The sequence below is a fragment of the Salmo salar genome, unplaced genomic scaffold, assembly GCF_965601325.2.
Source record: "Salmo salar unplaced genomic scaffold, fSalSal1 ptg000360l, whole genome shotgun sequence".
In the NCBI taxonomy this organism is placed as follows: Eukaryota; Metazoa; Chordata; class Actinopteri; order Salmoniformes; family Salmonidae; genus Salmo; species Salmo salar.
The window spans coordinates 1,370,287-1,442,375 of NW_027675360.1; the positions used below are offsets into that span (position 1 = coordinate 1,370,287).

Below are 72,089 nucleotides of genomic sequence, written 5' to 3' on the forward strand. Positions count from 1 at the left end.
TGCATCTTCTTTAGGAGTGCTATTTATATCCTGATCATTCATCCTCACTGCATCTTCTTTAGGAGTGCTATTTATATCCTGATCATTCATCCACACTGCATCTTCTTTAGGAGTGCTATTTATATCCTGATCATTCATCCACACTGCATCTTCTTTAGGAGTGCTATTTATATCCTGATCATTCATCCACACTGCATCTTCTTTAGTTATGCTATTTATATCCTGATCATTCATCCTCACTGCATCTTCTTTAGGAGTGCTATTTATATCCTGATCATTCATCCTCACTGCATCTTCTATAGGAGTGCTATTTATATCCTGTCACTACTGATCATTCATCCACACTGCATCTTCTTTAGGAGTGCTATTAATATCCTGTTGACTACTGATCATTCATCCACACTGCATCTTCTTTAGGAGTGCTATTTATATCCTGTCGACTACTGATCATTCATCCACACTGTGTGTCTCATCAATGCAGGTAATTTATGACATGTATAAAGTATGTGTTTTATAAACTCATGAACACCAGCCAGTTTATCAGCCCGGTTCTGTTAGTTTAGGTGGATTATACTTCTTCACCACCAGAGGGGGACGTTGAGTAATATTCCAGGTTAATTTGATATATTTTGATACTAAAAAGGATGACAGTTTATTCTGATGTTGTGAATATGAGATTACACATGGAAACTATGTATTTATTTTATTATAGTAAATTAGGAATTATTAGGAATTGTTAAATCCACTATATGATCATAATAACTTTGACAGACATCTTGATTGTTTTTTGTTAGTATATTATAGGGTAGATTTATGGAGAATTGCTGTGGGAGTGCTATTTATATCCCGTCACTACTGATCATTCATCCATACTGTGTGTGTCCCATCATTGCAGCTTTGGAAATAAATGAACTGTCCATCCATTGCTCCTTCCTGTGTTGACTCACTGACTTGAGGGACGGGAACAGGAAGGTCGATATCTAGCTCAAGCTTCACCTCATACCTTTCATGAACTGTGTGGTTGTGTTATCTAGAGGGAACCCGTTAGCACGGTAGGCTCTGGTGCCTTCTTGCTGTGGGCTCAAATCGACAGAGGAAATCAACCTGCTTGCTACTTTTTGTTTTGTCAACTTTTCATTAGGGATGTTATGTTTGATACCGGAGCTACGAGGCCTGCGTCCAAATCGCTAAGCAGTAAACTTCAAAGCAGTGTACCGATGCCTGTATCACTTTATCAGCAGCACGTCATCAATGGCGTCTGAAGCTTCATTTGATCAAACAACCACCTGATTGGTTTGGTATTGGGCTTGTTCGACACTGCAGGCGACTGCAGACTGACTGATCTACAAATCACTATACATCATAAATAACTACTCATTATTATTTATAAATCAGTCACCATTTACCCACAATGCAGCATGGATTTTATGCTCTCGAGCACGGTGAGTGGTTTAGTAGATGACATAAAGGCTATGCTGCTACGGTGTGGGATGTCATCTATAATAATGACATAAAGGCTGTGCTGCTACGGTGTGGGATGTCATCTATAATAATGACATAAAGGCTATGCTGCTACGGTGTGGGATACCATCTATAATAATGACATAAAGGCTATGCTGCTACGATGTGGGACGTCATCTATAATAATGACATAAAGGCTATGCTGCTACGGTGTGGGATGTCATCTATAATAATGACATAAAGGCTATGCTGCTACGGTGTGGGATGTCATCTATAATAATGACATAAAGGCTATGCTGCTACGGTGTGGGATACCATCTATAATAATGACATAAAGGCTATGCTGCTACGGTGTGGGATACCATCTATAATAATGACATAAAGGCTATGCTGCTACGGTGTGGGATGTCATCTATAATAATGACATAAAGGCTATGCTGCTACGGTGTGGGATGTCATCTATAATAATGACATAAAGGCTGTGCTGCTACGGTGTGGGATACCATCTATAATAATGACATAAAGGCTATGCTGCTACGGTGTGGGATGTCATCTATAATAATGACATAAAGGCTGTGCTGCTACGGTGTGGGATACCATCTATAATAATGACATAAAGGCTGTGCTGCTACGGTGTGGGATACCATCTATAATAATGACATAAAGGCTATGCTGCTACGGTGTGGGATACCATCTATAATAATGACATAAAGGCTATGCTGCTACGGTGTGGGATGTCATCTATAATAATGACATACAGGCTATGCTGCTACGGTGTGGGATGTCATCTATAATAATGACATAAAGGCTATGCTGCTACGGTGTGGGATACCATCTATAATAATGACATAAAGGCTATGCTGCTACGGTGTGGGATGTCATCTATAATAATGACATAAAGGCTATGCTGCTACGGTGTGGGATACCATCTATAATAATGACATAAAGGCTATGCTGCTACGGTGTGGGATGTCATCTATAATAATGACATAAAGGCTATGCTGCTACGGTGTGGGATACCATCTATAATAATGACATAAAGGCTATGCTGCTACGGTGTGGGATACCATCTATAATAATGACATAAAGGCTATGCTGCTACGGTGTGGGATACCATCTATAATAATGACATAAAGGCTATGCTGCTACGGTGTGGTATACCATCTATAATAATGACATAAAGGCTATGCTGCTACGGTGTGGGATACCATCTATAATAATGACATAAAGGCTATGCTGCTACGGTGTGGGATACCATCTATAATAATGACATAAAGGCTATGCTGCTACGGTGTGGGATGTCATCTATAATAATGACATAAAGGCTATGCTGCTACGGTGTGGGATGTCATCTATAATAATGACATAAAGGCTATGCTGCTACGGTGTGGGATACCATCTATAATAATGACATAAAGGCTATGCTGCTACGGTGTGGGATACCATCTATAATAATGACATAAAGGCTATGCTGCTACGGTGTGGGATACCATCTATAATAATGACATAAAGGCTATGCTGCTACGGTGTGGGATGTCATCTATAATAATGACATAAAGGCTATGCTGCTACGGTGTGGGATACCATCTATAATAATGACATAAAGGCTATGCTGCTACGGTGTGGGATGTCATCTATAATAATGACATAAAGGCTATGCTGCTACGGTGTGGGATACCATCTATAATAATGACATAAAGGCTATGCTGCTACGGTGTGGGATACCATCTATAATAATGACATAAAGGCTATGCTGCTACGGTGTGGGATACCATCTATAATAATGACATAAAGGCTATGCTGCTACGGTGTGGGATGTCATCTATAATAATGACATAAAGGCTATGCTGCTACGGTGTGGGATACCATCTATAATAATGACATAAAGGCTATGCTGCTACGGTGTGGGATACCATCTATAATAATGACATAAAGGCTATGCTGCTACGGTGTGGGATGTCATCTATAATAATGACATAAAGGCTATGCTGCTACGGTGTGGGATGTCATCTATAATAATGACATAAAGGCTATGCTGCTACGGTGTGGGATGTCATCTATAATAATGACATAAAGGCTATGCTGCTACGGTGTGGGATGTCATCTATAATAATGACATAAAGGCTATGCTGCTACGGTGTGGGATACCATCTATAATAATGACATAAAGGCTATGCTGCTACGGTGTGGGATGTCATCTATAATAATGACATAAAGGCTATGCTGCTACCGTGTGGGATGTCATCTATAATAATGACATAAAGGCTATGCTGCTACGGTGTGGGATACCATCTATAATAATGACATAAAGGCTATGCTGCTACGGTGTGGGATACCATCTATAATAATGACATAAAGGCTATGCTGCTACGGTGTGGGATGTCATCTATAATAATGACATAAAGGCTATGCTGCTACGGTGTGGGATGTCATCTATAATAATGACATAAAGGCTATGCTGCTACGGTGTGGGATACCATCTATAATAATGACATAAAGGCTATGCTGCTACGGTGTGGGATGTCATCTATAATAATGACATAAAGGCTATGCTGCTACGGTGTGGGATGTCATCTATAATAATGACATAAAGGCTATGCTGCTACGGTGTGGGATGTCATCTATAATAATGACATAAAGGCTATGCTGCTACGGTGTGGGATGTCATCTATAATAATGACATAAAGGCTATGCTGCTACGGTGTGGGATACCATCTATAATAATGACATAAAGGCTATGCTGCTACGGTGTGGGATGTCATCTATAATAATGACATAAAGGCTATGCTGCTACGGTGTGGGATGTCATCTATAATAATGACATAAAGGCTATGCTGCTACGGTGTGGGATGTCATCTATAATAATGACATAAAGGCTATGCTGCTACGGTGTGGGATACCATCTATAATAATGACATAAAGGCTATGCTGCTACGGTGTGGGATGTCATCTATAATAATGACATAAAGGCTATGCTGCTACGGTGTGGGATACCATCTATAATAATGACATAAAGGCTATGCTGCTACGGTGTGGGATGTCATCTATAATAATGACATAAAGGCTATGCTGCTACGGTGTGGGATACCATCTATAATAATGACATAAAGGCTATGCTGCTACGGTGTGGGATGTCATCTATAATAATGACATAAAGGCTATGCTGCTACGGTGTGGGATGTCATCTATAATAATGACATAAAGGCTATGCTGCTACGGTGTGGGATACCATCTATAATAATGACATAAAGGCTATGCTGCTACGGTGTGGGATACCATCTATAATAATGACATAAAGGCTATGGTGCTACGGTGTGTCATCTATAATAATGACATAAAGGCTATGCTGCTACGGTGTGGGACGTCATCTATAATAATGACATAAAGGCTATGCTGCTACGGTGTGGGATGTCATCTATAATAATGACATAAAGGCTATGCTGCTACGGTGTGGGATACCATCTATAATAATGACATAAAGGCTATGCTGCTACGGTGTGGGATACCATCTATAATAATGACATAAAGGCTATGCTGCTACGGTGTGGGATACCATCTATAATAATGACATAAAGGCTATGCTGCTACGGTGTGGGATACCATCTATAATAATGACATAAAGGCTATGCTGCTACGGTGTGGGATGTCATCTATAATAATGACATAAAGGCTATGCTGCTACGGTGTGGGATGTCATCTATAATAATGACATAAAGGCTATGCTGCTACGGTGTGGGATACCATCTATAATAATGACATAAAGGCTATGCTGCTACGGTGTGGGATACCATCTATAATAATGACATAAAGGCTATGCTGCTACGGTGTGGGATGTCATCTATAATAATGACATAAAGGCTATGCTGCTACGGTGTGGGATGTCATCTATAATAATGACATAAAGGCTATGCTGCTACGGTGTGGGATGTCATCTATAATAATGACATAAAGGCTATGCTGCTACGGTGTGGGATACCATCTATAACAATGACATAAAGGCTATGCTGCTACGGTGTGGGATACCATCTATAATAATGACATAAAGGCTATGCTGCTACGGTGTGGGATACCATCTATAATAATGACATAAAGGCTATGCTGCTACGGTGTGGGACGTCATCTATAATAATGACATAAAGGCTATGCTGCTACGGTGTGGGATGCCATCTATAATAATGACATAAAGGCTATGCTGCTACGGTGTGGGATGTCATCTATAATAATGACATAAAGGCTATGCTGCTACGGTGTGGGATACCATCTATAATAATGACATAAAGGCTATGCTGCTACGGTGTGGGATACCATCTATAATAATGACATAAAGGCTATGCTGCTACGGTGTGGGATACCATCTATAATAATGACATAAAGGCTATGGTGCTACGGTGTGTCATCTATAATAATGACATAAAGGCTGTGCTGCTACGGTGTGTCATCTATAATAATGACATAAAGGCTATGCTGCTACGGTGTGGGATACCATCTATAATAATGACATAAAGGCTATGCTGCTACGGTGTGGGATACCATCTATAATAATGACATAAAGGCTGTGCTGCTACGGTGTGGCATACCATCTATAATAATGACATAAAGGCTATGCTGCTACGGTGTGGGACGTCATCTATAATAATGACATAAAGGCTATGCTGCTACGGTGTGGGATGTCATCTATAATAATGACATAAAGGCTATGCTGCTACGGTGTGGGATACCATCTATAATAATGACATAAAGGCTATGCTGCTACGGTGTGGGATACCATCTATAATAATGACATAAAGGCTATGCTGCTACGGTGTGGGATGTCATCTATAATAATGACATAAAGGCTATGCTGCTACGGTGTGGGATACCATCTATAATAATGACATAAAGGCTATGCTGCTACGGTGTGGGATGTCATCTATAATAATGACATAAAGGCTATGCTGCTACGGTGTGGGATGTCATCTATAATAATGACATAAAGGCTATGCTGCTACGCTGTGGGATACCATCTATAATAATGACATAAAGGCTATGCTGCTACGGTGTGGGATACCATCTATAATAATGACATAAAGGCTATGCTGCTACGGTGTGGGATGTCATCTATAATAATGACATAAAGGCTATGCTGCTACCGTGTGGGATGTCATCTATAATAATGACATAAAGGCTATGCTGCTACGGTGTGGGATACCATCTATAATAATGACATAAAGGCTATGCTGCTACGGTGTGGGATGTCATCTATAATAATGACATAAAGGCTATGCTGCTACGGTGTGGGATACCATCTATAATAATGACATAAAGGCTATGCTGCTACGGTGTGGGATGTCATCTATAATAATGACATAAAGGCTATGCTGCTACGGTGTGGGATGTCATCTATAATAATGACATAAAGGCTATGCTGCTACGGTGTGGGATACCATCTATAATAATGACATAAAGGCTATGCTGCTACGGTGTGGGATGTCATCTATAATAATGACATAAAGGCTATGCTGCTACCGTGTGGGATGTCATCTATAATAATGACATAAAGGCTATGCTGCTACGGTGTGGGATACCATCTATAATAATGACATAAAGGCTATGCTGCTACGGTGTGGGATGTCATCTATAATAATGACATAAAGGCTATGCTGCTACGGTGTGGGATGTCATCTATAATAATGACATAAAGGCTATGCTGCTACGGTGTGGGATGTCATCTATAATAATGACATAAAGGCTATGCTGCTACGGTGTGGGATGTCATCTATAATAATGACATAAAGGCTATGCTGCTACGGTGTGGGATACCATCTATAATAATGACATAAAGGCTATGCTGCTACGGTGTGGGATGTCATCTATAATAATGACATAAAGGCTATGCTGCTACGGTGTGGGATGTCATCTATAATAATGACATAAAGGCTATGCTGCTACGGTGTGGGATGTCATCTATAATAATGACATAAAGGCTATGCTGCTACGGTGTGGGATACCATCTATAATAATGACATAAAGGCTATGCTGCTACGGTGTGGGATGTCATCTATAATAATGACATAAAGGCTATGCTGCTACGGTGTGGGATACCATCTATAATAATGACATAAAGGCTATGCTGCTACGGTGTGGGATGTCATCTATAATAATGACATAAAGGCTATGCTGCTACGGTGTGGGATACCATCTATAATAATGACATAAAGGCTATGCTGCTACGGTGTGGGATGTCATCTATAATAATGACATAAAGGCTATGCTGCTACGGTGTGGGATGTCATCTATAATAATGACATAAAGGCTATGCTGCTACGGTGTGGGATACCATCTATAATAATGACATAAAGGCTATGCTGCTACGGTGTGGGATACCATCTATAATAATGACATAAAGGCTATGGTGCTACGGTGTGTCATCTATAATAATGACATAAAGGCTATGCTGCTACGGTGTGGGACGTCATCTATAATAATGACATAAAGGCTATGCTGCTACGGTGTGGGATGTCATCTATAATAATGACATAAAGGCTATGCTGCTACGGTGTGGGATACCATCTATAATAATGACATAAAGGCTATGCTGCTACGGTGTGGGATACCATCTATAATAATGACATAAAGGCTATGCTGCTACGGTGTGGGATGTCATCTATAATAATGACATAAAGGCTATGCTGCTACGGTGTGGGATGTCATCTATAATAATGACATAAAGGCTATGCTGCTACGGTGTGGGATACCATCTATAATAATGACATAAAGGCTATGCTGCTACGGTGTGGGATACCATCTATAATAATGACATAAAGGCTATGCTGCTACGGTGTGGGATACCATCTATAATAATGACATAAAGGCTATGCTGCTACGGTGTGGGATGTCATCTATAATAATGACATAAAGGCTATGCTGCTACGGTGTGGGATACCATCTATAATAATGACATAAAGGCTATGCTGCTACGGTGTGGGATACCATCTATAATAATGACATAAAGGCTATGCTGCTACGGTGTGGGATACCATCTATAATAATGACATAAAGGCTATGCTGCTACGGTGTGGGATACCATCTATAATAATGACATAAAGGCTATGCTGCTACGGTGTGGGATGTCATCTATAATAATGACATAAAGGCTATGCTGCTACGGTGTGGGATACCATCTATAATAATGACATAAAGGCTATGCTGCTACGGTGTGGTATACCATCTATAATAATGACATAAAGGCTATGCTGCTACGGTGTGGGATACCATCTATAATAATGACATAAAGGCTATGCTGCTACGGTGTGGGATACCATCTATAATAATGACATAAAGGCTATGCTGCTACGGTGTGGGACGTCATCTATAATAATGACATAAAGGCTATGCTGCTACGGTGTGGGATACCATCTATAATAATGACATAAAGGCTATGCTGCTACGGTGTGTCATCTATAATAATGACATAAAGGCTATGCTGCTACGGTGTGGGATGTCATCTATAATAATGACATAAAGGCTATGGTGCTACGGTGTGGGATGTCATCTCTAATAATGACATAAAGGCTATGCTGCTACGGTGTGGGATGTCATCTATAATAATGACATAAAGGCTATGGTGCTACGGTGTGGGATGTCATCTATAATAATGACATAAAGGCTGTGCTGCTACGGTGTGGGATGTCATCTATAATAATGACATAAAGGCTATGCTGCTACGGTGTGGGATGTCATCTATAATAATGACATAAAGGCTATGCTGCTACGGTGTGGGATACCATCTATAATAATGACATAAAGGCTGTGCTGCTACGTGCTACGGTGTGGGATGTCATCTATAATAATGACATAAAGGCTATGCTGCTACGGTGTGGGATACCATCTATAATAATGACATAAAGGCTATGCTGCTACAGTGTGGGATGTCATCTATAATAATGACATAAAGGCTATGCTGCTACGGTGTGGGATACCATCTATAATAATGACATAAAGGCTATGCTGCTACGGTGTGGGATACCATCTATAATAATGACATAAAGGCTATGCTGCTACGGTGTGGGATACCATCTATAATAATGACATAAAGGCTATGCTGCTACGGTGTGGGATGTCATCTATAATAATGACATAAAGGCTATGCTGCTACGGTGTGGGATGTCATCTATAATAATGACATAAAGGCTATGCTGCTACGGTGTGGGATGTCATCTATAATAATGACATAAAGGCTATGCTGCTACGGTGTGGGATGTCATCTATAATAATGACATAAAGGCTATGCTGCTACGGTGTGGGATACCATCTATAATAATGACATAAAGGCTATGCTGCTACGGTGTGGGATGTCATCTATAATAATGACATAAAGGCTATGCTGCTACGGTGTGGGATGTCATCTATAATAATGACATAAAGGCTATGCTGCTACGGTGTGGGATACCATCTATAATAATGACATAAAGGCTATGCTGCTACGGTGTGGGATACCATCTATAATAATGACATAAAGGCTATGGTGCTACGGTGTGTCATCTATAATAATGACATAAAGGCTGTGCTGCTACGGTGTGTCATCTATAATAATGACATAAAGGCTATGCTGCTACGGTGTGGGATACCATCTATAATAATGACATAAAGGCTATGCTGCTACGGTGTGGGATACCATCTATAATAATGACATAAAGGCTGTGCTGCTACGGTGTGGCATACCATCTATAATAATGACATAAAGGCTATGCTGCTACGGTGTGGGACGTCATCTATAATAATGACATAAAGGCTATGCTGCTACGGTGTGGGATGTCATCTATAATAATGACATAAAGGCTATGCTGCTACGGTGTGGGATACCATCTATAATAATGACATAAAGGCTATGCTGCTACGGTGTGGGATGTCATCTATAATAATGACATAAAGGCTATGCTGCTACGGTGTGGGATACCATCTATAATAATGACATAAAGGCTATGCTGCTACGGTGTGGGATACCATCTATAATAATGACATAAAGGCTATGCTGCTACGGTGTGGGATGTCATCTATAATAATGACATAAAGGCTATGCTGCTACGGTGTGGGATGTCATCTATAATAATGACATAAAGGCTATGCTGCTACGGTGTGGGATGTCATCTATAATAATGACATAAAGGCTATGCTGCTACGGTGTGGGATGTCATCTATAATAATGACATAAAGGCTATGCTGCTACGGTGTGGGATGTCATCTATAATAATGACATAAAGGCTATGCTGCTACGGTGTGGGATACCATCTATAATAATGACATAAAGGCTATGCTGCTACGGTGTGGGATGTCATCTATAATAATGACATAAAGGCTATGCTGCTACCGTGTGGGATGTCATCTATAATAATGACATAAAGGCTATGCTGCTACGGTGTGGGATACCATCTATAATAATGACATAAAGGCTATGCTGCTACGGTGTGGGATGTCATCTATAATAATGACATAAAGGCTATGCTGCTACGGTGTGGGATGTCATCTATAATAATGACATAAAGGCTATGCTGCTACGGTGTGGGATACCATCTATAATAATGACATAAAGGCTATGCTGCTACGGTGTGGGATGTCATCTATAATAATGACATAAAGGCTATGCTGCTACGGTGTGGGATGTCATCTATAATAATGACATAAAGGCTATGCTGCTACGGTGTGGGATGTCATCTATAATAATGACATAAAGGCTATGCTGCTACGGTGTGGGATGTCATCTATAATAATGACATAAAGGCTATGCTGCTACGGTGTGGGATACCATCTATAATAATGACATAAAGGCTATGCTGCTACGGTGTGGGATGTCATCTATAATAATGACATAAAGGCTATGCTGCTACGGTGTGGGATGTCATCTATAATAATGACATAAAGGCTATGCTGCTACGGTGTGGGATGTCATCTATAATAATGACATAAAGGCTATGCTGCTACGGTGTGGGATACCATCTATAATAATGACATAAAGGCTATGCTGCTACGGTGTGGGATGTCATCTATAATAATGACATAAAGGCTATGCTGCTACGGTGTGGGATACCATCTATAATAATGACATAAAGGCTATGCTGCTACGGTGTGGGATGTCATCTATAATAATGACATAAAGGCTATGCTGCTACGGTGTGGGATACCATCTATAATAATGACATAAAGGCTATGCTGCTACGGTGTGGGATGTCATCTATAATAATGACATAAAGGCTATGCTGCTACGGTGTGGGATGTCATCTATAATAATGACATAAAGGCTATGCTGCTACGGTGTGGGATACCATCTATAATAATGACATAAAGGCTATGCTGCTACGGTGTGGGATACCATCTATAATAATGACATAAAGGCTATGGTGCTACGGTGTGTCATCTATAATAATGACATAAAGGCTATGCTGCTACGGTGTGGGACGTCATCTATAATAATGACATAAAGGCTATGCTGCTACGGTGTGGGATGTCATCTATAATAATGACATAAAGGCTATGCTGCTACGGTGTGGGATACCATCTATAATAATGACATAAAGGCTATGCTGCTACGGTGTGGGATACCATCTATAATAATGACATAAAGGCTATGCTGCTACGGTGTGGGATGTCATCTATAATAATGACATAAAGGCTATGCTGCTACGGTGTGGGATGTCATCTATAATAATGACATAAAGGCTATGCTGCTACGGTGTGGGATACCATCTATAATAATGACATAAAGGCTATGCTGCTACGGTGTGGGATGTCATCTATAATAATGACATAAAGGCTATGCTGCTACGGTGTGGGATGTCATCTATAATAATGACATAAAGGCTATGCTGCTACGGTGTGGGATGTCATCTATAATAATGACATAAAGGCTATGCTGCTACGGTGTGGGATACCATCTATAACAATGACATAAAGGCTATGCTGCTACGGTGTGGGATACCATCTATAATAATGACATAAAGGCTATGCTGCTACGGTGTGGGATGTCATCTATAATAATGACATAAAGGCTATGCTGCTACGGTGTGGGATGTCATCTATAATAATGACATAAATGCTATGCTGCTACGGTGTGGGATACCATCTATAATAATGACATAAAGGCTATGCTGCTACGGTGTGGGATGTCATCTATAATAATGACATAAAGGCTATGCTGCTACGGTGTGGGATGTCATCTATAATAATGACATAAAGGCTATGCTGCTACGGTGTGGGATGTCATCTATAATAATGACATAAAGGCTATGCTGCTACGGTGTGGGATACCATCTATAATAATGACATAAAGGCTATGCTGCTACGGTGTGGGATACCATCTATAATAATGACATAAAGGCTATGGTGCTACGGTGTGTCATCTATAATAATGACATAAAGGCTATGCTGCTACGGTGTGGGACGTCATCTATAATAATGACATAAAGGCTATGCTGCTACGGTGTGGGATGTCATCTATAATAATGACATAAAGGCTATGCTGCTACGGTGTGGGATACCATCTATAATAATGACATAAAGGCTATGCTGCTACGGTGTGGGATGTCATCTATAATAATGACATAAAGGCTATGCTGCTACGGTGTGGGATACCATCTATAATAATGACATAAAGGCTATGCTGCTACGGTGTGGGATACCATCTATAATAATGACATAAAGGCTATGCTGCTACGGTGTGGGATACCATCTATAATAATGACATAAAGGCTATGGTGCTACGGTGTGGGATGTCATCTATAATAATGACATAAAGGCTATGCTGCTACGGTGTGGGATACCATCTATAATAATGACATAAAGGCTATGCTGCTACGGTGTGTCATCTATAATAATGACATAAAGGCTATGCTGCTACGGTGTGGGATGTCATCTATAATAATGACATAAAGGCTATGCTGCTACGGTGTGGGATGTCATCTATAATAATGACATAAAGGCTATGCTGCTACGGTGTGGGATGTCATCTATAATAATGACATAAAGGCTATGCTGCTACGGTGTGGGATGTCATCTATAATAATGACATAAAGGCTATGCTGCTACGGTGTGGGATGTCATCTATAATAATGACATAAAGGCTATGCTGCTACGGTGTGGGATGTCATCTATAATAATGACATAAAGGCTATGCTGCTACGGTGTGGGACGTCATCTATAATAATGACATTAAGGCTATGCTGCTACGGTGTGGGATACCATCTATAATAATGACATAAAGGCTATGCTGCTACGGTGTGGGATGTCATCTATAATAATGACATAAAGGCTATGCTGCTACGGTGTGGGACGTCATCTATAATAATGACATAAAGGCTATGCTGCTACGGTGTGGGACGTCATCTATAATAATGACATAAAGGCTGTGCTGCTACGGTGTGGGATACCATCTATAATAATGACATAAAGGCTATGCTGCTACGGTGTGGGATACCATCTATAATAATGACATAAAGGCTATGCTGCTACGGTGTGGGATACCATCTATAATAATGACATAAAGGCTATGCTGCTACGGTGTGGGATGTCATCTATAATAATGACATAAAGGCTATGCTGCTACGGTGTGGGATGTCATCTATAATAATGACATAAAGGCTATGCTGCTACGGTGTGGGATACCATCTATAATAATGACATAAAGGCTATGCTGCTACGGTGTGGGATACCATCTATAATAATGACATAAAGGCTATGCTGCTACGGTGTGGGATACCATCTATAATAATGACATAAAGGCTATGCTGCTACGGTGTGGGATGTCATCTATAATAATGACATAAAGGCTATGCTGCTACGGTGTGGGATACCATCTATAATAATGACATAAAGGCTATGCTGCTACGGTGTGGGATACCATCTATAATAATGACATAAAGGCTATGCTGCTACGGTGTGGGATACCATCTATAATAATGACATAAAGGCTATGCTGCTACGGTGTGGGATGTCATCTATAATAATGACATAAAGGCTATGCTGCTACGGTGTGGGATACCATCTATAATAATGACATAAAGGCTATGCTGCTACGGTGTGGGATGTCATCTATAATAATGACATAAAGGCTATGCTGCTACGGTGTGGGATACCATCTATAATAATGACATAAAGGCTATGCTGCTACGGTGTGGGATACCATCTATAATAATGACATAAAGGCTATGCTGCTACGGTGTGTCATCTATAATAATGCCATAAAGGCTGTGCTGCTACGGTGTGGGATGTCATCTATAATAATGACATAAAGGCTATGCTGCTACGGTGTGTCATCTATAATAATGACATAAAGGCTGTGCTGCTACGGTGTGGGACGTCATCTATAATAATGACATAAAGGCTATGCTGCTACGGTGTGGGACGTCATCTATAATAATGACATAAAGGCTATGCTGCTACGGTGTGGGACGTCATCTATAATAATGACATAAAGGCTATGCTGCTACGGTGTGGGACGTCATCTATAATAATGACATAAAGGCTATGCTGCTACGGTGTGGGATACCATCTATAATAATGACATAAAGGCTATGCTGCTACGGTGTGGGATGTCATCTATAATAATGACATAAAGGCTATGCTGCTACGGTGTGGGATGTCATCTATAATAATGACATAAAGGCTATGCTGCTACGGTGTGGGATGTCATCTATAATAATGACATAAAGGCTATGCTGCTACGGTGTGGGATACCATCTATAATAATGACATAAAGGCTATGCTGCTACGGTGTGGGATGTCATCTATAATAATGACATAAAGGCTATGCTGCTACCGTGTGGGATGTCATCTATAATAATGACATAAAGGCTATGCTGCTACGGTGTGGGATACCATCTATAATAATGACATAAAGGCTATGCTGCTACGGTGTGGGATGTCATCTATAATAATGACATAAAGGCTATGCTGCTACGGTGTGGGATGTCATCTATAATAATGACATAAAGGCTATGCTGCTACGGTGTGGGATACCATCTATAATAATGACATAAAGGCTATGCTGCTACGGTGTGGGATGTCATCTATAATAATGACATAAAGGCTATGCTGCTACGGTGTGGGATGTCATCTATAATAATGACATAAAGGCTATGCTGCTACGGTGTGGGATGTCATCTATAATAATGACATAAAGGCTATGCTGCTACGGTGTGGGATGTCATCTATAATAATGACATAAAGGCTATGCTGCTACGGTGTGGGATACCATCTATAATAATGACATAAAGGCTATGCTGCTACGGTGTGGGATGTCATCTATAATAATGACATAAAGGCTATGCTGCTACGGTGTGGGATGTCATCTATAATAATGACATAAAGGCTATGCTGCTACGGTGTGGGATACCATCTATAATAATGACATAAAGGCTATGCTGCTACGGTGTGGGATACCATCTATAATAATGACATAAAGGCTATGCTGCTACGGTGTGGGATACCATCTATAATAATGACATAAAGGCTATGCTGCTACGGTGTGGGATGTCATCTATAATAATGACATAAAGGCTATGCTGCTACGGTGTGGGATGTCATCTATAATAATGACATAAAGGCTATGCTGCTACGGTGTGGGATGTCATCTATAATAATGACATAAAGGCTATGCTGCTATGGTGTGGGATGTCATCTATAATAATGACATAAAGGCTATGCTGCTACGGTGTGGGATGTCATCTATAATAATGACATAAAGGCTATGCTGCTACGGTGTGGGACGTCATCTATAATAATGACATTAAGGCTATGCTGCTACGGTGTGGGATACCATCTATAATAATGACATAAAGGCTATGCTGCTACGGTGTGGGATGTCATCTATAATAATGACATAAAGGCTATGCTGCTACGGTGTGGGACGTCATCTATAATAATGACATAAAGGCTATGCTGCTACGGTGTGGGACGTCATCTATAATAATGACATAAAGGCTGTGCTGCTACGGTGTGGGATGTCATCTATAATAATGACATGAAGGCTATGCTGCTACGGTGTGGGACGTCATCTATAATAATGACATAAAGGCTATGCTGCTACGGTGTGGCATACCATCTATAATAATGACATAAAGGCTATGCTGCTACGGTGTGGGATACCATCTATAATAATGACATAAAGGCTATGCTGCTACGGTGTGGGATACCATCTATAATAATGACATAAAGGCTATGCTGCTACGGTGTGGGATGTCATCTATAATAATGACATAAAGGCTATGCTGCTACGGTGTGGGATGTCATCTATAATAATGACATAAAGGCTATGCTGCTACGGTGTGGGATGTCATCTATAATAATGACATAAAGGCTATGCTGCTACGGTGTGGGATACCATCTATAATAATGACATAAAGGCTATGCTGCTACGGTGTGGGATACCATCTATAATAATGACATAAAGGCTATGCTGCTACGGTGTGGGATGTCATCTATAATAATGACATAAAGGCTATGCTGCTACGGTGTGGGATGTCATCTATAATAATGACATAAAGGCTATGCTGCTACGGTGTGGGATGTCATCTATAATAATGACATAAAGGCTATGCTGCTACGGTGTGGGATGTCATCTATAATAATGACATAAAGGCTATGCTGCTACGGTGTGGGATACCATCTATAATAATGACATAAAGGCTATGCTGCTACGGTGTGGGATACCATCTATAATAATGACATAAAGGCTATGCTGCTACGGTGTGGGATACCATCTATAATAATGACATAAAGGCTATGCTGCTACGGTGTGGGATACCATCTATAATAATGACATAAAGGCTATGCTGCTACGGTGTGGGATGTCATCTATAATAATGACATAAAGGCTATGCTGCTACGGTGTGGGATACCATCTATAATAATGACATAAAGGCTATGCTGCTACGGTGTGGGATACCATCTATAATAATGACATAAAGGCTATGCTGCTACGGTGTGGGATACCATCTATAATAATGACATAAAGGCTATGCTGCTACGGTGTGGGATGTCATCTATAATAATGACATAAAGGCTATGCTGCTACGGTGTGTCATCTATAATAATGACATAAAGGCTATGCTGCTACGGTGTGGGATGTCATCTATAATAATGACATAAAGGCTATGGTGCTACGGTGTGGGATGTCATCTATAATAATGACATAAAGGCTATGCTGCTACGGTGTGGGATGTCATCTATAATAATGACATAAAGGCTATGGTGCTACGGTGTGGGATGTCATCTATAATAATGACATAAAGGCTGTGCTGCTACGGTGTGGGATGTCATCTATAATAATGACATAAAGGCTATGCTGCTACGGTGTGGGATGTCATCTATAATAATGACATAAAGGCTATGCTGCTACGGTGTGGGATACCATCTATAATAATGACATAAAGGCTGTGCTGCTACGTGCTACGGTGTGGGATGTCATCTATAATAATGACATAAAGGCTATGCTGCTACGGTGTGGGATACCATCTATAATAATGACATAAAGGCTATGCTGCTACAGTGTGGGATGTCATCTATAATAATGACATAAAGGCTATGCTGCTACGGTGTGGGATACCATCTATAATAATGACATAAAGGCTATGCTGCTACGCTGTGGGATGTCATCTATAATAATGACATAAAGGCTATGCTGCTACGGTGTGGGATACCATCTATAATAATGACATAAAGGCTATGCTGCTACGGTGTGGTATACCATCTATAATAATGACATAAAGGCTATGCTGCTACGGTGTGGGATGTCATCTATAATAATGACATAAAGGCTATGCTGCTACGGTGTGGGATGTCATCTATAATAATGACATAAAGGCTATGCTGCTACGGTGTGGGATGTCATCTATAATAATGACATAAAGGCTATGCTGCTACGGTGTGGGATACCATCTATAATAATGACATAAAGGCTATGCTGCTACGGTGTGGGATACCATCTATAATAATGACATAAAGGCTATGCTGCTACGGTGTGGGATGTCATCTATAATAATGACATAAAGGCTATGCTGCTACGGTGTGGGATACCATCTATAATAATGACATAAAGGCTATGCTGCTACGGTGTGGGATGTCATCTATAATAATGACATAAAGGCTATGCTGCTACGGTGTGGGACGTCATCTATAATAATGACATAAAGGCTATGCTGCTACGGTGTGGGATACCATCTATAATAATGACATAAAGGCTATGCTGCTACGGTGTGGGATGTCATCTATAATAATGACATAAAGGCTATGCTGCTACGGTGTGTCATCTATAATAATGACATAAAGGCTATGCTGCTACGGTGTGGGATACCATCTATAATAATGACATAAAGGCTATGCTGCTACGGTGTGGGATACCATCTATAATAATGACATAAAGGCTATGCTGCTACGGTGTGGGATGTCATCTATAATAATGACATAAAGGCTATGCTGCTACGGTGTGGGATACCATCTATAATAATGACATAAAGGCTATGCTGCTACGGTGTGGGATACCATCTATAATAATGACATAAAGGCTATGCTGCTACGGTGTGGGATACCATCTATAATAATGACATAAAGGCTATGCTGCTACGGTGTGGGATGTCATCTATAATAATGACATAAAGGCTATGCTGCTACGGTGTAGGATACCATCTATAATAATGACATAAAGGCTATGCTGCTACGGTGTGGGATGTCATCTATAATAATGACATAAAGGCTATGCTGCTACGGTGTGGGATGTCATCTATAATAATGACATAAAGGCTATGCTGCTACGGTGTGGGATACCATCTATAATAATGACATAAAGGCTATGCTGCTACAGTGTGGGATACCATCTATAATAATGACATAAAGGCTATGCTGCTACGGTGTGGGATGTCATCTATAATAATGACATAAAGGCTATGCTGCTACGGTGTGGGATGTCATCTATAATAATGACATAAAGGCTATGCTGCTACGTATAAAATGTGTCTGTTCTAAATGCTGTGATTTTCCCAGCCATCATTCTGTATGTCTCTTCTGATCTGCAGTCATGTTTTAGTTGGGTTTTGTTAGTTGGGTTCTAACTGGTCTCCATTAGTTGGGCTCCAGCTCGCTGACCATAGCCGTGCTGATTGGCTGCGCTGGTTTGGCTAATAGCTCCAGCTCGCTGACCATAGCCGTGCTGATTGGCTGCGCTGGTTAGGCTAATAGCTAGTTGGCTAAATAGCTAATGTTAGCTGGCTGGCTAAGATAACTGCATATAACTAACATTCTTTGATTAGACAGCGAATTATATATTTCCAAAACGTTGGTTTACTTTAATCACTCAAGTCATGAGTGCAAACTAATGGTTTAATTTGAAGTTACACATTTCAAGTTATTCCTGTTGTAGTTTACATCATAGGGAATAGGCTGGTCCTCCACACTACATCACACCTGACTTTATCATTCTTCTGAATTCTTATTGGTTTTATGTAATAACTCCAAAAATAGAACAGTGAGGTGTAACTTTGCATTGGGACTTAAAACAATTTTTGGGAAAAATATTTTATTTGATCTTTTATAAACTTTACCATAACCTAACCATTTTATTTCTCTCCGTCACCCACTTTACATGTGTAGATAATAAAGCATTTTACCTTTCCACTGCGTTAACAATGGAGGATTGGTTGATTTCCAGTTTAAGTATTTAAGATGATTAACGAGAAAAGTATTGTCCAACCATCGGGTAACTTGTTTCATGCGCATCAAAGGTGAGGGTGAATTTCAGATGTTCACTGCTTGTATTGATGAAGGAGTGGAATCGATGAAGTTCCTCTGCTGTCCCCTGGAATAGATGGAACACGTCATCAATGAAGACTTTTTCAGAGCCTGATGAGCTGCTAGAATGGATTGTTAGGGCTGACAATCACATTCTTCTCTAACAACCCCACATACAGATTGGCATAATTTAGGGTGACCAAATTTTAGTTTTCCAAAAAGAGGACATGTCCGGGAAAAAGAGGACGTATGGTCACCCTACTGTAAATGCAATATATTTGGAAAAAATCCCATTATTTTCCAGTGTTTCTTTGATGTATTGCGCGATCGTATCAGCTGTCTCATTTGGAGTGTTTTTAACTTCGACTAATTTACTTTGCACGCCACCATTCTTCCAATCAAAATACTGAATAAGCAGAGGGAATATTTTCACAGCACCGTGATTGCTCCCATCAGTAGAAACACCACAGTAAGGTATGTCTTCTAGTGCTTTCTGAGCTATGTCGACAGAATGTGGTGCTATCACAGCGTTAACAATTGTTTCGGTCTTAGTACGAGCGCTTGAAAGCGGTCAAAGCAATGCAAAACCCCCAAAACGCACACAACGAATGGCGACTGTAGGAAGCAAAAGCCGAATCCCGGACATTTTGGGCGATTTAGAAATCCCGGCCGGATGCATTTTTTTTGGTCCAAAAAGAGGACATGTCCGGGAAAAAGAGGACGTATGGTCACCCTACATAATTAGATGCTATTTTTAAACTACAATGACCATAATGCACTGCGTGCCTACTTGTCTTGTCTGTGTTTATTTTACACCTGCTATGTAAAAGAGACAGAATAATGCACAATGGTCAATGCTATCTGGGATCCTTGGGACATCCCTATCCTAAACCCTAACCTTAACCCCTACCTTAACCATTTTAAATGTCAACTTCAACGGGCTAGGGACGTCCCAAGGATGTATCTCTACCTGAAAATACATGATCTAAGTGATTGATAGTTGGTATTCAGCAGTCATAAAGCCTTATTTACTTTAATGAACTACTAAAATAGTGATTTTGTCAGACAGCAGCTCTACACTTTATTGACTGACTGATCCATTCATCCTTCCATCCCTCCTCAGCCTTCCTCTCCTCTGAAGACCCAGTGAGGGTGGAGCTCAGTCAGAGAGCTGTTGAGGGACTGGTTAGGAAGAACACTTCTACAGCCAGAGAGGTGAGAGGTCACACATGGTTTAGATGGTAAATATTTATGTCCCCTTAGCGGTTCATCACGTCAGCAAAAGGGAATATGTTCCATCATCTATGTTTATTTACATTAGTGCAAATTGTCCTCTGATATTGGTGTAATTTCTCACCCCTTTTGGCTGTATGAAAGTTAATTTCCCCTCAGACACACATTTGTTCTTTGATATTATGAAGATCATTTGTGTCAAATGTACTTTTCCCCTCATTCACCCCATCTCTTTACATTGCAGATGCATATTCAGTGGCCTGACTGTGTCAAAGGCTCATCCTGGTAAATCTGAACCTAATGCAGCTTGGAGTGATCAGATGACAGATGTCACATTTTAGTGCCAGGTGTAACTGAGGCCATAGATGCTCCATATCCATTACTTTGAGTGTTTTATATATTACTAAGTGTTAATTTCTGTGTTGCAGGGGCAGTCAATGTTTACCACTCCACCACACCTTCAGCAGGCTTCAAAAGTGGGATTGATACTGTTTTCATACTAAGAGGGACCAGGAGTCTGTTGATTGGTCAGTCATTGGGTTAATTTGTTGAAATCAAATCAAGCTTTATTTATACAGCACATTTCAGACATGGATGCAACACAATGGCTTCACAGAAAAAGAAACTAATAAAAAAAATGAAAATAAACAGAAATATTTAGTACACAAACAGAAGATTAACAACTGAAAGACTAATGAACATTCTAAGGAATTGCCATTGATTTAAATATTAATTGGATGCAACATCCAACCCAAAATATAACTTGTTTTTTAGGAGGGGCTCTGAAAGACACTATGGGGGTGTCCACTGAAAATTGACTAGTAACAACAACTGGGACCTAAAAGACACCCACCATGAGACCCACTAAATCTGCCCAAGAAGAGGAAAACAAAAGAAAATCCCCCACCAAACTTAAAGACAGGAAGTAAACCAAAAAGGTGGAGCAACTAAAGGTGTTGACTCTCCACATGTATCAAGACAACTGGAGCACTGGGCCAGACACTCTTAAATAGAACCTGGACCAGCTCAGGTGAAACACCTTCCCACTAACGAGATGGACAAGCCAGCACAGGTGTAACACATACTGACTAACGAGGTGACACCAATCAGTGCGTCCTACGTGCTAACGAGCTAGACGCGCTAAAGAGCTAGACGCGCTAAAGAGCTAGACGTGCTAACGAGCTAGACATGCTAACGAGCTAGACGTACTAAAGTCCAACCTCAAAACATAAATGGAAAAACCAAAGCCTGTAACACCTTAAGACAACAAATATATCCTATATTTTTGTTGGACAAGTTTGCTCACCACCAACAGAAAACAACTTCCATTTCATATTATAATCAACTAAAATGCTTCACCTTCACCAATATAAACATGGTGTCTACTGGCTGTCAACAATTAAAAACAAGAAAAACACACTTATTTCTAAATAATAATATACAATTGAAATATTTTTTTCTCCTTTTTCTCTTCTTTCTATAGAATCCTAAAACTCACTAGCTTCTAGAACTCTCGTCTTCCTAAAACTCACTAGCTTCTAGAACTCTCCTCTTCCTAAAACTCACTAGCTTCTAGAACTCTCGTCTTCCTAAAACTCACTAGCTTCTAGAACTCTCGTCTTCCTAAAACTCACTAGCTTCTAGAACTCTCGTCTTCCTAAAACTCACTAGCTTCTAGAACTCTGGTCCACTTGGAACGAGCCCAAACAAAACTCATCTCCAATACGGAAAAAGTCAAAATAAATTGTGATCAAATGTACACCCCTTGGTTAATATGTATTGGCAATAATTAACTTAATGGTGAGGCATGGAATAATAAAACATGTATATTTTGTTTGAAATATGAGGTGATTTGAGACATGCTTCTTCAGTAGTGGAATAAAGACAATTAACGCTTGAATGTTGTGAAGAAATACTGGAGTGATGTAGGATTGTTAATAAAATTGATTACAGACCAAATTATTATACTGCGTCCATGTGTATTTATTTCTTTATTTTAACCTTCATTTAACAGTAACCGAAAGGTTGCTGGATTGAATCGCGAGCTGACAAGGTAAATCTGTCGTTCTGCACCTGAACATGGCAGTTAACCCTCTGTTCCCCGGTAGGCAATAATTGTCAATAAGTCAGTTATGAACAAATTCTGATTTTCAATGACGGCCCAACGGTCTAACCACTTGGCTACCTGCAACTAAGTTGAAATTAAGTTGTTTTCAAGTCACTGAAAAAACGGGGCATAGTCTTCTTTTCAACGTCTTTTCAATGACATGTTGCTAGATGGGATATCCCCAATGTCAAAACACAGTTTTAACGTGTCCAAATCAATAACCAATATGCAGAAACAGTTTGGGATATATTGAAAACGTAAACATAAAATGTGCTATATACACAAACATCTGCCACAATAATCATATTACTTGCATTTTTTAAAACAAGCAGCTTATAAACTGCACAAGCACCAAAAACGCTGTTGTTTTGACAAGTAGCAATAAATCACTGATATCGATTAGGGGGGAAATCAGGTTGTAGGTGCTGTTGAAACTAACAACTAAACAAAACACATGGAAATGGGAGAAATATTTTACCTCACAGATTAGAGGACAACCTGCAGAAGACAGTCAGCTACATTTTGGAGTGATGCATTTAAATGTAGGGGTTGCTAAACAAAGGAACACAACACTTATTCATCGATATCATGCTAAAATCATTTGTGTGACAGGAGGGAGTTGAAGTTGCAAGTCCTGTTAAAACGAACAGCTCAAAAACCACACGGAATCTGGGAGTAATGTGTACATCCCTGGTTAGAGGACAACTTGTAGAAAGCTGCTAGATACATTTTGAAGTGTTGCATTTTGATTCAAGTGGGTCACCAACGTGGTAAGTGGAACAACTCTTTTTTTGTTAATCACTTTTTGTTAAATCTCATAAATAGTAACTCTTCCATTTCAGAGCCTGGATTTTCCCCCTGAGGCTAATATCCATATCATGTTGAAATCAATAGAACAGGGGACAAACATTTAGGGTTCTACATTGTGACATCATTAAAATACTCCTACTACAATGTTAAAACTTTCTACATTGTGAGATTTCATTTCATTGATATCATGAAACAACTCCTTCATGTATGTATTTTCTGATATTTGATCAGAAGTCTTTAATCAGATTATCTCTGGTCACAGCTATAAGATTTCTCTCCTGTGTGTGTTCTCTTGTGTACTGTCAGACCGCTAGATGAAACAAAACTCTTCCCACATTGATTACAGCTATAAGATTTCTCTCCTGTGTGTTCTCATCGGTGTATAGTCAGATAGCTAGATTGACTAAAACTCTTCCCACATTGATCACAGCTATAAGATTTCTCTCCTGTGTGCGTTCTCTGGTGCATTGTCAGATAGCTAGATTGACTAAAACTCTTCCCACATTGACCACAGATATAAGATTTCTCTCCTGTGTGCGTTCTCTGGTGCACTGTCAGATAGCTAGATTGACTAAAACTCTTCCCACATTGACCACAGATATAAGATTTCTCTCCTGTGTGAGTTCTCTGGTGTGAAGTCAGAGAGCCAGATGTGGTAAAACTCTTCCCACAGTGATTACAGCTATACGATTTCTCCCCTGTGTGTGTTCGTTGGTGCACTGTCAGCTCTCCAGATCGACCAAAACTCTTCCCACATTGATCACAGCTATAAGGTTTTTCTCCTGTGTGTGTTCTCTGGTGCACTGTCAGCTCTCCAGATCGACCAAAACTCTTCCCACATTGATCACAGCTATAAGATTTCTCTCCTGTGTGTATTCTCTGGTGTTGAGTCAGAGTGATAGATGCAGCAAACCTCTTCCCACATTGACCACAGCTATAAGGTTTCTCTCCTGTGTGTGTTCTCTGGTGTAGAGTCAGAGTGCTAGATGCAGCAAACCTCTTCCCACATTGACCACAGCTATACGATTTCTCTCCTGTGTGTGTTCTCTGGTGTTGAGTCAGATAGCTAGATTGACTAAAGCTCTTTCCACATTGATCACAGCTATAAGGTTTATCTCCTGTGTGCCTTCTCTGGTGCATTGTCAGATAGCTAGATTGACTAAAACTCTTCCCACATTGACCACAGATATAAGATTTCTCTCCTGTGTGTGTTCTCTGGTGCATTGTCAGATAGCTAGATTGACTAAAACTCTTCCCACATTGACCACAGATATAAGGTTTCTCTCCTGCGTGCGTTCTCTGATGAATTTTAATGCCTGATGAGGAAGTAAATCTCTTCCCACAGTCAGAGCAGCAGTGAGTTCTCTTCCCTGTGGGTCTCTGCAGGTGTTTCTTGAGGTGTTCTGATGTGGAGAGACTCTTCTCTGCCTCTTCAGCATCATGAGGTTGTTGAGGCTCCCCAGAGGATCCACGATAGTCCCATATCTCCCCTGTGTGAACAACAAAGTCAGACAGATGATTTAAAGGCCCACAACAGCGGTAATCCACTGTAAAAGGTGATGCCAACAGCGGAGCCATGATGTTGGACAACAATTGACGTCTGTAATGAATGTTAAAATTATTTGACAATTGTCTTAAAATGAGCAAGAAGTCATATTTTTGTCTTGTTTTCACATTAGTAGTAACATCAATGATTGTAGGCTAGAAATAAGTTATTCATGTTGTTGAAACTCTAAGCAGTGTGCCAGACGACTTTTGGTCTCCAATATAGGCCCCTTTCTGTGTTTGCTAAAATTGTGGCACGAGGGCAATTTGATTGCAGAAACTCCTCCCTGCTAATGAGGAAACCGATAGTTATGGATGTACTATATCTGCCTGGAGCAAAAATGGTGAGCAAAGAGTTTAGTTTTTCACAATGTATTCTGAATGCGAATGTTACGGATACAGGTATCCTGTGTGTGTGTTTCTTTTCTCTCCTTCTCTCCTCACAGGTGACAATCATCACTCCCCAATCAGTCATCAATCAGAAGACACCTATTCCTTTTCCCTCAACCTATCACAGCCCCTTTCCCTTGGTTTAAAAACCCAGTCAGTTGTTTTCTCCCCAGATCAATCTTTGTGTTCATTCTCTCTCGCTGTGTGTTGATCTCTTTTGTTTTGAAACTACATGTCACTTTGTCCAGCCCACCTGTGAGTATTGTTTTGTTAAAGTGTTGACTGTTTGTTTGGTGAGAAAAGGGGGTACCAAGACAAGTCGCCCATGGGCATACATTACCCGTAGGAATACTGTGTCTAAGTACCCTAGTTAGAACTGGGCGGACAACCCTCTGTATTTTTGTTTAGTTAGCTAGTTGTTGTGGAAATAGGCTAGTCTAGTTTTAGGGGTGTTTTTGATTATTGTTTCTTTGCTTGGGTCCAACTCAGCCCCTTTTCTCACACCCCTTTACCGTGTGTTTAAAATAAACCTTTTGAGTTTGACGGTAGATTTCAGTTGTCTGTGGTTTTTGGTTCTCACTGTTACTTGTCACGATTATAATTTGCATGATTTATGTTACGGGTCTCGTATCCATCCCCCCCCCTAGACCGCTGGGCCAAAGGGATTCGTAACATAAGTGGGGGCTCATCCGGAATTTGAACCCAGGACCTCTCGCACCCCAAGGAAGAATCATACCCCTAGACTCGTAACAGCGAATGTTGGAAAACTCAGGGGAGTAACCTCCATTTCCAGGTTGCATATGAGTTCATTTCACACTATTTTGGATTGTAATTGTAAGGCTCGTTTGAATGTCCTGTTTAATATAATGTTTGCTACAGTATTAAGAATTATGTGTAATTACTGAAGAACCGCATTTCACCAGGCCAGTCAACAAGTTCTCATTTACAACTGGCCAAGACAATGCGCTGTAAGCCTTTTTGAAATCGGACAATGTGGTTACATCAAGGAGAAGTGTATCTTTAAAATGGTGTAAAATAGTTGTATGTTTGACAAAGTTGAATTATGACGTTTTGAATCTGATATTTCACTGGCTGTGCCCCGCAGGTGGACGCAGCCCTGAGAAGTTAAATTATTTGACAATTAAGACAGTCAAATTAGCAAAAAGGCATTTTGTCTTGTTTTCACATTAGTGGAAACTAGAAATAAGTTATTCATGTTGTTGAAACTCTAAGCAGTGTGCCAGACGACTTTTGGTCTCCAATATAGGCCCCTTTCTGTGTTTAATAAAATTGCGGCACGAGGGCAGAAACACCTCCCTGCTAATAAGGAAACAGCTAGTTATGGATGTAGTATATCTAAAATGGTGAGCAAAGATTTTAGTTTTTCACAATGTATTCTGAATATTACAGCGCAAGATCGGGAGTGCTACTCAAGGAAACTCACATTAAGCTCTGTGTCTATTCACTAATTCACCACCGTGGGGGAAACTCAGGGGAGTTCTCAGAGGCTGACAGCAAAAACAGTCTCCATTTACAGGTTGCTTATGAGTGCATTTCACATTACTTTTGGATTATAATTGTAAAGCTCGTTTGAATCTCCTGCTTAATATGTTTGTGTTATTGTCTAAAATCAACTGCTTTATACTTTAAAAAACACTTCAACCAGTAAAATGCTCTTTGGCTAGCTTTGATACCAGCCTGACAATGAGGGTTTGAACAGTAAGTGTTTAACAAACAGTAACATGGTAGAGGTCGACCGATTATGATTTTTCAATACCGATTATTGGAGTACCAAAAAAAGCCGATACCGATAAATCGGACGATTTTATATATATATTTGTAATATTTTATTTGTAATAATGACAATTACAACAATACTGAATGAACACTTTTATTTTAACTTAATATAATACCATAAATAAAATAAATGTAGTCTCAAATAAATAATGAAACATGTTCAATTTGGTTTAAATAATGCAAAAACAGTGTTGGAGAAGAAAGTGAAAGTGCAATATGTGCCATGTAAAAAAGCTAACGTTTAAGTTCCTCGCTCAGAACATGAGAACATATGAAAGCTGGTGGTTCCTTTTAACATGAGTCTTCAATATTCCCAGGTAAGAAGTTTTAGGTTGTAGTTATTATAAGAATTATATTACTATTTCTCTCCATACCATTTGTATTTCATATACCTTTGACTATTGGATGTTCTTATAGGCACTTTAGTATTGCCAGCCTAATCTCAGGAGTTGATAGGCTTGAAGTCATAAACAGAGCTGTGCTTCAAGCATTGCTAAGAGCTGCTGGCAAACGCAGTAAAGTTTGAATGAATGCTTACGAGCCTGCTGCTGCCTACCACCACTCACTCAGTCAGACTGCTCTATCAAATATCAAATCATAGACTTAATTATAATATAATAACACACAGAAATACGAGCCTTAGGTCATATTCAATTTAATATCGCTCTTCACCGACCCAGGAAGGGGTGGGGCCAAACAGGTGTTGTACCTCGTTTCCCTCCTTCAGGGAACAGTAATTATAGTCATAAAGTTACACTCCCTTTCAGTCGGTCAACTTCGGTACAACATACTATGGGGAAATACAATCATTCCCCAACTGACCCAAACAGATACTAAATGAAACGGCCCCTGGCAGACCACCCAGACCTGACCCCGCAAGATGCGTCAGTTTTATTAATTGTGTTTTGTTTGAAACACTCCTGTCAATGTTGAGTAAGGACGCACACCTGAATACGCATATAGAAGTAGGACTAGTCTACCTGGTTACCCATATAGAAGTAGGACTAGTCTACCTGGTTACACATATAGAAGTAGGACTAGTCTACCTGGTTACCCATATAGAAGTAGGACTAGTCTACCTGGTTACCCATATAGAAGTAGGACTAGTCTACCTAATTACACATATAGAAGTAGGACTAGTCTACCTGGTTACACATATAGAAGTAGGACTAGTCTACCTGGTTACACATATAGAAGTAGGACTAGTCTACCTGGTTACCCATATAGAAGTAGGACTAGTCTACCTGGTTACACATATAGAAGTAGGACTAGTCTACCTGGTTACACATATAGAAGTAGGACTAGTCTACCTGGTTACACATATAGAAGTAGGACTAGTCTACCTGGTTACACATATAGAAGTAGGACTAGTCTACCTGGTTACGCATATAGAAGTAGGACTAGTCTACCTGGTTACCCATATAGAAGTAGGACTAGTCTACCTGGTTACACATATAGAAGTAGGACTAGTCTACCTGGTTACACATATAGAAGTAGGACTAGTCTACCTGGTTACACATATAGAAGTAGGACTAGTCTACCTGGTTACACATATAGAAGTAGGACTAGTCTACCTGGTTACACATATAGAAGTAGGACTAGTCTACCTGGTTACCCATATAGAAGTAGGACTAGTCTACCTGGTTACACATATAGAAGTAGGACTAGTCTACCTGGTTACACATATAGAAGTAGGACTAGTCTACCTTGCCTGTGTGCAAATGTAGGTCTATAAATGTGCCCATTTGGGGATGTCTGATAGTATTTCTGATTGTCTTAACGCACCACCACTAATGAGTTGGAGCTTCTCAAAGTATTTTTTTCTTCAAATCAAAAAGCAAGTAAACAAAGTCTAATCAAAATCAATTGCAAATGAGAATAGTTCCTCAAAGTATTTAAAAAATATATTTCCAGCTCTCACCCTTTCGATAACCACTCAGCATAAAAGGGAAAAATGTAATGCTCTGATCCAGTGGAAATGTCATAAAATACCTGATTACTTCTTATCCTTTGCACAAATAGCCTACAGCTGTGTCTGTCCAGAACTCACTGGCAGGGAATAAGGCCCAGAATATTTTATACAATGTTGCAAGCTTGCTATCACAAGTTTAGGAGGACCCAGTTGATAGTTGATATGTTTTAAGTTTGTTGTAGACAGGCCATGTGCAGCCAAAGTGATTTATAGGATATTTATTACCTGCAGGCTGCAATGTTTTTATTTGTTGGCTTTATGTAGGTTATTTTTACATAGTTGGCAATAAAAATTCCTTTTAGATTTGTATAATTTTCTTTTAGATTTAGATAGAATGTAGATTAATCACAGACAATGATTTTAAAATCTTCCATGAAAATGTGCATATGAAAATCCTAACTGGCACCAGATCAGTAGAAATGGTCAGATAAATTGCCACTCGAAATGGAAAAGGTTCGAGTCATCCCTCGAGTCATTTGTGTGTCTTAATTATTTGGTCAAACAGTGTGCTTAAAGCATCAGACCAGTTCAGTACATATAGTTGATTTTATAAAAACACATGGGGTGATTGGTAGAAAGAACAGATGACTCTTGGTTGACCAAGATGTATTTTAGGTGGGGACAGCACTAGAACATGATTTTGGGGCCTCTGAGTGGTGCAGCGGTCTAAAACACTATCTCAGTGCTTGAGGCGTCACTACAGACACCCTGGTTCGAGTCCAGGCTGTGTCACAACTGGCCGTGATTGGGAGTTACAGTGAGGGAAAAAAGTATTTGATCCCCTGCTGATTTTGTACATTTGCCCACTGACAAAGAAATGATCAGTCTATAATTTTAATGGTAGGTTTATTTGAACAGTGAGAGACAGAATAACAAAAAAATCCAGAAAAACACATGTCAAAAATGTTATAAATTGACTTGCATTCAATGTTTGGGGCATCGCGACTGGTTACCTATTTTGATGTGATATGAAAGTATTGTGTGAAATTATTTTGATGTGAAAGTATTTTAAATAATTTTGATGTGATATGAAAGTATTATTTGAAATAATTTTGATGTGAAAGTATTTGAAATAATTGATGTGATATGAAAGTATTATTTCAAATAATTTTGATGTGATATTTAAGTATTGTGTGAAATTATTCTGAATTGATATGAAAGTACAGCGATTTATGTTTCTAGAAACGTATCGCAATTGAGAATCGATTCACATTTAGATGGAATATTTGACTATTTTAGCTGCCTGAGCCAGTCTACCTCTGAAAATAACATACAGTCCTTGGACCTTGAGGAGTAACGGGGGCAGCAATCAGCAGTAGAAACAATAACAAAGCGTACTCCCTGCCCGTTTCAGTAAAAAGCTGAGGGATGGGGCTGGAGAAATGTAACCATCCATGATATCAACATTCTAGTTTTAACCATGTTTTGAGGATATACAGTGTTTGTTTATATTTACTGACAAACATTGGAGTAAAAAAAGCTTATTTTGGGTTCTGATGGGGTACGACAGTTGAACTAAGCTCATGAGGCATTTATAAGTGATTTCTTCAAGAAACAGATGGGTACATATCATTAATGTATAAGTCCCTAAATGGATGTAACAACTGCTGATTGCCCCTTTAAGAGAACATATTGGGCTAATCTAATAGGAGATATTGAGGACTACAGTATTTCAGGCATTGTCATTGGATGCATTTGATCAATTGTTAACGTTTTGTTGATGGTCCACTCTTGATGTTCTACACGTTACAGTGTAGCTTCAGCCATTCCTACAGAACAACATTAAAGTGTAGAACCCCTTTACTGCATATTGGTTCAACGACTGCAGAGACGGTACTTACTGGTGTTAAACAGATCTCCAACCTCCTCTTCTTCCTCCAATGTGACAGTCATCTCCCCCTCCTCCTCTTTCACTCCAAAAACTGCTTCCTCCTCTTCTTTAACAGGAGGAGAGTAGCTTAGTGAACTCATGGTCGGGGATGTTAGCTAGCTAGCAATAGCGACTAGCCTAGTTCTAAGCTAACTTAGCAAACCAGCTAGCTGACAAACAACGTAAATATATAATTAAATGGTCCAACAAGTACATACGACAGAAGTGTGTTTAATACACATCGACTAATATACACCAAAACGGTGTAAAGAGCGTGAATGTTGTAGCTATGTTTGCTAGAAAGCTACCGAGGTGTCTGACTAGCTGTTGTTGTTGAAGGAGCGTCCCGTCCACTAGATTATACGTCACACTGGCAGCATCGCCTGAACCTAAAAGACGCACATCGCCATCTGCTGACTGTACTGGGCAACGCAGTTGAGGAACCAAACGTTTATTTTTCATTTATTTCATAAAATATTAATATTACATTAAGTCGTTCAAAGAGAAGCATGTGTTGATTGATTCGTTTTTAATGAGTGAGAATTTAAAACAAACTTTACACCCACTACATATTTGCGTTGAACCATACTTCTGACATGGATCATTTTGACCCCAGAGGCATATTACATATTACATTTACATTTACAGCGACTGACAAATTGGTGCATTCACCTATAATATCCAGTAGAACAACCACTTTACAATAGTGCATCTAAATCTTTTAAGGGGGGGGGGTTAGAAGGATTACTTTATCCTATCCTAGGTATTCCTTAAAGAGGTGGGGTTTCAGGTGTCTCCGGAAGGTGGTGATTGACTCCGCTGTCCTGGCGTCGTGAGGGAGCTTGTTCCACCATTGGGGTGCCAGAGCAGCGAACAGTTTTGACTGGGCTGAGCGGGAACTGTGCTTCCTCAGAGGTAGGGAGGCGAGCAGGCCAGAGGTGGATGAACGCAGTGCCCTTGTTTGGGTGTAGGGCCTGATCAGAGCCTGAAGGTACGGAGGTGCCGTTCCCCTCACAGCTCCGTAGGCAAGCACCATGGTCTTGTAGCGGATGCGAGCTTCAACTGGAAGCCAGTGGAGAGAGCGGAGGAGCGGGGTGACGTGAGAGAACTTGGGAAGGTTGAACACCAGACGGGCTGCGGCGTTCTGGATGAGTTGTAGGGGTTTAATGGCACAGGCAGGGAGCCCCGCCAACAGCATATCTTTTATCATAGCCAAAATGTGGTTTATTCAATTCTTCCAAATTTTCATGACTTTGTAAATCAACTTGTTCTTAATAAATCTATATCATGGTTTAGTGTTTCTGTATCAGTATGGACTTTTAACAAATTCAAATCCTTTGGAGTCATTTTGACCCCAGACAAAAGCACCTTTGATAAATAGGACGTTTATTTCAAATCAAATCACATTTTATTGGTCACATACACGTGTTTAGCAGATGTTATTGCGGGTGTAGTGAAATGCTTGTGTTTCTAGCTCCGACAGTGCAGTAATATCTAACAAGTAATATCTAACAATTTCACAACATAGACCCAATACACACAAATCTAAGTATTTGAATCTAGGTTTCTCTGTAGACATGATCCATCCCACCAGAGGGTGGAGGGGCTCCTGTATCAGTGGTTTTGACCAGATAGACACCTGCAGACACACAGTATAGTGCCTCCCATGTACTCTCCTAAGATTGGACTCTTCTATACCACATATCACATGACTGTGTACAAAACTGCAAGGGGTATACAGTGCATTCATTAAGTATTCAGACCCCTTCACTTTTTAAACATTTAGTTACATTACAGCCTTATTCTAAAGTTGAATAATTTCATAATTGAATAATCAATACCCCATAATGACATCACAATAACCCATAATGAGAAAACAAAATCATTTTAAAAAAACATTTAAAAAAAACATTTTTCCAAATGTATTTACTTAAGTATTCAGACCCTTTGCTATGAGACTCGAAATTGAGCTCAGATGCATCCTGTTTCAATTGATCTTCCTTGAAATGTTTCTACAACTTGATTGGAGTCCACTTGTGGTAAATTCAATTGATTAGACATGATTTGGAAAGGCACACAACTGTCTATATAAGGTCCCACAGTTGACAGTGCATGTCAGAACAAAAACCAAGCCATGTGGTCAAAGGAATTGTCCATAGAGCTCTGAGACAGGATTGTGTCGAGGCACAGATCTGGGGAAAGGTAGCAAAAAATGTCTGCAGCATTGAAGGTCCCCATGAACACAGTGGCCTCCATCATTCTTAAATGGAAGAAGTTTGGAACCACCAAGACTCTTCCTAGAGCTGGCCGCCTGGCCAAACTGAGAAATCGTGGGACAAGGGCCTTGGTCAGGGAGGTGAACAAGAACCCGATGTTCACTCTGACAGAGCTCCAGAGTTCCTCTGTGGAGAAGGGAGAACCTTCGAGAAGGACAACCATCTCTGCAGCACTCCACCAATCAGGCCTTAATGTAGCAATGATTCAATTGTCAAAATGTATTTCAATGGACAATTCAGTGAACTGTTCTGTGAAAGGTGTTGGCTAGAGATGACATGCAGGAGCTCGCAGGGATTTGTAGTCTTCCATGTCGTCTACTTTGATGCTAATTAGCATTTTAGAATCCGAGAGTAAAGAGACACAAATATATTGATACAAGTATTTGTATTGATTATGGATCTCCATTAGTTCCTGTCAAGGCAGCAGCTACTCTTCCTGGGGTTTATTATGGATCCCCATTAATTCCTGTCAAGGCAGCAGCTACTCTTCCTGGGGTTTATTATGGATCCCCATTAGTTCCTGCCAAGGCAGCAGATACTCTTCCTGGGGTTTATTATGGATCCCCATTAGTTCCTGCCAAGGCAGCAGCTACTCTTCCTGGGGTTTATTATGGATCCCCATTAGTTCCTGCCAAGGCAGCAGCTACTCTTCCTGGGGTTTATTATTGATCCCCATTATTTCCTGTCAAGGCAGCAGCTACTCTTCCTGGGGTTTATTATGGATCCCCATTAGTTCCTGTCAAGTAAGAAGTATGGTTAGGGAGCGGGCCAGCCTGCCTGAACCACCCCTTTCAAGCAAAAGGTATAAATGATGGGTTATGAACTAACAGGTATAAATGATGGGTTATCAACTAACAGGTATAAATGATGGGTAATGAATTAACAGGTATAAATTATGGGTTATGAATTAACAGGTATAAATGATGGGTTATGAATTAACAGGTATAAATGATGGGTTATGAATTAACAGGTATAAATGATGGGTTATGAACTAACAGGTATAAATGATGGGTTATGAATTAACAGGTATAAATGATGGGTTATGAATTAACAGGTATAAATGATGGGTTATGAACTAACAGGTATAAATGATGGGTTATGAATTAACAGGTATAAATGATGGGTTATGAACTAACAGGTATAAATGATGGGTTATGAATTAACAGGTATAAATGATGGGTTATGAATTAACAGGTATAAATGATGGGTTATGAATTAACAGGTATAAATGATGGGTTATGAACTAACAGGTATAAATGATGGGTTATGAATTAACAGGTATAAATGATGGGTTATGAACTAACAGGTATAAATGATGGGTTATGAATTAACAGGTATAAATGATGGGTTATGAATTAACAGGTATAAATGATGGGTTATGAATTAACAGGTATAAATGATGGGTTATGAACTAACAGGTATAAATGATGGGTTATGAACTAATAGGTATAAATGATGGGTTATGAATTAACAGGTATAAATGATGGGTTATGAATTAACAGGTATAAATGATGGGTTATGAATTAACAGGTATAAATGATGGGTTATGAATTAACAGGTATAAATGATGGGTTATGAACTAACAGGTATAAATGATGGGTTATGAATTAACAGGTATAAATGATGGGTTATGAATTAACAGGTATAAATGATGGGATATGAACTAACACATCCCCTCCAGGGATTTCATTACATTCAGGACTTCTTACTGTTTTTTTTATTGGGCCATCAAAGCTGTCTCAGTGAGAGACTAGTTGATTATGGACTAACAGTCTAACAGTCTGAAGGTCACAACTCACGTTATTCTGGTTAAACAGAGAGAGACCAGTTGATTAAGGAGTGGGGATTTTTTTTACAATTAGGAAATAATATGTCATGTTTTACTCGTACCTCAGCCAGCATTGTGAATGGTTAGGAAATAATATGTCATGTTTTACTCGTACCTCAGCCAGCATTGTGAATGGTTAGGAAATAATATGTCATGTTTTACTCGTACCTCAGCCAGCATTGTGAATGGTTAGGAAATAATATGTCATGTTTTACTAGTACCTCAGCCAGCATTGTGAATGGTTAGGAAATAATATGTCATGTTTTACTCGTACCTCAGCCAGCATTGTGAATGGTTAGGAAATAATATGTCATGTTTTACTCGTACCTCAGCCAGCATTGTGAATGGTTAGGAAATAATATGTAATGTTTTACTAGTACCTCAGCCAGCATTGTGAATGGTTAGGAAATAATATGTAATGTTTTACTAGTACCTCAGCCAGCATTGTGACTGGTGTCTGATGCAGTGACATACTAGACCATGACAGTAAATCTAATACTTAGGTGTTTTTAGTCATCCATGAAAGGTCTGGGGTGGTTCTGTGGTTATAAGTTACTGACCTTGGAATACATTTCTGGCCATGCTGGCAGGGTCTGAATCAAACCCAATGTCCACCTGGTACACTGGCAGGGTCTGAATCAAACCCAATGTCCACCTGGTACACTGGCAGGGTCTGAATCAAACCCAATGTCCACCTGGTACACTGGCAGGGTCTGAATCAAACCCAATGTCCACCTGGTACACTGACAGGGTCTGAATCAAACCCAATGTCCACCTGGTACACTGACAGGGTCTGAATCAAACCCAATGTCCACCTGGTACACTGGCAGGGTCTGAATCAACCCAATGTCCACCTGGTACACTGGCAGGGTCTGAATCAAACCCAATGTTAAGGGGAGGGTAGATTGGTCAAGAGGGTGATGATTATTGTTGTTCTACTGCCTGATTGTTATGCAACAACACTGTTTACAAAAGCTTTGTTAAATCAGCACAACAGTTTTCAGCTGTGCTAACATAATTGCAAAAGGGCTTTTCTAATGATCAATTAGCCTTTTAAAATGATAAACTTGGATTAGCTAACACAACGTGGCATTGGAACACAGGAGTGATGGTTGCTGATAATGGGCCTCTATACGCCTATGTAGATATTCCATAAACAATCAGCTGTTTCCAGCTACAATAGTCATTTACAACATTAACAATGTCGACACTGTTTCTGATCAATTTGATGTTATTTTAATGGACAAAAAATGTGATTTGCTTTCAAAAACAAGGACATTTCTAAGTGACCCCAAACTTTTGTTACACCATGTAGGAGCAGTATAGACCTAGTCTGTTCATTATATACATCTACATGATGTATTGTTACACCATGTAGCAGCAGTATAGACCTAGTCTGTTCATTATATACATCTACATGATGTATTGTTACACCATGTAGGATCAGTATAGACCTAGTCTGTTCATTATATACATCTACATGATGTATTGTTACACCATGTAGCAGCAGTATAGACCTAGTCTGTTCATTATATACATCTACATGATGTATTGTTACACCATGTAGGAGCAGTATAGACCTAGTCTGTTCATTATATACATCTACATGATGTATTGTTACACCATGTAGCAGCAGTATAGACCTAGTCTGTTCATTATATACATCTACATGATGTATTGTTACACCATGTAGGAGCAGTATAGACCTAGTCTGTTCATTATATACATCTACATGATGTATTGTTACACCATGTAGGAGCAGTATAGACCTAGTCTGTTCATTATATACATCTACATGATGATGTATTGTTACACCATGTAGCAGCAGTATAGACCTAGTCTGTTCATTATATACATCTACATGATGTATTGTTACACCATGTAGGAGCAGTATAGACCTAGTCTGTTCATTATATACATCTATATGATGTATTGTTACACCATGTAGGAGCAGTATAGACCTAGTCTGTTCATTATATACATCTACATGATGTATTGTTACACCATGTAGGAGCAGTATAGACCTAGTCTGTTCATTATATACATCTACATGATGTATTGTTACACCACGTAGGAGCAGTATAGACCTAGTCTGTTCATTATATACATCTACATGATGTATTGTTACACCATGTAGGAGCAGTATAGACCTAGTCTGTTCATTATATACATCTACATGATGTATTGTTACACCATGTAGGAGCAGTATAGACCTACAGTAGCTAATTGCTAATTTAGATGTTGTTTGACTTAATGATGGTAGGTTTGGTCGATGTGTTGATGGTAGTTGTGGTAGGTAAGTTTGGTAGGTGTGGTAATGAAATATACAGTAGGAACATGGTGATGGTAGGTTTGGTCGATGTGTTGATGGTAGTTGTGGTAGGTCGGTGTGGTAGGTGTGGTAGTTGTGGTAGGTAGGTGTGGTAGTTGTGGTAGATAGGGGTGGTAGTTGTGGTATGTAGGTGTGGTAGTTGTGGTAGGTAGGTTTGGTGATGGTTGGTTTTGTAGTTGTGGTGGGTGTGGTAGGTGTGGTGATGGTAGGTGTGGTAGTTGTGGTAGGTCGGTGTGGTAGGTGTGGTGATGGTAGATGTGGTAGTTGTGGTAGGTAGGTTGGTGTAGTAGTTGTGATAGGTAGGTGTGGTAGTTGTGGTAGTTGTGATAGGTAGGTGTGGTAGTTGTGGTAGATAGGGGTGGTAGTTGTGGTATGTAGGTGTGGTAGTTGTGGTAGATAGGGGTGGTAGTTGTGGTACATAGGTGTGGTAGTTGTGGTAGGTGTGGTGATTAGGCTTGGGCTGTATCCAGATTTTCATATTGTCATACCGTCCTTCTCTCATACCAGGATTTGAAGTACTACCAGCATAGCACATGAGGGGATGCTAAAAACACAAGAAAAGCCTATGGGCATCTATTTCCAGAATCCTAACAAATTAGCACAAACTGTTAGCAAATTCACATAGACGCTGTTAGCTAAATGCTAACAACTGAAAACGAACAAACTAATTGCAAAGCAGTGGAGGCTTCTGAGGGGAGGACAGCTCATAATAATTTCTGGAATGAAGTCAATTGAGTGGTATCAAACACATGGAAACCACATCTTTGATGGGTTGATACCACTCCATTGACTCCATTCCAACCATTATTATGAGCTGTCGTCTCCTCAGCAGCTTCCACTGTTGCAAAGAAAGGCAAATCCAGCTCATAAAGTTATGTCAGGGATAATCAACGAGGGACTATGTGTTCTATGGTAAATAATGAACACTGTGGAACTGACCTTCCATGGATTTGCATTATTTTCCAGAGAACCATAAAGCCCTGAGTTGATTATCCCTTTTATACCATGGCTATAATTTAACACATTTGCTGGTAGAAATGTGTTCATTTGCCGGTGGAAATGAGTTCAACATCCACTGAAGTAGCTAGCAAGTTTACTAGATAGCTACAATAGTTGCCTTGGTAACCAAACAAACATACTTGCTAGTTTAGATAACCAAACCATCAGTCCTAGCTTGCTATTCTAAAAACCTAATTCAACAATACCAATACTGTTTTCAATTTGACTTCATTTGTTATGTCCAAAAGTCCAAACATAATTGCAGTTGATTGAAGGCATGACGTCCCTGAACCAATAACAGTTGGTTGTATTCATGAAAGTCTTATGGGGTGGAAGATATTGATGTTTTTTTTAAGTATTTTTTATTTTAAGTGATTTATTTTACATTTTGTAGATTTTATAGAAGTAAAAAAAAAAGTGACTAATTGTATTGGAGAGAAGAGGTCTCTTTACAGTGTCAAATTTATTTTGATCTCTATGCAACGTAGTTGAGAAGGAATTGATATTTTTCATTTACAGGCAATTGTTTGCGTTGCAGTTTTAAGACGGTTCCATAAATATGCTGTGGTAAACATTTTTTATTCGCACTAATCAATCAGCACATTCAGGTATTTGTATGTCTCAATATAATAGTATTATTTATTTAAATCCATGTAAAATAATCTTTGTCTGAAAATAAAATCTGATCCTCAACTGCGTTTCCCTCCAGTCAGCAGACGGCGATGTGCGTCTTTCAGGCGATGCTGCAGCGTGACGTATAATCTAGTGGACGGTTCTTCATAAACAGCTCGTCAACCACCTCGGTAGCTTGCTAGACAACATAGCCGAAATATTCAACCTATTTATACGCTTTCGGTCTATATTAGCTACTGTGTTTTAGACACACTTCTGTCGTATCTACTTGTTAACCTATTTAATTTAATATTACGTTATTGTGTATTAGTCAGCTATAGTAGCTGGCTGGTTAAGTTAGCATTAGCCTAGTCGCTAATGATAGCTAGCTATCTAACATCCCCGACCATGAGCTCCCTAAACTACTCCCCTCCTGTTAAAGAAGAGGACGTCTGCTGGACGGAGAAAGAAGCTCTGGGGCTGAACATTGTCGTGAAAGAGGAGAAGGAAGAGGAGGATGTTACAGTAAAACAAGAAGTAGAGGGTGAGGCTGTTACAGTGAAAGATGAAGAGAAAGACGTTTCAGTTAAACAAGAGGAAGAAGAGGATGATGCTGTTTTTGGAGTGAAGAAGGAAGGAGAGATTACTGTCACATTGAAAGATGAAGATGAAGAAGAGGAGATAGGAGATCTGATTAACACCAGTAAGTACCACCTTCAATTCGTTTTTAACTTTGGATATTCGGAGTTGGCTCGTCAATACCTCTTCAACGGAGGGATCTGGGATGATGACTGATATGTCTAGAATCAGACGACGTAGAGACAAGCTACCCCTTGTTTTCTCCGTTCCGTTTCCAAAAAGTGACTTAACATATATATTTGAGGAGGGTCTATCTACTGACCGCAGACTGGGGGGCCACGGCATGTAGTGATTTTAATGTAGTGATGTTTTACTACACACCGTGACCCCCAATAGAGCCATGTGAGAGTTGGGTTGGCTACACCAAAGATTATGGATATACTGACAAGATGTCTCTCCGTCCTGACAAGGGGAGTCGTTGTCCACAAAGCTGCACTGTGGGTTGTCTATCTCCCGCCTATCCTGTCTTTGGATTGGTGGATACATCTTATTATTGTAATCTATTGTTTATATTCTATGAGGGTTGTTGTCGTCAACCGCCTGTATTCAATGGAGAGAGATGCTAAGCTACTAGCATGAATATGCATAGCGATCTGAAGACAACTCCTATAGTGTTTTTATCAAAGTTGTCGGTATGTCACGTGTCCACGTAACAACTTAATCACTACGAAACTTCTGTTAGAGCAAGTAAACCTCACGTAGCAAATAAGCCATTCATTTTGTTGTTGACCAAATTCAACACTTTCCACATTGGGTTGATAATTGTTTCCACTTGGATACAACCTACTGTAACCTACTGGCATGACCTAGAGAGATACAACCTACTGGCATGACCTAGAGAGATACAACCTACTGTAGCCTACTGGCATGACCTAGAGAGATACAACCTACTGTAACCTACTGGCATGACCTAGAGAGATACAACCTACTGTAACCTACTGGCATGACCTAGAGAGATACTACCTACTGGCATGACCTAGAGAGATACAACCTACTGTAGCCTCCTGGCATGACCTAGAGAGTTACAACCTACTGTAACCTACTGCCATGACCTAGAGAGATACAACCTACTGTAGCCTACTGCCATGACCTAGAGAGATACAACCTACTGTAACCTACTGGCATGACCTAGAGAGATACAACCTACTGTAACCTACTGGCATGACCTAGAGTGTTACAACCTACTGTAACCTACTGGCATGACCTAGAGAGTTACAACCTACTGTAACCTACTGGCATGACCTAGAGAGTTACAACCTACTGTAACCTACTGGAATGACCTAGAGAGTTACAACCTACTGTAGCCTACTGGCATGACCTAGAGAGATACAACCTACTGTAACCTACTGGCATGACCTAGAGAGTTACAACCTACTGTAACCTACTGGCATGACCTAGAGAGATACAACCTACTGTAACCTACTGGCATGACCTAGAGAGTTACAACCTACTGTAACCTACTGGCATGATCTAGAGAGATACAACCTACTGTAACCTACTGGCATGACCTAGAGAGATACAACCTACTGTAACCTACTGGCATGACCTAGAGAGTTACAACCTACTGTAACCTACTGGCATGACCTAGAGAGTTACAACCTACTGTAACCTACTGGCATGATCTAGAGAGATACAACCTACTGTAACCTACTGGCATGACCTAGAGAGTTACAACCTACTGTAACCTACTGGCATGACCTAGAGAGATTCAACCTACTGTAACCTACTGGCATGACCTAGAGAGATACAACCTACTGTAACCTACTGGCATGACCTAGAGAGATACAACCTACTGGCATGACCTAGGGAGTTACAACCTACTGTAACCTACTGGCATGACCTAGAGAGTTACAACCTACTGTAACCTACTGGCATGACCTAGAGAGATACAACCTACTGTAGCCTACTGGCATGACCTAGAGATATATATATATATATATATATATATATATATATATACAAGCATTTCTAAACTTTTTTTCTCACTTTTATGGGGTATTGTGATGTCTTTATGAGGTATTGTCTGAAAATTGATAATTGAAAAAAAAATCTATTTCATAATAAAAATGTGTAAAAAGGGAAGGGGTCTGAATGCATGTATGTTGTATGTTCTAGGGCAGATTTAAAAAAAAAATTGTATTTTCTTTCTACCAATTGATTGGTTGAAATGTTATGACGTGTATTTGTTCATATAGACACTCCCCATGTGTTTAATAAAATCAACTGTATGTGCAGAACTTGAATTGAACTGATGCTTCAAGCGTTTGATTAAATAATTAACACACACAAATGACTTGAGGAAGCCAGAGGTCAATATAACCAGAAGAAAATAACCAATTCCCCACCTGCTGCTGGCCTTCGTTAATTCTGACGTAATGCTCCTGGAGTTTCCGGTAAAATAGGCAAACTTTTTCCATTTCCGTTTGAAGTGCCAATTTATCTTACCATTTCTACCGATCTGCTTGCCAGTTATGAACGAGTTACAACACCTGTTTGGCTCCTCCACTTCCTGGGTCGGTGAAGTGAGGTATTACATTTAAGGATTAAATCATTTAAGGAATATATCCAAGTCTCACGCTCATCACCTGTGGAATGCGGGGCTTCCAGCGAGGTGTGGATTTAACCTGTTAGGGCTGGGGGGCAGTATTTAAACGGCCGGATAAAAAACTTACCCGATTTAATCTGGTTACTAATCCTACCCAGTAACTAGAATATGCATATACTTATTATATATGGATATAAAACACCCTAAAGTTTCTAAAACTGTTTGAATGGTGTCTGTGAGTATAACAGAACTCATATGGCAGGCCAAAACCTGTGAGATTCCTTTACAGGAAGTGGCCTGTCTGACCATTTATTGGCTTTCTTTGACATCTCTTCCCAAAACAACTCTGCGGTAACGTGACACTTCCCACGGCTCCAATGGGCTCTCAGAGCCCGGGAAAAACCTGAATGACGTAATTCAAAGCCCTGGCTGAAACACACGAGCGCTTTTGCTAAGTGGTCTATCAGAGGACAAAGGGCTTAGGCTCGTGCACTGGCCTCCCCGTCTTTCTGTTTTTCCCTCTATTTACCGAAACGTAGATTCCCGGTCGGAATATTATCGCTTTTTTACGAGATAAATTGCATAAAAATTGATTTTAAACAGCGGTTGACATGCTTCGAAGTACGGTAATGAAATATTTAGAATTTTTTTGTCACGAAATGCGCCATGCGCACGACCCGTATTTACCATTTCGGATAGTGTCTAGAACGCACGAACAAAACGCCGCTGTTTGGATATAACGATGGATTATTTGGGACCAAACCTACATTTGTTATTGAAGTAGAAGTCCTGGGAGTGCATTCTGATGAAGAACAGGAAAGGTAATAACATTTTTCTTATAGTAAATCTGATTTTGGTGAAGGCTAAACTTGCCGGGTGTCTAAATAGCTAGCCCGTGATGGCTGGGCTATGTACTTAGAATATTGCAAAATGTGCTTTCACCAAAAAGCTATTTTCAAATCGGACATATCGAGTGCATAGAGGAGTTCTGTATCTATAATTCTTAAAATAATTGTTATGCTTTTTGTAAACGTTTATCGTGAGTAATTTAGTAAATTGTTAGTAAATTCCCCGGAAGTTTGCGGGGGGTATGCTAGTTCTGAACGTCACATGCTAATGTAAAAAGCTGTTTTTTGATATATATATGAACTTGATTGAACAAAACATGCATGTATTGTATAACATAATGTCCTAGGTGTGTCATCTGATGAAGATCATCAAAGGTTAGTGCTGCATTTAGCTGTCTTCTGGGTTTTTGTGACATTATATGCTAGCTTGAAAAATGGGTGTCTGATTATTTCTGGCTGGGTACTCTGCTGACATAATCTAATGTTTTGCTTTCGTTGTAAAGACTTTTTGAAATCGGACAGTGTGGTTAGATTAACGAGAGTCTTGTCTTTAAAATGCTGTAAAATAGTCATATGTTTGAGAAATTGAAGTAATAGCATTTCTAAGGTATTTGAAAATCGCGCCACAGGATTCAACTGGCTGTTACGTAGGTGGGACGATTTGGTGCCACCTAGCCCATGGGCCTCAGAGCTTGGACTCGAACCCAGAATCTCTAATGGCACAGCTTAGGCCACTTGCTCACCATTTTTGCTCCAGGCAGATATACTACATACATAACTAGCAGTTTCTGCATTAGCAGGGAGGTGTTTCTGCAATCAAATTGTGTGCGCATCGCCCTTGTCGCAATATTAGGAAACACAGAAAGGTGCCTATATTTGAGAACAAAAGTCGCCTGGCACACTGCTTAGGAGTTCAACACCTTTTACTTATTTCTAGTTACTACTAATGTGAAAACAAGACTAAATATGACTATTGTTGCTCACTTGACTGTCTTAAGACAATTGTCAAGTAATTTTAACATTCATTACAGACGTCAATTGTTGTACAGTATCATGGCTACGCTGTTGGCATCACCTTTTTCAGTGGATTTCTGCTGTTGTGAGCCTTTAACTATCTGTCTGACTTGTTCACACAGGAGAGAGACGTGACTATCATGGATCCTCTGGGGAGCCTCAACATCATGATGCTAACGAGTCAGAGAAGAGCCTGTCCAGATTCTATCACCTCAAGAAACACCAGCAGAGACCCACAGGGAAGAAATCTATCTGCTGCTCTGACTGTGGAAAACATTGCAAATCTTCATCAGAACTTAAAATACACCAGCGAACACACACAGGAGCGAAATCTCACCACTGTTTTGATTGTGGGAAGAGTTACTTAAGATTAAAAGCACTAAAAGTACACCTGAGAATTCACACTGGAGAGAAACCTTACAGCTGTGATCAATGTGGGAAGAGTTTTACTACATCTTTCTCTCTGACTCTACACCAGAGAATACACACAGGAGAGAAACCGTACAGCTGTACTGAATGTGGGAAGAGTTTTACTCAGTCAAGCAACCTGTTATCACACCAGAGGATACACACAGGAGAGAAATCTTTTAGTTGTAATCAATGTGTGAAAAGTTTTATTTCATCTAGTGACCTGACTGTACACCAGAGAACACACACAGGAGAGAAACCTTATAGCTGTGATCAATGTGGGAAGACTTATATTTCATCTTGCCATCTGACTAGACACCAGCGAGTACACACAGGAGAGAAACCTTATAGCTGTAATCAATGTGGGAAGAGTTTTACTTGGCCAGACAGCCTGATATTACACCAGAGAACACACACAGAAGAGAAACAATATAGCTGTGATCAATGTGGGAAGAGTTTTGCTGCATCTGGCTCTCTGACTCTACACCAGAGAACACACACAGGAGATAAACCTTATAGTTGTGGTCAATGTGGGAAGAGTTTTACTACATTTGGCTCTCTGACTCGACACCAGAGAAGACACACAGGAGAGAAACCTTATAGCTGTGGTCAATGTGGGAAGAGTTTTACTACATCTGGCTATCTTACTCTACACCAAAGAACACACACAGGAGAGAAACCTTATAGTTGTGATCAATGTGGGAAGAGTTTTACTACATCTGGCTCTCTGACTCGACACCAGAGAAGACACACAGGAGAGAAACCTTATAGCTGTGGTCAATGTGGGAAGAGTTTTACAACATCTGGCTGTCTCTCCAGATCAAAACACCTCAAGAAACACCTGCAGAGATCCACAGGGAAGAGATCTCACTGCTGCTCTGACTGTGGGAAGAGATTCACCTCTTCGTCAGGCATTAAAATTCATCAGAGAACCCACACAGGAGAGAAACCTTTTAGCTGTACTCAATGTGGGAAGAGTTTTACTTCATCTTTCTCTCTGACTCTACACCAGAGAATACACACAGGAGAGAAACCTTTCAGCTGTGATCAATGTGGGAAGAGTTTTGCTGCATCCTGCTCTCTGACTCGACACCAGAGAAGACACGCAGGAGATAAACCTTATAGCTGTGGTCAATGTGGGAAGAGTTTTACTACATCTGGCTGTCTGACTCGACACCAGAGAACACACACAGGAGAGAAACCTTATAGCTGTGATCAGTGTGACAAGAGATTCTCCGGTAAAAGACATCTGATCAAACATCAGAAAATACATGAATGAGTTGTTTCATGATATCAATGATATAATGTCACAATGTAGAATGTTTTAACATTGTAGTAGGAGTATTTTAATGATGTCACAATGTAGAACCCTAAACGTTTGTTCCCTGTTCTATTGATTTCAGCATGATATGGATATTAGCCTCAGGGGGAAAATCCAGGCTCTGTAATGGAAGAGTTACTATTTATGAGATTTAATAAAAAGTGACTAACAAAAAAAGAGCTGTGTTACACTTACCATGTTGGTGACCCACTTGAATCAAAATGCAACACTTCAAAATGTAGCTAGCTGTTTTCTACAAATTGTCCTCTGACCAGGGATGTACACATTATTCCCAGATTCCGTGTGGTTTTTGAGCTGTTAGTTTTAACAGGATGTGCAACCTCATCTCCCTCCTCTTGCACAAATGATTTTAGCATGATATCGATGAGTGATGACAAATAAGTGTTGTGTTCCTTTGTTTAGTGACCCCTAAATTTAAATGTATCACTCCAAAATGTAGCTGACTGTCTTCTGCAGGTTGTCCTCTAATGAGGTAAAATATATCTCCCATTTCCATGTGTTTTTTTAGTTGTGTTAGTTTCAACAGCACGTACAACCTGATTTCCCCCCTAAAGGATATCAGTGATTTATTGCTACTTGTCAAAACACGTTTTATTATTCCATGCCTCACCATTAAGGGAATTATTGCCAATACATATTAACAAAGGGGTGTACATTTGGTTTTGAAATTTACAATTTATGTAACATTTAGTAATCATAATTATTTATGCAACCAGCTGACCATTTTTTGGTACAATTATATTGACATTGTTGCCCTGTTTTTAGAATATCTGGGTTCATTCTCAGATGTGCCAACCCAAATGTACTGGAGCATGACATTGGGGACTGGGCCCCGATCCAACAACATGCCTATCTAGTGAACCCTGAAAAGAGAGAGAAGCTCTGCAGTGAGGTGGAAAGTTACTATGGATAATGCAGGAGTTTCCTCTTGAAATCAGACATGTCAGTGGTGAGGACAACTTGGTTGCTGATTGTCTCAAGGGTGGGCAGTTAAAAAGTTGAGTGTTTTGTGTTTAGCCAGTGCATTGCCATGGATCACAATTTATTATGACTGCATGTTTTTCCGTATTGGAGATGAGTTTTGTTTGGGCTCGTTCCAAGGGGACGAGAGTTCTAGAAGCTAGTGAGTTTTAGGAAGACGAGAGTTCTAGAAGCTAGTGAGTTTTAGGAAGACAAGAGTTCTAGAAGCTAGTGAGTTTTAGGAAGACAAGAGTTCTAGAAGCTAGTGAGTTTTAGGAAGACGAGAGTTCTAGAAGCTAGTGAGTTTTAGGAAGACGAGAGTTCTAGAAGCTAGTGAGTTTTAGGAAGGATTCTATGGAAAGAAAAAGGACAAAAGATACTATTGTATATTATTATTTAGAAATACGTGTTTTTTTTCTTCTTTTTAATTGTTGACAGCCAGTAGACACCATGTTTATATTGGTGAAGGTGAAGCATTGTAGTTGATTATAATGTGAAATTAAGTTGTTTTCTGTTGGTGGTGAGCAAATTTGTCCAAAAGAAATGTAGGATATATTTGTTGTCTTAAGGTGTTACAGGCTTTGGTTTTTCCATTTATGTTTTGAGGTTGGACTTTAGCACGTCTAGCTCGTTAGCACGTCTAGCTCGTTACCACGTCTAGCTCGTTAGCACGTCTAGCTCGTTAGCACGTCTAGCTCGTTACCACGTCTAGCTCGTTACCACGTCTAGCTCGTTAGCACGTCTAGCTCGTTAGCACGTCTAGCTCGTTAGCACGTCTAGCTCGTTAGCACGTCTAGCTCCGTCAGCACGTCTAGCTCGTTAGCACGTCTAGCTCCGTCAGCACGTCTAGCCCGTTAGCACGTCTAGCTCGTTAGCACGTCTAGCTCCGTCAGCACGTCTAGCTCGTTAGCCCGTCTAGCTCGTTAGCACGTAGGACGCACTGATTGGTGTCACCTCGTTAGTCAGTATGTGTTACACCTGTGCTGGCTTGTCCATCTCGTTAGTGGGAAGGTGTTTCACCTGAGCTGGTCCAGGTTCTATTTAAGAGTGTCTGGCCCAGTGCTCCAGTTGTCTTGATACATGTGGAGAGTCAACACCTTTAGTTGCTCCACCTTTTTGGTTTGCTTCCTGTCTTTAAGTTTGGTGTGGGTTTTTCTTTTGTTTTCCTCTTCTTGGGCAAATTTAGTGGGTCTCATGGTGGGTGTCTTTTAGGTCCCAGTTGTTGTTACTAGTCAACTTTCAGTGGACACTGAGAGCAAAACTGCAACATTGTTATAATACTTTTATTGCATCAAATGGTTGTTTTATGCAACACAATAGAGGGTTCTTAGAACTATTGTGTCTGTGTGTTCTACTGAGGATGGGCCTCTGGGAGAAAACACTGTCAGGAGATTTACAATGTCTTTTGGGTGATAAAACCTAAAGAGACCACATTCCAGAGCATGAGTTAATGTTTCTGTTCTATATGGTACCAGGGAGAGATGACCCCAGGGCCAGACCCTGGTCTCTACACAAAGAGTACTGTTTTTACAGCAGATACTGTCTGCTGAGAATTATAAGTATCTTTCATACAAATCTTAACCTTGTGACCCGTTCTATACATCTGTTGTTCATCATGTAGGTTGAAAGGGCTATAAAAGACCTTTGTACTTTTGTCCCGTGGGTCCACCAGCCATCATTATTGTAGGGCACTCAATTGATTCACTTTATATGTGTACGTTATATTGACCTGCTCCCTTATAAGTGAATAAATATTTAGTTTAAGAATAACTCTGACTTGTGTGATAAGTTTGTCTCATTTGATATTAAAGAAATTAACAACCACATTTGGCGATGGGAACGTGAATCTTGACTTGGTGACTGACGACCTGGGTAAATGACCTGGCTCCTGATGACCTGGGTAAATGACCTGACTCCTGATGACCTGGGTAAATGACCTGGCTCCTGACGACCTGGGTAAATGACCTGGCTCCTGGTGACCTGGGTAAATGACCTGATGACCTGGGTAAATGACCTGATGACCTGGGTAAATGACCTGGCTCCTGATGACCTGGGTAAATGACCTGGCTCCTGATGACCTGGGTAAATGACCTGGGTAAATGACCTGATGACCTGGGTAAATGACCTGGCTCCTGATGACCTGGGTAAATGACCTGGCTCCTGATGACCTGGGTAAATGACCTGACGACCTGGGTAAATGACCTGGCTCCTGATGACCTGGGTAAATGACCTGGCTCCTGATGACCTGATGACCTGGGTACATGACCTGACTCCTGATGACCTGGGTAAATGACCTGGCTCCTGACGACCTGGGTAAATGACCTGATGACCTGGGTAAATGACCTGGCTCCTGACGACCTGGGTAAATGACCTGGCTCCTGACGACCTGGGTAAATGACCTGGCTCCTGACGACCTGGGTAAATGACCTGGCTCCTGATGACCTGGGTAAATGACCTGATGACCTGGGTAAATGACCTGACTCCTGATGACCTGGGTAAATGACCTGGCTCCTGACGACCTGGGTAAATGACCTGGCTCCTGACGACCTGGGTAAATGACCTGGCTCCTGACGACCTGGGTAAATGACCTGGCTCCTGACGACCTGGGTAAATGACCTGGCTCCTGACGACCTGGGTAAATGACCTAATGACCTGGCTCCTGATGACCTGGGTAAATGACCTGGCTCCTGATGACCTGGGTAAATGACCTGACTCCTGATGACCTGGGTAAATGACCTGACTCCTGATGACCTGGGTAAATGACCTGGCTCCTGATGACCTGGGTAAATGACCTGGCTCCTGATGACCTGGGTAAATGACCTGGCTCCTGATGACCTGGGTAAATGACCTGGCTCCTGATGACCTGGGTAAATGACCTGGCTCCTGACGACTTGGGTAAATGACCTGGCTCCTGATGACCTGGGTAAATGACCTGGCTCCTGACAACCTGGGTAAATGACCTGACGACCTGGGTAAATGACCTGGCTCCTGACGACCTGGGTAAATGACCTGACGACCTGGGTAAATGACCTGGCTCCTGATGACCTGGGTAAATGACCTGACAACCTGGGTAAATGACCTGGCTCCTGACGACCTGGGTAAATGACCTGGCTCCTGATGACCTGGGGAAATGACCTGGCTCCTGATGACCTGGGTAAATGACCTGGCTCCTGATGACCTGGGTAAATGACCTGGCTCCTGACGACCTGGGTAAATGACCTGGCTCCTGATGACCTGGGTAAATGACCTGGCTCCTGACAACCTGGGTAAATGACCTGGCTCCTGACGACCTGGGTAAATGACCTGACGACCTGGGTAAATGACCTGGCTCCTGATGACCTGGGTAAATGACCTGACGACCTGGGTAAATGACCTGGCTCCTGATGACCTGGGTAAATGACCTGGCTCCTGACGACCTGGGTAAATGACCTGGCTCCTGATGACCTGGGTAAATGACCTGGCTCCTGATGACCTGGGTAAATGACCTGGCTCCTGATGACCTGGGTAAATGACCTGGCTCCTGACGACCTGGGTAAAACCTGGCTCCTGATGACCTGGGTAAATGACCTGGCTCCTGGCGACCTGGGTAAATGACCTGGCTCCTGATGACCTGGGTAAATGACCTGGCTCCTGACAACCTGGGTAAATGACCTGGCTCCTGATGACCTGGGTAAATGACCTGACGACCTGGGTAAATGACCTGGCTCCTGACGACCTGGGTAAATGACCTGACGACCTGGGTAAATGACCTGGCTCCTGATGACCTGGGTAAATGACCTGGCTCCTGACGACCTGGGTAAATGACCTGGCTCCTGACGACCTGGGTAAATGGTGCACGAGGGATCCCTCTAACTTGGGATCTGAGGGAGACCACACTTGGGGAACAGAGCAGATGAACCCACCTTTAATCTGAGTGGATACCACAACTCAAACCTATTTTTTTTTTAAAGAATGAGGTGAGCAAAACATGCAAGTGCAGGCTCAGAGTGTGTATTCCTGTGTGTGATATATTTAGGCTGAATATCGATATAAGATATATATCCTGATATTTTTTCTGCAAAGTGAGAGCAAATGTTCAGTCAAAGTCAAAGCCAGATATGACATGTCTCAAGTAGTTTTATTGAAAGCGGCTATTTCAGTGAACAGTTGAAAAATCAAATGAATAAATAATAAACAGGGCTCTTCACCTGGTTCAGATTAAATGCTCAGCTGTTCAAATAACAATAACATGTAAACATAAACACTGTGGAACAACAGGACGACCTTTTTGGAAATCAAAGCTCCATAAGGTGCACATTTAAATAAATACAAATATCTTATTAAAAAATAGCCTATAAAATAAAATAGGCCTATCTTTTTCTGAAATAAATATTATATATATTTATGAGAAAAGTCAACTTTTTTTTAGTTTGACAACTTTAAATGGCTATATTAAAATCAAATTACAGATTTCTTCTCCTTTCTAACAAATCCACAGATGCAAATAACGAACATTACAAAATAATAAAATATGACAAACACTAGTAAGGGCAGCAATTATATATAAATAAAGAACAAAATAAAGTGCTCAGTTTGAGAAAATGTTTTTTAAACATCAGCCTGAGATTACCATTTGCTTTTTGTTAACTCAATTTCTTATCTGAACAGCCTCAACCAGTTGCACAACAAACAGACTATCAACTCAATAAACATTTTCCCCCTCTTTTTTTACTTTGATAAACAGTAATGCTGTCTTGAGATAGACATTAGAAGACAAGCGTGTCCTCCTTCGTTTAAAGATTTTGTGCGAGAAACACCAGCCTGTCAACGGCATCCGGCTTCAGAGATGCTCTGTGGCAGGTCACGATATTGCCACTGCAGCTGAAAACCCTTTCGGAGGGTGAACTGGTAGCTGGTACCAAGAGATACTTTTTTTTGCCAGGTGGCTCAGAGCTGGAAAGACAACTTCATGATCCTTCCACCACTTGAGGGGATCAGTGTCACTCTCCACACTTGCTGACTGCAAGTAACTTGACAGTTCATTTTCAATAGCCTCCCTCTTGGTTGATGGCGCAGTGGTGGTGGCTGTGCGCTGCTTGAAGAAGCTTGCCAGTGTCTTAGCTTTTGGTGCCACTGCTGCTTCTCCATCTGCAGGCTCAGGCACAGTTGGCACACGTAGGTAAGGCGGTTGACAGCTGCTCTGATCAGCCAGTAGCGTCTCCACCTCCAAGACAGCTCTGTGCTTCAATGCATCAACTTTTTCACTTGGGATATAGGTGGCCCTGAAGCGTGGATCCACAAATGAAGCCATCTCCAATAGGTCAGTAGTGGCTGGGTCAGAATACTTGCGGTTGAGGTACTCAACAATGCTGGTCTTGATCGATTTGCAAAGCTCGCTATCACCCTCTTCACATGCCAGGAGACTTTCGTTAAAAAGGTGCAGCACAGGTTTTACATATGATAGAGTGACGTACTCCTCACCTGACAAAGCATCGGTAAAGTCCTGGAGAGGTTTCAGGACCTTTTGGACTGTTTCTAGGACCTCTAAGTCCTGCCAGGTAGGGACAAGGTGCCTGGTCTTTTTGTCATTAGACAGGACTTTGGCCAGTGCTCCTTCCTGCTCCAGGACTCTCTATCATCTGCTGCCTTGATCCCCAGCGTGTGGCAGACTCGGTTATGAGTTGGTGACTTGGCAGACCCAGCTGAATCTGGACTTCAGCAAGATGTCTCCTTTTCTTCCAGCTGTACCAAAAACAGCTTACAATTCTCTTGCACAGAGAAATGGCCCGGGTGACGCGCTTGTCATTCATGCCATGTCCTGTCAGAAACATAAAAAAAACTATTAAACAAATGTGCTTATGCGAGAAAATTTGACTCTGTTTTCACTTTAACACACTCATACAACTAAGTGCTTTCCAAAATCAAGCTTTAGAAATATTCTACATTAATATTTTCTTGTTTCATAGTTTATTTTTTTTAATCAACGCCAGTCCTAATCATAAATATCAAATATTATATTCATTTATTTTGTGAATTTGAATCCTGTAAGTGATTTGTATGTATTATTATTTGTGTATAATTTATAAATGATGACTATACTGTATGTACATTTACTGATGTTTCGTTCTTGTTGTTGTTCTTAGTATTTATGCTTAGTATTTAATGCTACTTCATATTTCTACTCCACTAAAAACTCCACAATGTTTAGGCCTACCTACGTGTCAACATTAGTTTCTAGTTACTTTGCAGTTGGCTCTTCAATCCAGAGAAAAAACTATAGTCTATCATAATAACTAAATATGTTACCTTGATGATATCAACAGGCTAACCAGCATTTTAAAGTCATAATTACCTCACCTTTACCAGCTGTAACATTAAAGTGGTAAACACATCAATGCATCACTAATTCTTATCCAATAACCTAATAAATATGGTTCTGAAATCTACCATCCTGTATTGTAAGTGATTTTACTTTTAACACTTTATGTTTTGTGTTTTATTAATCATTTTTTGGCCAAGACAGCAGCATAAAACAAAACAAGTTGCAGACAGACACAAAGGAAAATAATGAAAAACTAATATTTTAATATGTTTTTTTCTTTAAAGTAAAATATGTGAATAGTCCTTAATATAACACTGCACTCCCCAATAGCCAAGTGTAGTCTGACCGAAGCACTGCATCCTCATCGTTCAGCTCCACCGCTCTGACCACGTCGCTCCCGTTGGCGGTTGTTATAGCAACCGGATGCTTTTCTTGGAGTTTCCCAGCTTGCGTCCTGCGAGGCCTCAGCTATATGCTCACCGGTGTGATCCTGGGGGGAAATAACTTGTTTTGGAGACACGACGCTTGTTTTCATCTCCCCCAGTCGTTGAATGAAGTGAACATGTCACGCTTCATGTAAAGGCTCACATTGTCCTGCTCGACCACATATCGCTGGTCAACGCCAAAATGGGTCCCGTTAGCGAGCCGGTCAGCAAGGCTCTGCCTGACTTCAGTGGACATTTGTGGCAGTGCTTCTCGTGTAAAGTAGTTGGGAAGCTCATATCTCGGGTCCATAGTTTTCAGTAGCTTTTTGAATCCGACTTGTTCCACAGTTGCAACAGGGACCATATCTTTAGCAATGTGATAGGACACCGCTGTAGTTATATTACACCACTTGCCAATTTTCTTTTCATAAAGGCTCACTGCAGGAAAATGAAGTTTGCAGTGAGCTTTGTTTCGGGGCTTTTTCGGGTTGTCGACGGCTTGCGGCTGGGGCTTCTGCAGCGCGCAGTTTCACACACTCTTCGTATTGCAGTTTGTGCCACTGTTTTAGGTGGTGAAAAAGATTTGTAGTGCTTCCACCCCTGGCTGTAACTTTTTTTTTATGGCACTGCCTACATACAACGTGATTTTGTTGCTCATCTGATACTTTGAATCCGAACCATCTCCAAATTACTGAGCCAATGCTTTTTCTTTTACTAACCAATTCCTCGTCAAAACGCTCCGCAGACGCTGTTGCTTCCTCCATGTTTGTTGAAGTGTCTGTTCCTGCCCCTCCGCCCTCTGTGCATGAAAGAGGAGGCGCGGGGAGCAGCGCAGAGAGCTCCGGGTCTGCAGCTTGCTTGGAGCAAGGATCAAAGCGCAAATTTCAACTATATCGATATATGCGAAATGGTCTAATTTCATATCACATTTAAAATATATATCGATATATTTTTTTATATCAATATATCGCCCAGCCCTAGTCAGGCTGATAAGAACAATTCTTATTTTGTATAACGGGTCACTTAGGATGGCAGTAGCATTGTTGACGAAATGCAGGCATCGCAGCAGAATTAGGAAGCGGTCTTGGGAAAAGAGGGTGGCAAAGAAGGGAGTTGCAAACATAGGATCTGTGCTCCAGTATTCTCTTATGGAGTTCTTCTTTACTCTCCCCATGAGGAGGACTGTCACCAGGAAGGTATACATTTCACTCATTGTGGTTGTCACCCATTTAGCGAGTTTCCCCCTCACTCCTGGCTCTCTCTTCTCCTGTAGCTCCAAGGCATAGCGATTGGTCTCCTGTACTATGGTTTCCCACCAGCTCCTCTGTCAGAAACAACTTGAAGCACTCTGCCTCAGATGGAAATGGACTCCAGACTGGGACTCATCAAAACAAACAGCAGGGCCAGGAGGGGTGAAATGACTGGTGGCCTTCCAGCTACCACAGAACTCCTGTACTTCATCCACTGTCGGTCTCCCTCCATCACCACCAGCATCTCCAAAGGGACCTGGTACTTGGTCAGTGGACAAGGGAACCTCAGATTCAGGGTTCTCAATGGCTACAAGGTTGGGGGGGGGGGGGGGGGGGGCAGCTCCTCACTGTCAGAATCTGATTCCTGACTTTCAGACTCAGACTCATTGTCAGAATTGTAAAAAAAATCTCCAGAATTTCCACATTTGTGAGTTGTCTCCTTTTGAAAGACATTGCTAATGCTACAGCTTAGCTCACTAGCTACATACATAAACAACAACACTGAATGGCTCAGAGTGAGAGGGGACGTGATTGACTGCCGGCGTGCGTCACTTGTATCAATAAATCACCATCAGAAAATGTTTTGTGAGGTAATTATTTGTGTATTTACTGTTTTATTCACATGTTTTCAGTTCTGGGTGACAAATCATGCATTCCGATTCTTGCATAGATTGTAATGGGCACATATTATGTGTGTAAAATACTTATTTGAAGGTTATACTGATTATGATGAGCTAAGCTAATTCCAGCTATGTGTATGGAGCCATGTTTGTTGACATACAATGCATTCTGGGTTTCACGTAATCATCCGTTTGACCAAAGATGTTATAACAAAATGAGGTGAGTAAGAGTTCACTCATTTTTTGAGGACTTCCGGAAATGAATGGTGGGATGTGAACGACGGTAGATGACACACCGCTTCAACACTATAAACAGACCGAACTCATCTTGTCTTTTATTATCTTCGGTTTCTGTGAGGGGAAAAAAATGCATGGCTGCTCGCTGAAACTAATCTCGGATAACTTTCCATTTCTATAAAGTGTTTTACCTAATTATTTCGATCAATGGTGAGTTCACCCCGTGATGTGATTAATTATACATAGTAATTGCAATTAGCTAATTCATATTGTAGTTTACGTCAGCCGAGAGTTAGAAAATATGACTGCTTGTGTTGGGTCAATCTTTCTTCAGTTAGCGCTACGACAAATGTAGCCTACATTTTTTCCGGTTAGGATGATATATATATATATATATATATATAGCTGGAAGAGTGTTTAAATATAAAGTTGTGGATTCTTGGATGGAAACAAAGAAGTGAACAAAAAAGAAGAGCGACTTATATTGACTTTTAAATATAAAAGAAATACAATAATGACCAACACTGCGTCTCTTAAATTAAGAGCAATCTTCACATTTCCTTGGTTTTGTTGTACTTCTGTGAATATCTGAACCATTTGCATCCAAATTTTTTTTTTAAATAAACTGCTCACATTCTGGAGATAAACTTTGTAAGGACTGTGTGTGTTTTGTGTAAATAGTTTCTGAAAAAAAAAAGTGTGTCCAGCTCAAACGCTGATTGTTGCGTCATTGGAAACAGTCCGTTCTAAATGAGTGTTCTAAAGAGTGTTCTAAAAGAGTGTTCTAAAAGAGTGTTCTAAATGAGTGTTCTAAATTGAGTAAGTTGATTGTTGCGTCATTGGAAACTGTCCGTTGTAACGGGGTTCTAACCTACTAATCAACCCGCTTACATTTACATGACATTTTAGTCATTTAGCAGACGCTCTTATCCAGAGCGACTTACATCATTAGAGTCGTATCATGCAGCCTTAGAATGTATTAAAATTAAACATTTAGGAGGACCTGTTTCTTTGTTAAGCGCTCAACACAGAATAGCTGCATGTGCGCACTCCCTCAAATCATTGAGAAAATATCCTTTCTATTTTATTCAGCTTTGTTCAATTGTATTCTTCATACTATAAAATAATGCTACGGAATTCTAAACAAATCTTGTTTGCTAAATGAACTAGTGTAGCCCACAGCCATATGGCATAGGCAGATCAGGGCCTAACATAAGGACAACGCAGAGTATGCTATTCTATTCTTCTCAAAAAGACTACATTTTCTTCATATCATGTTTCTTTAGACCGGTCTAAAATAAATAACGTATTTATTGTGATGGTGTAGGCTATATTACATGGATTTAGACTTTTTAAAATGTAGATGTTCCAAAAGGTCTGCATCAGTGGCTTGTAGGCAATGCGTGGAGGACAGGAGATGCTAAATGTGTTTATGTCACATTACCGTGAAATCAGCACATATTTGGTTGACAATCACCGCCTGACAAAATGTTATGACCGCCACAGCCCTAGCTGCACGTTAACAAGCTAGCACAGACAAGGGGGTTGTAAAAAGGGAAATGTTTGTTAATCTAAAGACTGTGTGACTGTGGGAGATGCTAGATGCTATACAAGGCAACAGTAAACAGGTCGTTATCCAAACATATGTTGCATGGATTGATGAGAGAGAGAAAAAAAACAATGAAGTATTTTTTTTCCCCCACTGGAAATCAAAACTATGATAGCTCACAATGGATGGGATGTCAGAGACTCCACTGCTTGAAAGAGAGATGCACTGATATAAAACACTATTTTTATGTGCAGACAAGGGACAGTTATACTGATAGTAGTCTCGCTAGACTATACTTATAGTAACAGAATAGTCGATGTCAATGAATTGACTGTGAAATATTCAAATCGATTCCCTGTTGTGACTTGAAGGGGCGGAGCTTATCGATCCTTATGATAAACTTGATTCACATGAGGATATTAATTTATGTACAAAATGCCATGACTGTAGCTCAAACAGGACATCTTCTTGTTCAAAGTCTGCCATTTCAGTTGATTACTATAGCGCCCTTATTGTAAATGCCGGATCTCTACGACAAGACATCATTCAGCGATATATAGTGCACTACTTTTGACCATGGCTCATTTAGCAGATGCTTTAATCCAGAGCGACTTCAGTTAGTGCATTCAATGCAGGTAGATAAACAATCACATGTAAAAAGTAACAAGTAAAACGGAAACTGGTCATGTTATTGTAGTTAAAGTGGCCTGTTGGCTGGTGAAAAAGCTCACACATGATTAAGAGGCAGATGGGGGTATAATGGTCCCCACTGAAACCTCTATATCATTGCTAGAGTTATGGTTGTTTAGTCAATGCATATATAGTCTACTTAACTGGATAGTAAGTTAGATTAATTGAAAATATTACATCATTTTTCAAAATGGAGGCTAGTTATCTCTACTAAAACCTCCATTGATTCAACAATAAATACTACATTATACTGACAAACTGTAAAGTTGACTTGACTTTGTTTTATTAAATTAGGTGTTAGTTAGGATAAAGTTGATATAACTAAAGTTGAAATTGATTCAACTAGGAATAGTAGGTTATACTGACAAATGTTGAAGTTGACTTTACTATCATTTATTAGTCAAAGTAAATGTTGTGTAAGTAAGGATAGCTTGACATGTAAAGTTGATAGAGCTTAAAAAGGCCATGCAACTTTATGACTGTAAATAATAAGTTGAAACAAATTATTTTCTACAGTGTAGATCAAATGACTTAAACTTCTTATACTTAAACTTCTTATGTTATACTGACTTGGTCATGTAAAATATTTCGTAGGGAGCTAAAGAGGAGTTTGTTAGATTTTTTTCTAAACTGCTTTCATTTCTTTACTGACCAACTAAATCAAGCCGAAACTCACTCCCACTCGCATGGACACAGGCGTGTGTGTGTGTGTGTGTGTGTGTGTGTGTGTGTGTGTGTGTGTGTGTGTGTGTGTGTGTGTGTGTGTATGTGTTTTGTTCATTGTCCGGCTTTGGCCTTGAGTAGAAACCCACCCCTTCCTTTCCCTATCCAACCAATTACTGTTACTCTCACTCTCTCGCTCCTTCTCCAGCTCTCCTTATCTACTCCCTCTCTCCTCATTTCAGATCTCCCTCACTTCACTTCACTTCTTCCTCACCTCACTCGCTTCAATGTAGAACGGCTGGTAGGAATAATAACAATGGCTGGGTTGATGGGCAGTTCAGTGAGTTGGAGCCTTTGATTGCCCTGCCTCTGGGAGCCTGTCGACTTGTTACATGATTACTGAGTGAAAGAGAGCCTATGAATGTTTTCATGGAGGGTGGGTGCCCCCTGGTGGCTGAACCTGAGATCAATGAGAGAACTTGTCAGAAAAACGACAGAGTCCCACTTCTCTGTCATTGTACAAAGTAGAGAGTGGGGAAAAAATGTGTAAAAATGTATACAGAGGCTCTGGAATTTGTCATTAAAAAAATAAAAATAGTGAAAAAGGATTAAAATAAAGTTCCAACAGTACATGAGATGATCAGACTGAACCAACTGCTATCTTAAAATGTTTATTCAGTTAGGAAACAGAGGATGTATTACATAAAGTTATCACAGAATTAAAGTTATCACACAATTAAATAATAAATCCTCACTCACACAGACAAACATGGCTTCATTATTGTTCACAGTTTATTATCATAGTTTCTCACAGATCCTGGCTTCCACTGTTAGAATGGCTGAGCGAGAGGAGGTGGGGCTTTTTTCATAGCCTGAGAGAGAGAGAGACATTCAGTTTTACTAGAGGGGTTGGGTGCGCCCCCTGTTGGCTGAACCCGGGTGGGAGGTTCCCCCTTAGCAAGCAATGGACCCCAACACACCACTGAAGCCATTAAGAACTATATTCAAAAACACACCTGGTAACCTGTTCAATCACCAGGCACACGGCTCAACATAGTTCAATGACAGAGACTGTGGACTTAGAATAATTTTGGGTAAAAAAAAAAAAATTGTGAAAATTAATTAAATAAAGTAGCAGCTGTCTTTGATATGCTCAAAATTAACTAACTGCTATCTTGAAATGTAGAGAAAGTGTTTTAATATAGGCATCCTATCATTTGAAAATTAGTCGAAAGGCTAAGTGATTCTCTTCCTGAGAAGAAGCTGACAGCCTTCAAACAGAGCAAAAAAAGTGGTCCCAAACAATATGTCAAAATGAATAAAAAAATGATACAGCTGTCTTTAATAAGATAAAACTGAACTAACTGCTATCTTGAAATGTTGAAAAAGTGGTTTTAAATAGGCATCCTGTGGTTCGGGCTATGTATTTAGGTAGAGGGGTGTTTGGTTTATGTGGTTCGGGCTATGTATTTAGGTAGAGGGGTGTTTGGTTTATGTGGTTCGGGCTATGTATTTAGGTATAGGGGTGTTTGGTTTATGTGGTTCGGGCTATGTATTTAGGTAGAGGGGTGTTTGGTTTATGTGGTTCGGGCTATGTATTTAGGTTGAGGGGTGTTTGGTTTATGTGGTCCGGGGTTTGTTAGTCTATGTTCTATGTTAGTGTATTTCTATGTTATGTCTTGTCTATTGTAGTTCTATGTTTAGTTTATTGGGGTTGGACCTTCAATTGGAGGCAGCTGGTTATCGTTGCCTCTGATTGAAGGTCCTATAATTAGGAGTTTGTTTGTCATGGGGATTTTGTGGCAGATTGTTGCTGTGTATAGCTTTGTGCCTTACTGGCCTGTTCTTTGTCGGCGTGTTTGTTTAGGTTTTCCTTCTTTGTCCTTTAACAGGCAACTCAGGCAGAAAACAGACTCAGGAAGCAGGATTCATGACAATACTGAGACTCACAGGTGCTGAGTCAAGTGGTCCGTATTGATTCTCAGCCTTACAGAAGTACTGCCCGCTGTCCTCATTGATGGCGTTAAGGATGATGTAACTCTACCCGATCCTGTTTCTGAGAACCCTGTCTGTTCTTCATTCTTCTTGTACCAGGTGTATTTGTCCACTGGTGGCTTGGCATCACTGCTGCAGGTCAGAGTCACTGATCTGCACTCCACTATTTCACCAGAGGGACTGACTGACTGACACTGAGGTGTTCTTTGGGAAGTCTGGAGGAGAAAACGATGAAGACAGTTTGTGACATCTAGATTAATAAAACCCACAGCTCATGTTGTGGTGACATTGAGCTGTTTATTGCATGTTGTTTAGCGCATGCTGACTTGGGTCCTACCACTCATGAGGGTGTTACTACGAAGCAGGGTCAATGAGTTAGCCAGCTAACTTGTCTAAATACTCCTAAAGAATGTTTTATTTCTTATAAAAAAAATCTTGAAATGGGCATGGTCTAATTGACTGAACAACCAAAAACACATATTGATGTTTAGCTTTCTTAATGAATCATAAAATCAATGGTTATTTCTGGTTGTTTATCATAGTTACCTGTAGTATACCCATTTGTTGTTTTTCAAGCTAATTCTAAGATGTAGGTCAGTAAACAAAACCATATTTGGGTTACTGACTCAGAATCAATTGATGATTTGCTAGTGACATAAACAGATGAAATGCATACATTTCTAATATCCTCTCTAAGCACTCTACTCACATCCCACTACAAGGATCACTGGTCAGGACGGCCCACTCGCCGTCCACAACTAGGTCAGGGGTCAAATCAATATGGAGCCCTGGGTAGAGTGGGGGTCATTTTGATTTGAGTTTTGATTTCAAACAAAATAGCTTTATTAGATCAAGTCAATCCAGGAAAATAACAGACAGTAACATAAAGCATAATAGATTCTCCTCCCAAAGCTTCCAGAAGATTCTCCTCTTTTATTGTGTCTCATAATTACAGAGTCATGCGTTGACGGATGACGGACAGCGGGATGATTGTCAGTCAAAAAAAGCATTTGCTTTTGTTGGCCTTTGTGCAGACTTTGTGCAAATGCAACTGAAAATAGCTGTCTTAAGGAGATCCATAGTGCCAGGGTGTAAGCTATACTCTCATGCCCAGAGAGAGGGATTTTAAAATATGTTTTTTTTTATAGCAGGTTCATGGTTGTCTGTTAATTTAACCTCTTACATCTAGATGTTCCGCTAGCGGAACACCTGCTCCAATATCCAATGATGGGTGTGGCGCGAAATACAAACTCCTCTAAAATCCGAAAACTTCAATTTTTCAAACATATGACTATTTTACAGCATTTTAAAGACAAGACTCTCGTTAATCTAACCACACTGTCCGATTGCAAAAAGGCTTTACAGCGAAAGCAAAACATTAGATTATGTCAGCAGAGTACCCAGACAGAAATAATCAGACTACCCATTTTTCAAGCTAGCATATAATGTCACAAAAAACAAAACCACAGCTAAATGCAGCACTAACCTTTGATGATCTTCATCAGATGACAACCCTAGGACATTATGTTAGACAATGCATGCATGTTTTGTTCAATCAAGTTCATATTTATATCAAAAACCAGCTTTTTTACATTAGCATGTGACGTTCAGAACTAGCATACCCCCCGCAAACCTCCGGTGAATTTACTAAATTACTCACGATAAACGTTCACAAAAAACATAACAATTATTTTAAGAATTATAGATACAGAACTCCTCTATGCACTCGATATGTCCGATTTTAAAATAGCTTTTCGGTGAAAGCACATTTTACAATATTCTCAGTAGATAGCCCGGCATCACAGTAGACACCCAGCAAGTTTAGCACTCACCAAAATCAGATTTACTATTAGAAAAGTTTGATTACCTTTGATGTTCTTCGTCAGAATGCACTCCCAGGACTTATACTTCAATAACTAATGTTGGTTTGGTCCAAAATAATCCATAGTTATGTCCAACAGCGGCGTTTTGTTCGTGCGTTCTAGACACTATCCGAATGGTAAATAAGGGTCGTGCGCATGGCGCATTTCGTGACAAAAGATTTCGAAATATTTCATTACCGTACTTCGAAGCATGTCAACCGCTGTTTAAAATCAATTTTTATGCCATTTTTTCTCGTAAAAAAGCGATAATATTCCGACCGGGAATCTCCTTTTCGGTAAACAGAGGAAAAATCACAAAGACGGGGGCGGCCAGTGCACGCGCCTAAGCCCACAGTCCCTTGATCGGCCACTTGAGAAAGGCGATAATGTGTTTCAGCCTGGGGCTGGAATGACGACATTCAGGTTTTCCCGGGCTCTGAGAGCCTATTGGAGCCGTGGGAAGTGTCACGTTACCGCAGAGATCCTTTGTAATGGAATGAGATGTCAAAGAAAGACAATAAATGGTCAGACAGGCCACTTCCTGTAAAGGAATCTCTCAGGTTTTGACCTGCCATTTGAGTTCTGTTATACTCACAGACACCATTCAAACAGTTTTAGAAACTTTGGAGTGTTTTCTATCCAAAGCCAATAATTATATGCATATTCTAGTTACTGGGCAGGAGTAGTAATCAGATTAAATCTGGTACGTTTTTTATCCAGCCGTGAAAATACTGCCCCCTAGCCATAACAGGTTAACCTGTTGGGTCTAGGGGGCAGCATTTGCACGTCTGGATAAAAAAAATGTACCCGATTTAATCTGGTTACTAATCCTACCCAGTAACTAGAATATGCATATACTTATTATATATGGATAGAAAACACTCTAAAGTTTCCAAAACTGTTTGAATGGTGTCTGTGAGTATAACAGAACTCATTTGGCAGGCAAAACCCTGAGACATTTTCTGACAGGAAGTGGATACCTGATGTGTTGTATTGACTTTAAACCTATCCCATTGAAAAACACAGGGGTTTAGGAATATTTTGGCACTTCCTATTGCTTCCACTAGATGTCACCAGCCTTTACAAAGTGTTTTGAGTCTTCTGGAGGGAGATCTGACCGAACAAGAGCCATGGAACGATGATGTCCCATTAGACACCTGGCGCGCGAGTTCATGTTGGGTACCCTCGTTCCAATACGTTATAAAAGAGTATGCATTCGTCCACCTTGAATATTATTCATGTTCTGGTTAAAAAAGGCCCTAATGATTTATGCTATACAACGTTTGACATGTTTGGACGAACGGAAATATATTTTTTCCCCTCGTTCATGACGAGAAGTCCGGCTGGCTTACATCATGTGCTAACAAGACGGAGATTTTTGGACATAAATGATGAGCTTTTTTGAACAAAACTACATTCGTTATGGGCCCCAAGAGGTTTTAAGAGTTAAAACAGGGTGCAGCCTTGACCTCTAAATCTCTTCCAATAGGAATACATTGCCTGCTGCCCTAATTCCAACCTTCCTAAGTCTGGCAGAACTACTAATAACATTTGTATTAACAGCAAGACAATTACAGTAATATATATATTGAATGAATAAAGAGATATCTTACCTTGAACCAGTAGCAGATGCCATCTTGCTCCAAGTAATTTCTCAACGAAATGTTTTCAGAATACAGCAAAGGTAACAATCCAAAATCAGCTCCTTGGAAGTGTTTTCTCTCTCAGTATAAAGTTCTATTGAGAATGACTTCTCTGGAGAAGGCCATTATATACACACTCAGATAGGCCCAACCCTTTTTCAACATTTAAATATCGAAACAAGAAAAAACCCTGGGTTTAAAGTTGTGTTAAATTGATCATTCAGGAGATGAGATGAACACCTTGCATTGATTGTCCATCCAAGGTGGTTGCCTACGTCATTGTTATGTTGAGGTGAGAGGAACATCAGGGTGATTCATTTCAGGGCTGGGCTCTCTTTCATTCAGTAATACAGAGGCAGGGCAATCAAAGGCTCCATCTCACTGAACTGCCCATCAGCCCAGCCATTGTTATTATTCATACTGTTCATACCATACGTTCTACAGTGGTCCCTGAAGCGCTGTGTGATTAGAACACTAAATTGTGCACTACAATTAACTGTGGACCTTGGTCAAACATAGTGCACTATATAGCCTAACACTCTTTTAGAACACTCATTAACAACGCTCATTTAGAACACTCATTTAGAACGCTCATTTAGAACACCAATTTAGAACGCTCTTTTAGAACGCTCTTTTAGAACACTCATTTAGAACGCTCATTTAGAACACTCATTTAGAACCCTCATATACAACGCTCATTTACAACGCTCATTTAGAACACTAATTTAGAACCCTCATTTACAACCCTCATTTAGAACGCTCATTTAGAACGCTCATTTACAACGCTCATTTAGAACACTAATTTAGAACGCTCATTTAGAACCCTCATTTACAACGCTCATTTACAACGCTCATTTAGAACACTAATTTAGAAACCTCATTTACAACCCTCATTTACAACCCTCATTTAGAACGCTCATTTAGAACGCTCATTTAGAACGCTCATTTAGAACGCTCGTTTAGAACGCTCATTTAGAACCCTCGTTTAGAACACTCATTTAGAACCCTCATTTAGAACCCTCATTTAGAACCCTCATTTAGAACCCTAATTTAGAACCCTAATTTAGAACCCTAATTTACACCGCTCATTTAGAACGCTCATTTAGAACACTCTTTTAGAACCCTCATTTAGAACACTCAGTTAGAACACTCAGTTAGAACGCTCATTTACAACGCTCATTTACAACACTCATTTAGAACGCTCATTTAGAACACTCGTTTAGAACACTCAGTTAGAACACTCATTTAGAACGCTCTTTTAGAACCCTCATTTAGAACCCTCATTTAGAACACTCTTTTAGAACACTCTTTTAGAACCCTCATTTACAACGCTCATTTAGAACCCTCATTTACAACCCTCATTTACAACCCTCATTTAGAACCCTCTTTACAACGTTCATTTAGAACCCTCATTTACAACCCTCATTTAGAACGCTCATTATAACACTCATTTAGAACGCTCTTTCGAACACTCATTTAGAACCCTAATTTAGAACCCTAATTTACAATGCTCATTTAGAACGCTCATTTAGAACACTCATTTAGAACCCTCATTAGAACACTCAGTTAGAACACTCAGTTAGAACGCTCATTTACAACGCTCATTTACAACACTCATTTAGAACACTCAGTTAGAACCCTCATTTAGAACGCTGTTTTAGAACACTCTTTTAGAACCCTCATTTACAACGCTCATTTAGAACGCTCTTTAGAACACTCATTTAGAACCCTCATTTACAACGCTCATTTAGAACGCTCATTTAGAACCCTCATTTAGAACCCTCGTTTAGAACGCTCTTTCGAACACTCATTTAGAACCCTCATTTACAACGGACAGTTTCCAATGACGCAACAATCAGCATTTGAGCTGGACACTTTTTTCAGAAACTATTTACACAAAAACACACACACAGTCCTTACAAAGTTTATCTCCAGAATGTGAGCAGTTTATTTTTGGATGCAAATGGTTCAGATATTCACAGAAGTATATGTATATATATATATATGTATATATATATATATATATAGCACAACACAATCATCCTGAGACTGCTCTTCTCTGTGTCACGGAGGATCTCCGCACTGCTAAAGCTAACTCTCTCTCCTCTGCTCTCATCCTTCTAGACCTATCTGCTGCCTTTGATACTGTGAACCATCAGATCCTCCTCTCCACCCTCTCCGAGTTGGGCATCTCCGGCGCGGCCCACGCTTGGATTGCGTCCAACCTGACAGGTCGCTCCTACCAGGTGGCGTGGCGAGAATCTGTCTCCGCACCACGTGCTCTCACCACTGGTGTCCCCCAGGGCTCTGTTCTTGGCCCACTCCTATTCTCGCTATACACCAAGTCACTTGGCTCTGTCATATCCTCACATGGTCTCTCATATCATTGCTATGCAGACGACACACAATTAATCTTCTCCTTTCCCCCTTCTGACAACCAGGTGGCGAATCGCATCTCTGCATGTCTGGCAGACATATCAGTGTGGATGACGGATCACCACCTCAAGCTGAACCTCGGCAAGACGGAGCTGCTCTTCCTCCCGGGGAAGGACTGCCCGTTCCATGATCTCGCCATCACGGTTGACAACTCCCTTGTGTCCTCCTCCCAGAGTGCTAAGAGCCTTGGCGTGACCCTGGACAACACCCTGTCGTTCTCCACCAACATCAAGGCGGTGACCCGATCCTGTAGGTTCATGCTCTACAACATTCGCAGAGTACGACCCTGCCTCACACAGGAAGCGGCGCAGGTCCTAATCCAGGCACTTGTCATCTCCCGTCTGGATTACTGCAACTCGCTGTTGGCTGGGCTCCCTGCCTGTGCCATTAAACCCCTACAACTCATCCAGAACGCCGCAGCCCGTCTGGTGTTCAACCTTCCCAAGTTCTCTCACGTCACCCCGCTCCTCCGCTCTCTCCACTGGCTTCCAGTCGAAGCTCGCATCCGCTACAAGACCATGGTGCTTGCCTACGGAGCTGTGAGGGGAACGGCACCTCCGTACCTTCAGGCTCTGATCAGGCCCTACACCCAAACAAGGGCACTCCGTTCATCCACCTCTGGCCTGCTCGCCTCCCTACCTCTGAGGAAGCACAGTTCCCGCTCAGCCCAGTCAAAACTGTTCGCTGCTCTGGCACCCCAATGGTGGAACAAGCTCCCTCACGACGCCAGGACAGCGGAGTCAATCACCACCTTCCGGAGACACCTGAAACCCCACCTCTTCAAGGAATACCTAGGATAGGATAAAGTAATCCTTCTAACCCCCCCTTAAAAGATTTAGATGCACTATTGTAAAGTGGTTGTTCCACTGGATATTATAGGTGAATGCACCAATTTGTAAGTCGCTCTGGATAAGAGCGTCTGCTAAATGACTAAAATGTAAAAAATGTAAATTAACACTAGAACCACCTGGTCTATCAGCCTATCAGAACACCCATCTACCAGTCATTAACACTAGAACCACCTGGTCTATCAGCCTATCAGAACACCCATCTACCAGTCATTAATTAACACTAGAACCACCTGGTCTATCAGCCTATCAGAACACCCATCTACCAGTCCTTAACACTAGAACCACCTGGTCTATCAGCCTATTAGAACACCCATCTACCAGTCATTAATTAACACTAGAACCACCTGGTCTTTCAGCATATCAGAACACCCATCTACCAGTCCTTATCACTAGAACCACCTGGTCTATCAGCCTATCAGAACACCCATCTACCAGTCCTTAACACTAGAACCACCTGGTCTATCAGCCTATCAGAACACCCATCTACCAGTCCTTAACACTAGAACCACCTGGTCTATCAGCCTATCAGAACACCCATCTACCAGTCATTAATTAACACTAGAACCACCTGGTCTATCAGCCTATCAGAACACCCATCTACCAGTCCTTAACACTAGAACCACCTGGTCTATCAGCCTATCAGAACACCCATCTACCAGTCCTTAACACTAGAACCACCTGGTCTTTCAGCATATCAGAACACCCATCTACCAGTCCTTAACACTAGAACCACCTGGTCTATCAGCCTATCAGAACACCCATCTACCAGTCCTTATCACTAGAACCACCTGGTCTATCAGCCTATCAGAACACCCATCTACCAGTCCTTAACACTAGAACCACCTGGTCTTTCAGCCTATCAGAACACCCATCTACCAGTCATTAATTAACACTAGAACCACCTGGTCTATCAGCCTATCAGAACACCCATCTACCAGTCCTTAACACTAGAACCACCTGGTCTATCAGCCTATCAGAACACCCATCTACCAGTCCTTAACACTAGAACCACCTGGTCTATCAGCCTATCAAAACACCCATCTACCAGTCCTTAACACTAGAACCACCTGGTCTATCAGCCTATCAGAACACCCATCTACCAGTCCTTAACACTAGAACCACCTGGTCTATCAGCCTATCAGAACACCCATCTACCAGTCATTAATTAACACTAGAACCACCTGGTCTATCAGCCTATCAGAACACCCATCTACCAGTCCTTAACACTAGAACCACCTGGTCTATCAGCCTATCAGAACACCCATCTACCAGTCCTTAACACTAGAACCACCTGGTCTATCAGCCTATCAGAACACCCATCTACCAGTCCTTAACACTAGAACCACCTGGTCTATCAGCCTATCAAAACACCCATCTACCAGTCCTTAACACTAGAACCACCTGGTCTATCAGCCTATCAGAACACCCATCTACCAGTCCTTAACACTAGAACCACCTGGTCTATCAGCCTATCAGAACACCCATCTACCAGTCATTAATTAACACTAGAACCACCTGGTCTATCAGCCTATCAGAACACCCATCTACCAGTCCTTAACACTAGAACCACCTGGACTATCAGCCTATCAGAACACCCATCTACCAGTCCTTATCACTAGAACCACCTGGTCTATCAGCCTATCAGAACACCCATCTACCAGTCCTTATCACTAGAACCACCTGGTCTATCAGCCTATCAGAACACCCATCTACCAGTCCTTAACACTAGAACCACCTGGTCTATCAGCCTATCAGAACACCCATCTACCAGTCCTTATCACTAGAACCACCTGGTCTATCAGCCTATCAGAACACCCATCTACCAGTCATTAATTAACACTAGAACCACCTGGTCTATCAGCCTATCAGAACACCCATCTACCAGTCCTTAACACTAGAACCACCTGGTCTATCAGCCTATCAGAACACCCATCTACCAGTCCGTAACACTAGAACCACCTGGTCTATCAGCCTATCAGAACACCCATCTACCAGTCCTTATCACTAAAACCACCTGGTCTATCAGAACACCCATCTACCAGTCCTTAACACTAGAACCACCTGGTCTATCAGCCTATCAGAACACCCATCTACCAGTCCTTAACACCAGAACCACCTGGTCTTTCAGCCTATCAGAACACCCATCTACCAGTCCTTAACACTAGAACCACCTGGTCTATCAGCCTATCAGAACACCCATCTACCAGTCCTTAACACTAGAACCAACTGGTCTACCAGCCTATCAGAACACCCATCTACCAGTCATTAACACTAGAACCACCTGGTCTATCAGCATATACGTCCCCGCTAGAGAAAGTTGCCAGGCGTCCACATTAGCATAAGCATCAGATGCATATCAACCAGCAAGGTGCAAGGTGTGAAAACATGGTTTGTTAAATAAACACTTGATACATAGTGTATAAACTATTGTAAAGGATAAATTACATGAAGAAATATGAGTGGAAATATATAAATAAAATAACAATTGTTAATTCTACAAAGTAGAAAATAAAATTGTCCTACAGCCTATTTCCCTGACAATAAAACACTACAGTGTAATCCATTTGATCAACTGTATTTGTAGATTCGATTAGTAATGGAGTTATAGTAAGTAATAAAGTCAATTTACAGTTTCTTTTGACAAATTAGAAACAACAAAATCTATAATAATAATAAAACCAGCCAGGTCCGCTGGTGAAACGATTTGCTGTATTCCTAATCAAAAGCACCAGTGAACAATTGTAAAAGATGAATTTCATAAATAAATATTTGTGGAAATATATTGATGACAAGATATTAAAACAATAATTTGTTGATTGTATCAGACACTGTACCGCGCCTTTACACGTGAATCAATCCCATCTTCTCTTTATGCTTCGCGTCCACAAACAAATCTAATCGGTTTTCATTGGCCTTGTTCGGTGGGCACCTGCCGACTTGACATTCTGTCTTCTTTCTCCCCCGAGGGAGATGTGGTGCCTGGGGGAAAAGGGAGAACAGGACCTGCTTCCTGCTTGGTGACTGTAGCTTCTTTCTCCCCCGAGGGAGATGTGGTGCCTGGGGGAAAAGGGAGAGCAGGACCTGCTTCCTGCTTGGTGACTGTAGCTTCTTTCTCCCCCGAGGGAGATGTGGTGCCTGGGGGAAAAGGGAGAACAGGACCTGCTTCCTGCTTGGTGACTGTAGCTTCTTTCTCCCCCGAGGGAGATGTGGTGCCTGGGGGGAAAAGGGAGAGCAGGACCTGCTGCCTGCTTGGTGACTGTAGCTTCTTTCTCCCCCGAGGGAGATGTGGTGCCTGGGGGAAGAGGGAGAACAGGACCTGCTTCCTGCTTGGTGACTGTAGCTTCTTTCTCTGCGTTCATGTGGTTCTCACAAAGCTCACATGCCAGATCCATCATGAAATCTCTCCTGCTGACTGTCTTGACAAGGCATTGCTTGTACAACACGTGTTGATAGCAGCCATGTCGAGCACATTGTAGAACACTGCAACAGTCCAGCAGCAAGTACCTCATTTTACAGAGTCTTGCCATCTAAAAGTAATAATATGAATGTAATATAATAAAGGGGATACTAGGTGGTGTCTGTATATGGTAGAGATACTGTATATACTGTAATGACCTGGCTAGATCATAAAGGGGATAGTAGTTGGTGTCTGTATATGGTAGAGATACTGTATATACTGTAATGGCCTGGCTAGATCATAAAGGTGATACTAGTTGGTGTCTGTATATGGTAGAGATACTGTATATACTGTAATGACCTGGCTAGATCATAAAGGGGATACTAGTTGGTGTCTGTATATGGTAGAGATACTGTATATACTGTAATGACC

The 72,089-nt window shown here is 40.7% G+C and overlaps 1 protein-coding gene across 1 annotated transcript; it reads left to right on the forward strand.

Moving 5' to 3' along the window:
• The first annotated feature begins 40,148 nt into the window (after positions 1 to 40,148).
• On the forward strand, positions 40,149 to 46,772 carry LOC145875836 (uncharacterized). Its single transcript, XM_082971640.1, has 2 exons — positions 40,149 to 40,685; positions 45,151 to 46,772. Exons 1-2 carry the CDS (start codon positions 40,361 to 40,363, stop codon positions 46,713 to 46,715), a joined length of 1,890 nt encoding a protein of 629 aa, XP_082827766.1. The 5' UTR covers positions 40,149 to 40,360; the 3' UTR covers positions 46,716 to 46,772.
• The last annotated feature ends 25,317 nt before the right edge of the window (positions 46,773 to 72,089 follow it).

Excerpts from the sequence above, each read along its gene's own strand:
- LOC145875836 (XM_082971640.1), top strand. The coding sequence starts at position 40,361 with ATGATAGCTAGCTATCTAACATCCCCGACCATGAGCTCCCTAAACTAC. Across the intron at positions 40,686-45,150 it reads AGGAGATCTGATTAACACCA|GAGAGAGACGTGACTATCAT; the intron begins GTAAGTACCACC and ends TTGTTCACACAG.